The 72089-nt window shown below is 34.6% G+C and overlaps 5 protein-coding genes, 1 long non-coding RNA gene, 1 other non-coding gene and 2 pseudogenes across 8 annotated transcripts in view; 4 read left to right on the top strand and 5 right to left on the bottom strand.

The window, feature by feature from the left end:
- Positions 1–8995: 8995 nt before the first annotated feature.
- LOC120182677 (histone H2A) lies at positions 8996–9596 on the bottom strand. Its single transcript, XM_039187577.1, has 2 exons — positions 9351–9596; positions 8996–9258 (listed from the first exon to the last, which is right to left on the bottom strand). The coding sequence occupies exons 1-2, from the start codon at positions 9558–9560 to the stop codon at positions 9016–9018; spliced, it is 453 nt and encodes a 150-aa protein (XP_039043508.1). The 5' UTR covers positions 9561–9596; the 3' UTR covers positions 8996–9015.
- A 2178-nt stretch (positions 9597–11774) lies between these two features.
- Positions 11775–11855, top strand: TRNAL-AAG. Its single transcript has one exon. It is a non-coding gene; the product is annotated as a tRNA-Leu (tRNA).
- Positions 11856–19908: 8053 nt separating this feature from the next.
- Positions 19909–20577, top strand: LOC120182705 (probable histone H2B.1). Its single transcript, XM_039187598.1, has one exon. The coding sequence runs from the start codon at positions 19995–19997 to the stop codon at positions 20421–20423; it is 429 nt and encodes a 142-aa protein (XP_039043529.1). The 5' UTR covers positions 19909–19994; the 3' UTR covers positions 20424–20577.
- Positions 20578–33197: 12620 nt separating this feature from the next.
- LOC120182695 lies at positions 33198–37752 on the top strand. The gene is made up of 3 exons (XR_005521855.1): positions 33198–33209; positions 35142–35145; positions 37604–37752. It is a non-coding gene; the product is annotated as an uncharacterized LOC120182695 (long non-coding RNA).
- On the top strand, positions 35683–37478 carry LOC120182694 (annotated as a pseudogene).
- A 1754-nt stretch (positions 37753–39506) lies between the features above and the next one.
- On the bottom strand, positions 39507–43607 carry LOC120182693. Its single transcript, XM_039187589.1, has 11 exons — positions 43351–43607; positions 43011–43095; positions 42662–42858; positions 41782–41864; positions 41589–41634; positions 41429–41485; positions 41229–41283; positions 41035–41165; positions 40848–40911; positions 40631–40764; positions 39507–39739 (listed from the first exon to the last, which is right to left on the bottom strand). Exons 1-11 carry the CDS (start codon positions 43435–43437, stop codon positions 39566–39568), a joined length of 1113 nt encoding a protein of 370 aa, XP_039043520.1. The 5' UTR covers positions 43438–43607; the 3' UTR covers positions 39507–39565.
- Positions 43608–45404: 1797 nt separating this feature from the next.
- Positions 45405–45952, bottom strand: LOC120182692 (histone H4). Its single transcript, XM_039187588.1, has one exon. It carries the CDS (start codon positions 45872–45874, stop codon positions 45563–45565), a length of 312 nt encoding a protein of 103 aa, XP_039043519.1. The 5' UTR covers positions 45875–45952; the 3' UTR covers positions 45405–45562.
- An 11137-nt stretch (positions 45953–57089) lies between these two features.
- LOC120182721 lies at positions 57090–61021 on the bottom strand (annotated as a pseudogene).
- A 19-nt stretch (positions 61022–61040) lies between these two features.
- Positions 61041–72089, bottom strand: part of LOC120182689 — a 15098-nt gene continuing 4049 nt past the window's right edge. The window contains exons 2-8 of one of the 2 annotated variants that reach the window (XM_039187586.1): positions 64606–64630; positions 64123–64363; positions 63852–64012; positions 63176–63265; positions 62474–62730; positions 61668–61888; positions 61041–61512 (exon numbers count right to left, since the gene is read on the bottom strand). In XM_039187586.1, the coding sequence (XP_039043517.1) occupies positions 61141–61512; positions 61668–61888; positions 62474–62730; positions 63176–63265; positions 63852–64012; positions 64123–64363; positions 64606–64619 (1356 nt within the window). In that variant the 5' untranslated portion in view covers positions 64620–64630 and the 3' untranslated portion in view covers positions 61041–61140. Of the gene's footprint in view, positions 61513–61667; positions 61889–62473; positions 62731–63175; positions 63266–63851; positions 64013–64122; positions 64518–64605; positions 64637–72089 lie in introns of those variants that run through there. The other variant, XM_039187585.1, reaches the window with a different exon arrangement.

Genomic DNA, 72089 nt, shown 5'->3' with positions numbered 1-72089 from the left:
TGTGCATCCATGCACGAAGGCTGCAATGGCTAGTAACGGCTAGTTTATTTGAATTTAATGAAGGGGTATCGATGCACCTTGATAGTGCACCAATGCACCATGTTATGGGCAGCCTTTTTGAGTAGAAAAATCATCCCCAAACGGATCCAAAACATCCTCAATGGTTATATACGACATCAAACACATTCCAAGCTATAAATACAAGCTAAGGATACTTGAAGAAGTATGAGAAAAACTATCCAAGCAATCAAACACAAGAGAAGAGTTTTTCATTCTTATTTCAACTTTCTCCTGTAAATATTTTGTTCTTGTGAGCTCAATCTTGTAAACACCTACCTTAGAGAGGTTTTCTTGTTTACTTATTTTATTCTTTTGTAAAGGGGAAAGGTTCTAGCTTATCTCGTGTAAAAGCTAGGGAAAGGTTCGTCTCAATTATAAAATCGTGAAAGAGACAATATTTTCAAAACTTTTGATTAAACATTTTTCGAAACTCTTTATTGATATTTTCAGAACTTTGAAAATAAAAGAGAAAGAAAAACATTTTTTTTCAAATAATACAGTCTCTCTAGAGTGGATCTTGGTAAATGACATGTGACTCTTAGACACAAAACTCATGCTCAGAATCAATGTTGAAGCAAGAAATGAGGAACATTTGGGGCATCTTTGGAGATTCAACATCAAATATTGGGGCATTTTTGGATATTGGGGCATCATTTGGGGATTCAACATCCTAATGAAAATTATCAGGCCTTTTCAGGAGATAAAATATAACCAATTCATGTTACATGCATCTTATGCATACATTTTAGAGCATCATATTTATCATTTTCCACATACATAATTTTTTGCAGCTTTTAGAGTCAAGTTTCAACTTCAAGACGAATGATACTCGATTCAAAAGCACCTTTAAAGATTCATGTTGGTTGCTTAACTCAGCAGCAAGAAGCTACACTTCGACCAACTCGACAGATTGAAAGTTTGTCATTAAACAACACAATTTGCTCGAGAGTAGATTTCAACTTCACGACGAAGGATATCTAGCTCTAAGCCAAACATCCACGATTTCAAATCCACGACGGAGGATATCGTTCCACTCAAGACAACACAAATTCAACTTCACAACGAAGGGACGGCTGGCTGAAAACAACAATTTTCCAATTTCGGAGCCAATTTCAACTTCACAGTGAAGGATATTGGACTCCAGACAATGCAGGTTCAACTTCACGACGAAGGGACCGCTGGTTGTCAATAAACAATTTCCCAATTTCAGAGTCAATTTCAACTTCACAGCGAATGATATTGGACTCCAGATAACACAAGTTCAACTTCACGACGAAGGGACCGCTGGTTGTCAATAAACAACTTCCAATTTCAGAGCCAATTTCAACTTCACAGCGAAGGATATTGTACTCCAGACAACGCAAGTTCAACTTCACGACGAAGGGACCGCTGGTTGTCAACAAACAACTTCTCAATTTCAGAGCCAATTTCAACTTCACAATGAAGGATATTGGACTCCAGACAACGCAAGTTCAACTTCATGATGAAGGGACCGCTGGTTGTCAATAAACAACTTCCCAATTTCAGAGCCAATTTCAACTTCACAGCGAAGGATATTGGACTCCAGACAACGCAAGTTCAACTTCACAACGAAGAGACCGCTGGTTGTCAACAAACAACTTCTCAATTTCAGAGCCAATTTCAACTTCACAACGAAGGATATTGGACTCCAGACAACGCAAGTTCAACTTCACGACGAAGGGACCGCTGGTTGTCAACAAACAACTTCTCAATTTTAGAGCCAATTTCAACTTCACAACGAAGGATATTGGACTCCAGACAACGCAAGTTCAACTTCACGACGAAGGGACCGCTGGTTGTCAACAAACAATTTCCCAATTTCAGAGCCAATTTCAACTTCACAGCGAAAGATATTGGACTCAAGACAACGCAAGTTCAACTTCACGACGAAGGGACTGCTGGTTGTCAATAAACAACTTCCCAATTTCAGAGCCAATTTCAACTTCACAGCGAAGGATATTGGACTCCAGACAACGCAAGTTCAACTTCACGACGAAGGGACCGCTGATTGTCAACAAACAACTTCTCAATTTTAGAGCCAATTTCAACTTCACAACGAAGGATATTGGACTCCAGACAATGCAAGTTCAACTTCACGGCGAAGGGACCGCTGGTTGTCAATAAACAATTTCTCAATTTCAGAGCCAATTTCAACTTCACAGCGTAGGATATTGGACTCAAGACAACGCAAGTTCAACTTCACAACGAAGGGACCGCTGGTTGTCAATAAACAACTTCCCAATTTCAGAGCCAATTTCAACTTCTCAGCGAAGGATCTTTGACCCAAGATAACACAAGCTTAACTTCACGATGAAAGGGCGGCTGATTGTCAACGAAATTTCATTCAGAGTCAATTTCAACTTCACAGCGAAGGATATTGGACTCAAGACAACACAAGTTCAACTTCACAATGAAGGGACGGCTGGTTGTCAACAAACAATTTCCCAGTTCCAGAGCCAATTTCAACTTCACGACGGAGGATATTGGACTCGGAACAATGCTACTTACTTGGATTTCAACTTCACGACGAAGGATATCCAATTTCATGCTCAACTTCACGACGAAGGGGCCACCCGCGATTTCAACTTCACGACGAAGGGAATCATGCACACAAGCATCATCCATCTTTAGATTGGATTTCAACTTCACGACGAAGGATATCCAACTCAAAGAAGGCATATAATGCTCTATCCATATAATGCCGAAACCACAAGCCTACTGCAGCTCTATCTCTATCGGTGGGAGGTAAAAACTCTGTGCTTCCCGTCGTCAAACGCGCCAAGCAAAGGCATACGAGAGGACCACAATCCCCTCTGGCTCCCGGCGATTACTGTGGCGCGGTCTCGTCTCTGACAACTGTGACATTGAACTTCTTTAGATTCTTGTGTCCAGAATGACTCCAATACTTAATCCCATCCAAGAATTTAGCCAAATGAGAGCTCCATCCCTTGAAAATATCTCTCAAATCAGACAGTGATATGTAATTGATCATGCTGTCATACACTATTATCTTCAGGGATGGGAGCTGAAGTTGGACGAGAAGCCAGTGACGACGTTCCAAAACAGGGATAAACACCTGCGATCATAAGTAATAATTCATTATTTGCGCACTTATTATGAACACCTTTAAAAAATTTAAAAAATAAACACTAACCTTATCGACCTCCCACCATGCAGGATAAAGTTTAGCTTGTCCATTGCCCACCAAAAATGATTTATCTCGTTGATTCTTCAAGTGAACTGCGTGAAAAGCCGTCGGTATTATTGTATATAGCGAATTTTTTTTATTTTTCCTAAGCTTCCTTATTATTAGTAGACGTGACACCCACGCATCGATATGCTGTTTTACAAAAAAATACATATATTAGTGAATTACATTAATTTTTAAACAAATTAATCAAAATCATATATAAGACAAATATAAGACTTACCTCCCCATCCAAATAGCCACTGTCTTCAACCCCTATAGCACACCCCACCAAGACCGATCAAGCAACAAAACATTTCATCGTTGAGTTTGCTGATGTCAGTGTAACACCCTTGGCTCCGCTCATGTAGATAAAAATCAACTGCGGTCTTAGCCCAAAGGGTATTATCCACAATTGTTTCTGGTAGTTGTCTCCTCTCCACTTCAGATACCGGAAGGGTACTAGCCGGTAACTCATACGAGAGCGAACTCTCATCCATCATGTCCGGAACCGGTGGGGGTTTCTCAATACTTTGATATATTACCCCATGTGAATCGGGCTCTGAAATGGTGGGAGGGACCTCTTCAACGATGACAGTGGCCTCTTGAACGGTGGGGGGGAATCTTGAGGGAGAATAGGGGCCTCTTGAACGATTGGAGGGGACTCTTGAGGGATGACCGGTGAGTCGGGCTTCTTCTTGCGGAGTCTTCGCACCATTGGGGTGAACGGAGACGTAATAGCACGTCCACGCCGTCTGATGCGTGAACTCCGTCGTGCAAGGAAAACCCGACGTAAAGCATCCACCTTATCGGGCCGCTAAAAAAAATTAATACATAAATCAGTAAATAAATAAACATGATATTAACAAAGACAAATATGTTTCAACTAGCATTGTATTCACCCAAATCATTATTCTATCATAGTTCACAAATGCTCAGATAACATTCCAGAAGTAAGCACTTATATAAACATTTAAAAGGACAACATATATAAACATTCTAGAAGAAGAATAGTTTACTTTCGCAACACGAAACTTAAAATCGCAACGCGAAATGACTATCGCAACGCGGAAATGGCTATCGCAATGCGAAATGAAAATCGCAACGACAAAATCGCAATGCGAAATGAAATCACAACGACAAAATCGCAACGCGAAATGAAAATCGCAAAAACAAAACATTCGATTTGTGTTTCGCGTTGCGATTTTGTCGTTGCGATTTCATTTCGCGTTGCGATTTTGTCGTTGCGATTTTCATTTCGCATTGCGATAGCCATTTCCGCGTTGCGATAGTCATTTTCGTGTTGCGAAAGTAAACTATTCTTCTTCTGCAAATTGAAACTTGAATGGATTGCATTACTTCAACCAAAAGACAAAAACAAAACCAAAAACAAATACTAACAAAAAAAGTTTAGCAGTATTGGCAGCAACCGAATGAATTACGAGTATGAAAAATCTTAAACTTACCTCGTTGCGTAGAGTATGAACCTCATTCTGCAACGATGCTACCATATCACGTAGAGCGGCTACCTCACCGCGTAATGTAGACACCTCAACACGCCATGCACCATCGTCTTTGCGTAAAGTACCGACCTCCTCACGCAAGGCATTGACCTCATCACATAACTCCCCTAACTCATCCCGTTGAGGTGGAGGTGGAGAACAGGGAGATAAACGTCGTGGCATCTTTGCCGGTCGCCTATCTTGCGGTGATGGTGGAGAAGAGGCTCGATGATGTGACAGAATAGGTGATGGCTGTCGTTGTGGAGGTGTATAGCCGAGTCGATCAGATGATGGCTCTGGGTGAGGTGATAGCTTTGGGCGAGGTGATGGATCCCGAAGTGGAGGCTGCTCATCAACCGTTCCATCAAAAAAATGCTTACTAGCTTGCCACCAATCAGTGGCAAGCTCAGCTTCCGTGGGTGTCAGCCTCTGTAGAGGAGTGTTGGCCTCCTAACAATATAAAAGCTCAAACAAAGTTAAACGTGTACTAGTAATAACTTGTTATAAACATATGGTAGTATTTATGTTAACTTACATTATTTATTGTCGTATACCGTAGTAAATCTTCCCATTGCAATGTCCGTTTCCTCTTCCAGGAAATAGCCCTGGGAATATCATTTGAAGTTTTTATTGCATATGTCTTCATGGCGGGAAAGGCCTCAAATATCCAAATCTACAAACAATATAATAACAAACATTAGTAATTGTTAATAATTACTTATAATTTTGGAAACATCATATAAAATTCTTACCTTAAAGGCCCAAATAAAGCCTGTCAAAGTGTATTTGGAACCATCGCCATGCAAACTTTTTCGATCATCCAAGGCAGACGATAACTTATTCCATGTAGCTTTCCATAAATACGAGCCCCACGGAAACAGGTTCCACGCATTTAGGTCTTCTACCAATTTGATTAGATCATTTGGAATAGGTTGTCTGGCCTCTCTGCCTAAAAGCTGGCATGCAAAGAATTAGAAGGCATACTCGGACAACGTCGACGTCATCCATCCGAGTAAAACCATCTTTATTATTCAAAAATCTTGTCAGGTCTTCTACGTGTAGACTCAGCCTCTCCAGCTCAGGAAAACCCCGGGATAGCCATGATGGGCGGGTAATGTGTCTAGTGTACCGACCTACATCATCGTGTCCGAAGCGTAGACCGGTGATTAAGCAAAACTCCTCCCGCCCAAAACACGTATACGCCGGTGGAAATCAAACCATATCTCTTCATCACGACGTTGTATAGTCTCTGGTAGATCGCTAGTCATGGTTTGAAGAAACAGGTGTGTCAACATCGCATCTCCACCGGGATGTTATACTTTCAGCCATGGCCCGAAGCATGTATCCTCAAACATTTTTCTTTGTGCAGGTGAAAGCTTCGACGCAATTGTTTTGGCCAGGCTGACTTTATTTCTCAAGGTCAATTGAGCCGAATAAAAGTTCTACAAAAACAATAAACATACTAAATTAGATATACCAAAAACTACACTGTGAAGATATACCAAAAACAATAATAAACAAAGTAGTAGTTTATTCTTCAAACTTAAATATGCAACACTGTGAATTTCGTATTTGTCTTTGTTTTTTGGTTGAAGTAATGCAATTCATTCAAGTTTCAATTTGCAGAAGAATAATAGTTTCTGAAAATGAAAATCGCAACACGAAAATGAAAATCGCAACGCGAATTCGACTATCGCAACGAGAGAATCGCAACGCGAAACTAAAATCGCGTTGCGGTTTGCATTTCGCGTTGCGATTCTCGGTTGATTTAATAAGCAATCTAAGTGAAATGGTTAATCTATTATTGAAATTACCAGTAAACTTATCATCAATTTCATATGAAAAACCTAATAATAATGCAAAAATTTCAAAAAGAAATAATTAAAAAAACTAACCCTCGTTGGTTGATTTGGTTGATTTTCCATTTCTGATTGTGAGGGTGGCTCTGAGAGATGGAGATAGACGGATTTCGCCGGAGATGGGGACGGATTTCGTCGGAGATGGGTGAGAGAGTGAGAGATGGAGATGGGACTGAGTTGTGATTTTAGGTTTTAGGTTATGAGTTGCGATTATGGGATATACTGTGGACAGTTCAGTGTTCCAATATATTAATATTCGTGTTTGGAATTTAAAAATAAAATACTTGGCCAGGATACTAATGGCGCTTTGAAAATCGCATTGCGATTATGTATTATCGCGTTGCGAAAGTCAGAATCGCGTTGCGAAAGTCAGTATCGCGGTTCGAAAGTAAGTATCTCGTTGCGATTTTTTATTATCGCATTGCGATAGTCAGTATCGCATTGCGATTTTCCCAATTCGCGTTGCGATTTACTTATTCGCATTGCGATTTTCCCAATTCGCGTTGCAATTTACTTATTCGCATTGCGAATTGGGAAAATCGCAACGATACTGTAGACCATCGCAATGCGATTTTCAACTATCGCATTGCGAAAATGCAACGCGAATTTGTGATAATGGAGATCGCGTTGCGAATTAGCGATCGCATTGCGATTTTGTTGGTCATTTTGGCAAATCCGGAAAAAGTTGGTTAAAATCGTATATTATATGGGATTTTTGGTCACTGAGGTTATTTTCTCTTTTTAAAATATAACTGAAGACGTGTTTTCATCCTAGAGTTTCTTTTTGTTTTGATTTGTTTTATTTTGGTTATATATAGTATAGTTTTGAAAATAAATATAGTTTCAAAAAATATATATAGTATAGTTTTGAAAGTAAATATATAATTTTGAAATATATATATATATTATAGTTTTGAAAATATGTATACACGCTAAAGCAATGTCTGACTGAATAGTGACTTGGTGCATATGCGGATTTGGTTACTTAAGAATATAGAGTCACTATATACATATTTGTTTTGGACTGACATGTTCATCCGAGAGTAAGAGTGAAATCTGTTGTTACCTAAAGATTAAGGCTTCTAAGCCTATATAACATGGATTATAGTGCTCCAACATTGTAATATAAACAATGTATTCCCTTTTTAATATTAAAGTGTCCAAGATCATCATCTTCAAATTCTCATGTTTGAATTTAGTACACGGTACATGAAAATGAAAACCTAGTCAAAGGTTCTTACTTGTATTTGAAGTAAAATTGGATTATTTGACGAAATAAAACATTTTGATTTATATTTAAAATTATGTAAAATATAATTTTTAATAATAAAATTAACTTAAAAAACTTAAAAGTCAAGAAAATTCATGAAATATGTATGATTGTTTGCTAAAAACATATTCTAGAAAGTGTTTTCAGAAAAATTAATCAAACTCCGAAAAACATTTTATGCAGCATCCAAACAACAGAAAATGAAATTCATTTTCCATAAAATATTTAAAATGAAACAAACAAATCCTAAGCGAACAAACATCTTATAATACAAAAAACATAGAAAGCATAGAAAATAGCTAAATTTTTAGTGTAAAAAAACTGCTCAGTATAACAGGGTATGGTTCGAGAAATTTGGTAGTAGGGCATGATTCAAGCAACTTTATCGTGATAGCAGGAAAAACAACTTGTAGTGTCAGGTAGCAGGACATGGTTCGAGCAACTTAATTAGAGTAACAATGTATGATTCAAGCAACTTACAATGTCCATAAATAAATAAATGAAAAAATCACCATAACAAAAATAACGCATGGAATCCATGCGTTTGTCATAGAACACATCTAAAAATATACCAGTGTCGTATGGTAGTCCATGCGTCTTGCATTGTATTATAATATTTGTCTTATTTCAACGAATACTTTTCGTTCAACATTATTTAAGCAATTTCTTTTCACACTGCATTATTCAAAAAATTTAGCCCACAGAAAATATAGAACAGAAACAACTAATTTCATGGGTAAACTATATAAATATTTACTCATGTTTGAATAATTTTTTTATTAATATTCCAAAACTCGCAATTTCATCATTATCGTAATAAATTAACCGCTCAATATTTGAATAAGTTATTTTATCACAAGACAACTTTCACATTAACTAATTTTTTCTCTCTTTTAAAGATCCCTAATTTCTAAAACCTTAATTTTACCCCTAAAATTATCTCAAATTTGATAATCACAAAATAAGAAAAATGGAGTGAAGGATCACATTTCGAGCATGTTCAACCCATAATGTTCTGTAAATAACGGAAACAAGTACTTTCTTTCCAACTGGGATAAAATACATATAAATCTTGCAAATGAGATAAGTCCCGACATTAGAAGCTGCTTCATAAATTTAAGCTTTCTTGGGAGATTTGGTCGACTTTGATGGGGATTTTGGTTCTTTTGAAGCGGCCTTTTCAGACTTCTTTGGGAGAAGAACAGGGTTAATGTTCGGCAAAACGCCACCGTGAGCAATGGTAACGCCAGCGAGAAGCTTTCCCAGTTCCTCGTCGTTCCTCACGGCAAGTAGAAGGTGTCTTGGGATGATCCTGTTCTTCTTGTTGTCACGGGCTGCGTTTCCGGCCAATTCGAGAACCTGGATTCCAAAACTCAAAACGGAATTACGAATTACAAAATAATAACAAGAATATTTAACTCACGCGATGGCTCAATCTAGCTTTCAGTTACCTCAGCGGCCAAATACTCGAGAACGGCGGCAAGGTAAACGGGAGCTCCTGTTCCGACACGCTGCGAATACCTTCCTTTCTTTAAGTAACGGCCGATCCTTCCGACGGGGAATTGGAGGCCAGCTTTGACGGACCTTGAAACTGGCTTCTTCTTTGGTCCGCCGCCTTTTCTTCCACCAGCTCCTTTCTTTACTTTAGCTCCGGTATCCATTGTTTGCGAAAAAATGAACGACGATTCAACAAGTAAAAGTCTTCAGCTTTGAAACGAATCGTGATGTAGAAAATAACTCTAGGTTGGCACCTTTTGTCGTAGTAGTAGTAGTTTAGGTGGAGTGGAACGAGAGGGGAATTAGACCCGTTAGATTGAGCACTTATCCACGGTTCAAAATCTTTTAGAAGCGATCCGTGTGGTTTTGAATAGACCAACGAAAAGTGAGTTTGGGAATTAGAAGGCAATGCTCGTAAATAAGGTATATAATTATTTCGAAAAATTTTATATCGTCAATGCCGCCAAAGGTATAGCTGGACTTGGTTTTATAAAAACACGTTTAAATGGCATAAAAAAAATATTATTCTCCTGATATTTATATAAAACGATCATTTTATCATTTTTTAGAGTATTTTAGTTTTGAATTAAATACTTAAAGTGGTTACATATAATAGTTTAAGGACTTAGTTTAACTAAAAAATAATTTAGGAACTTAAAATCAAAAAATTAGCATAGTTACCTTATTTAATTACCTTGTTTTTCAATCATTGTTTTGAAAATCGGATCGGACCGGCCGGTTCAATCGGGAACCGTTGCCTAGTCCGATTCAAACTAAATCGGTTGAACTGCTATTAGTGAACCGGCCGGAACTGTTGAACAGTTTGAACCGGCCCGGCTGAAAATCGGGAAAAACCGCTAATTTTGTTTTTTTTTTTAATTAAACCAAACGACGTCGTTTGTTAAACGAGCCAAGTCGAACTCGAGTATTGCTGAGCTTGACTCAAACTTTAAAAGTAAGCTCAACTCGACTCAAACTCACGAATTAAAAATTATCAAGTTCAACTCGAACTCGAAATATAATATTGAAACTTGAACTCGAAAAGGCTTGAACTCAAAAAAAATTTAGAAGCTCGATTGAAGCCTAAAATTCGAGCTTGATTGAAGTGAAAAAATAGTTCACTCTATGCTCACCAAAAGGCTCCATGATTTTGAATGTCAAATTACCTCTATTATTTATAGAAGTTAGTTGGGATGCTCTTCTATGTTTCTTAGCCATGTGAGATTGTTTTGTTCTCATATTTTTACTCTTTAGACTTTTGGGATGTTATTCTATATTTCTTAGCCATGTGAGATTGTTTTTTTAAAAAAATTAAACCAAACAATATCATTTTGTTATGATTTTTTTAGCCCCAAATTTATTTTTTAATTATAATTATATAATTATATTTATTATTTAATACGTTTTATCTTAAATATTATGTTATAGTTAATTTGAATCATTTTGTTTCACTTGATTTTATGATTTTTAACTCATATATGTTATGATTTGCTTTGAATATGACTTGTGATATACAAAATTATTTTTTATTAAATATTTTTGGTATTTTTTATTTAAATTTTTAAATAATTATGACGTCGTTCGGTTCGCTAACCGGTCCGGTTCTGAAAACCATGTTTTCAATAACTCCTCATTTGAAAATGTCTCGAAAACCTTTTAATTTCTCTATAATTTTTCTCTTCCTTTTCATTTTATTTTCTACTTAGATTTCACTCAAAGACCATTTATTGGTTCTTCTCTTAAGATTGAGGTAATATATAACTTTTCTATCATCTAATGGGTCGTTTATATATTTTATATCAATTTTAGATCATCTCAATCATGATTTTTAATTTTGATAAAATTTTCACGAAAATTTTATCTTAAAATATCATATTCGTTCTTGATTAATAATATTGCTGGTGTTTAATGGTTTCTAAACTGGATTTAAAGGATTAAAACATGAGTATAGATCTAAGTATAATGGTTGTCCATTGTTCCCATATGTAATAAGATAAGGGGGAGGTAAGATAGTAGGCTGCCCCCAACACTAGGTCGAGAGAAACTTCCGTAGGAGACCTCTAAATTATGAAATGCCTTCTATGAGACTCGATCCCACGATCTCAAGATTAAGAATCTTGTGCTCTACCAATTGAGATGGATGGTCATTTCAGTATATAGATCTAAGTGTGTTTTTTTATTACTTTTGATTAAATTTTCAAAATAAGATTCGGATGTTGTCAGAAATATTTCATGAATATAGATAGATAATTGAGATGATAATATTGTATTTTGATGATTGAATTTGGGAGAATCTTTTTACTAGTGTATATTGCTTTAGTTGTTTTAACTGAATTCTAATAGTTATTTAAGTTATAAATGAGATGCGTCCCAGCAAGGTTGAGATGGCCGAGTTGGTCTAAGGCGCCAGATTAAGGTTCTGGTCCGAAAGGGCGTGGGTTCAAATCCCACTCTCAACATTGAGCATTTTGTTTCTCAATTTTAGTCGAATAATTGTTCAGTCCTTTTACCATACACAAATGTAAGATTTAATCTTTATGCTTTACTTTTACAATGTCCTTGGTTGTTTCAAGAAATTAACAAAACCTCTTACTACTCACAAATTTAAAATTTATTCTGTGTGCTTTAATTTGGAATAACTTGCTACAAACTTTAAAGTTTGATCGTTCTGGTTTTATTTTAGTCAAATTATTGTTTGGTATTTGAATTATCAAATGATATTTTAAAAGTAGAAGGATCAAAATGAGACAAATTAAAAAAATAGGCTAAAGTCCTAATGTAAACATAGGTACCAAAATCAAAATTTAACCTTTCAAATTTGGTAATATAGAGGGAAAGAGAACAAAGAATATCTTCACGACACATACATCTAGAAGATTTTAACTAACAATAACTTAAAATTAAGCATATTTATCGAAAAATCACCATACTTTTTTTATTTACGTGTCAGACACCGTTAGAAAAAAATTTATCGGATCTAGCACCCTTTGCAGAAAGAAGCGGATGATGATCTACGCCTTACGATGATGTGGCGCCACGTGTTGTAAAGTGTGGATGATGATTCGCTTCTTACGCCAGCTGGCGCCATATCAACGTAAGGCACGGATCATCATCCGCGCCTTTCTGCCAGACTGACACACGCGCTAGAAAGGTGTGGATCACCATTCGCGCCTTTCATTTAAGTTTCAACCATTCACACTCCTATAATTAATGATATCTATTCGCCCAAACCCCATCCCACAACCTATAAATACCCCCTCTCTACTATTTCTACTACACCAAATGCTCTCAAATCCTCTTAAACCATATCAAAAATCAAATCCTCTTAAAGCTAAAAACTGGTCAAATTTTATTTAGAATGTAATATATTATATTATATTTTACTAAATTAATATTTTAGTATTTTATTAAATTGTTTTATATTACTTTGTTTGCAGTTATAAAATGGAATGTGATCTGCTGTGTTTGGATATAAATCATATCTCGATGCATTTTGCTGATACGATAACATTTTTAAATTTTATTTTATTTTAAATTATTAGTAATAATTTATTTATTTATTTTTATTAGTTTATATATTAATTTTTGTAATATTTATTAAATTAGGAGAGAGACCGTATATTAGATCATTTTATCTACGACCTTAAGTTAGAGATACCAACCCGTGTCTGGTCGTATTTAGTCGAGGCTGGATTCGGTTATGTAGCTAGATATGAAGGCCATTGTAACGTAGAATCCAATCTGATTTTTGCATTAGTCGAGCAATGGAGACCGGAGACACACACATTTCATCTTCCGTGTGGAGAGTGCACGATTACGCTGGAGGATGTTTCCACATACTTGGGGCTTCCGGTAGATGGAGATGTTCTTTTAGGGGTGGCGCACGATAACCGGAATTCATTGTGCCAGGAATATCTAGGAGGTGTCCCGCTAAATTTTAACGGTGATCGGATTCCATTAAATTGGTTGGATGCAAATTTCAAGCATTTGAGTAGCGATGCCTCGGAGGAGCAGGTAAAAATGTATGCACGAGCATGCATACTACAGCTGATAGGAGGGCTCCTGATGCTAGACAAATCGCGCAACCATAGGAAAAATGTTATCGGCGGATGTCTCCTTCTACTGCAGTCTTGGGCATGGTATCGTATGCCCTTTTTATGTCCGGTTGTGAAGAACTCATTCGTATTCCCGTTATTATTGAGGTAATTACAATACTGATTTCGTATATTAATCATTTTATTTAGTATATAATAAAAATTATGACATTGAATAGGCGGTCTACTACAATAAAAAGATCATAGGTATTTACCTGATGAATTATAATCACTTAGGCTACTAATTGATCAGAAGGCTGGCACAAAAGTATGTATTTAAATGTTTGAAAATCTATTTTGTATTATCGTTATATAATTAGATTATTATTTTAATAAGAATTATATATATTTGTTTTAGTTTGAATGAGCTCCTTATTGTACTGATGATATGAGGATTTGCTTCCCACACGACTTAAGGGGTCCATTAGATGTTTAGATGGCGATGGTCATTTTGATCTGTTATGCGATTTTCAAGTGGCACCCCACTGATCGCGTGCTCCGGCAATTTGGTATTGTACAATCAATTCCGGAAGCACCTCAAAATCTCGACTAGTTGTATAACACCAATCTACGCGGTAAAAAGATGTGGATTGGCTGCTGAAGCATTATGAGTGGGTCATGATATGAGAGGATTGACGTTGACGTATTCCTCGTAGAGAACCCATTTATGTGGACCATTTGACGGTTGCATATGGTTATTACGAGTGGTTCAACAACAATGAGAAATTGTTTCCGCTTTCCGAGGAAGCACGAAGAGGGAGTATTCATCGACATCGATAGAGACGTCTACCGTCACAACCCCATCATCCCTCGACTCATGGATGGAGAGTAGGTGTTTCTGGTTCGTCGTCAACTGTAGCACCGGAACCTTCACAGTAGCCACTGTCTGCAACGATGTATACCCCGCAGCCATATCAGATGCCGCCACCGTTGTTCCCATACCAGATGTTGCCACCGCTACAGAGTTATATGACCCCTCTTGGAGGATATTATGGTTCTATGTTTGTAGATCCAACTTAGGGTTCATATACTGGTTATTTAACGAGTCCAGCCTCACAATCGATGTCTGTCTTTTCTTAGTTTTCCCAATTTTCTATTATCGGTGGGATAGTCAGTCATACACCTTCAGGGTCCTTATTCTATAGAGGTGTTACATTGTCATCAGTTCCTCATCAACAAAATGTATATGCTCCTGATGACGATGATAATGATGATGATGGTGGTGGTGATGATGATGGTGGTGGTGGTGGTGGTGGTGGTGGTGATGATGATGATGATGATGATGAAATTGAGGAGTCAGAACAAGTTATACGAAAAAGTCCTCCTCGAGACAGACAGCCACGGCCATACGGAACACATTCAAGATGCAGGCATCGATATATTCATATGTTTCATTATATTTGTATTTAATTTTTTTTGACAAATAATTGTAAATTTTTTTATTATTTACCATTTAATACTTAATTTATTTTATTAATTTTGTTTATTACCTAATTTAAGCGAATGGTTTTATCATTCAGTGCTTTTTAATCGCTTTTCTTGTTTATTATTTTTTTACCTTTTATGACTTAATTTATTTTGTTTATTTTTTTAATTGAAGCGAATGATTTTATTATTTACTGAAATTTAATACCTTGTCTTGTATTGTTTTCTAGTTTAATTAATAAGTGATGATCAAATGACATTAACTTAAAGTAAATGTGAATTAAATTACAAGAACTATTCTTTGATAAACAACAACTACATCAAGCACAACATCAATGATTACTTGATGTCAAAAGAGAATAACATGTTTTTCTACTGCGTCATAGGTTTCTACCGTGCTCACATCTTTTTTTTTTTTGTCTAGATGTTTCTCGAATATCCATATCATAATGAATTCGAGTGAATTTTGGACGACCATGGTCCCTCAATAAAGATGGATCTGGTACAATTGGAAGCCAATTCTGAACCTCAATAGGGTCTTTCTCATTACCTATGGGGGAAACTCAAATTCATATACCTTAAATACTTCTGATAGTAGGTATACGAGATCTACAAAATGGTTATAGTCTTGACGTGTATGCGAGCAAGCTGCTATGACATGAGAGCACGGATACTTCAGAGCTTGAAAAAAAACCCACAATTGCACCATATGTCTCGTAGATTAACTCTTAACGAGTTAGCTTCAATCCCTTGAAGAGGTCGCGATATCTCTGTGACACGAAACAATTCATGTGTTCTAAAGAAGCTTGTTACAGACATTCCATTTGATAAAGCAATTCTTTTTTATAGATCTGTAACTAATCTAGGGTGATAGACATGATCGCTTTGCATCCATGTTTGAGCTTGTCCCTCGAGCTTCGTAAAAAGCGCTCCCAAACAAAATTATGTCATTTTTACCAAAGTCGTTACATGTAAACAACATGCCCCCTTTAAGGTCAACTTGATTGCCTCAGCCAAGTTGTTCGTCATATGTCCATATCTATATCCACCATAATATGCATTTGTCTACATTTCTTTATTGATGAGGCTGATGTAGTAATCGTATTCTTCCTCGTTCTTCCCCCACAAATCTTGAAACATTGACTTAAATGTTTGAGGTAATAGTTCGTAACCTGAGCATCAAATGTAGAACTTACTAACTTTAGTTCTATAAAAAAATGAAAATTATTGAAAGAAAAAAATAATAGCATTTTCACATACATATGCGTACAAGCAATTGGCGCTCATCATTCTTCTTGAAACTTCCATGATAGTTCGCAGCAATATATCGGATACAGTACCTATGTTGGACATAAGGTGGTTACCACATTGGACCCAAAGAATCCATTGCTGTTTTGATCCCAGCTCCGCGATCTGAAATGACACAGATTTTCCCTTGTGATAACATGTGAACGTAAATTTCGTAGGAAAAAACCAAAGAATTTGTATATTCTCCTTCAACAAGGGCAAAAGCAACTGGAAGAATGTTGCGATTACCATCTTGGACAAATGCCAATAGTAAAACTTGCTTGTATTTTCTATACAAGAATGTCCCGTCAATTTGGACCACGGGCTTGCAGTATTTCACAACATTAATACACTGTTGGTAAGTCTAAAAAAGCTGGTAGAATTGACATCGATCGTGAAGAACTCGATCATTATGGTATGCATGGCAAGTATCGAAGTCCATAACTATCCCAGGATTCAACCTGCTCACCACCCTAAACCAACTTGGTAGTTTGTTATAAGATGCATCTCATTCGCCGTGAAGTTTTTTAATTGCACTCTGCTTTGCCATCCATGCTTTTCTGTATGAGACGGAATACCCATACTGCGATTGTATGGCTGAAATCAACATAACAATAGCTATATGGGAGCTTGCTTTTACCATGGGCATGGTGGCTTGGCATATCATTTCGGAGTCCAAGTTGGGATGATCTTGGTTGATCCCTCCAACATAATATGTGTGAGGATCGTTGTATATCGTTAGTTCCCATATATTATTTTTCCTCTTCCTCTTCGATACGTAAACCATCTAATTGTATCCGTTATCACGTTAGACACAGTGGAAGAAATACTTTTCGGTCATAGAGCGGTCGACTCTGGACTGAGCAGAATTACGGATATTATAATTTTTAATTAACATCATCACTTCTTCTTTTCTTGAAAACTCCATGCCTAAATATAACTCACCATTAATTATTGATTAGTTAAATCCATAGTCACCGACATTAGGCATATCCACAAATTCTAGCCCGAACATTGCACCATAGTCAACTTCATACATGTGTGTTGGAGGTTCAATATGTACCAAATTTGTAGGAACTTCATCTACATCATCATCAGAGTCTATGTTGAACTGCGGTGATTCTGGGCAAATGAATAGTCTAGTGTCAGCACCATCCGCACCTGGCTCACAAAGCGGTTCTCCTGGTGGAGATGAGGGTTTCTCTACGCTGTCCACTTTTAGGTCGAACAACCTGGTACTTGCATGCCTTCCCCTTGAACTTGAAGGCATCTGGACAATGAGATCGAATAAGCTCGCAGAAGAATGCCTCCCCTGGAGCTTGAAGCTATCGTGTCAAATGAAAACTACACAGATTGTTGCGTCGAGGGGATCTCCATATTTAGGTCAAAGAAATTGGCAGATGAATGTCTTCCCCTTGAACTGGACGCAATGTTGCCATAAAAATTGTTTGTGGACCCACCTTCGTACAAATCGTAAGGTGTTGCTGATAAATGTCTCCCCATTGAACTTGATGGGATGACACCATGATGCGATTTCCCATTATGGCGTTAAAATCATTACACATTACTGTAGTTGGGCTGTCAACTTGATCAGCTTGTTGAGCCAGCCCATAGTGGGAGCATAATGACATACCCCGAACAACACACAGTTCAACAAACTTTGCATACATCTCCGTATCGATGTCTGAATAATGATTTTGAGAATCAACCATCATTGCAATATCATTATCGTTCAATAGTTCGAACGCTGTATAAGTTAATGAAAACATTGATGTTAAAAATCTATATTGAAGCGACGACAGTCTTCTAGTACTTTCAACATGAACTTTCCTTGAAATCTTCGTTATCAGCTCCTTAAGAGTTATTGTTTCTCTTGAAGGATATTTTAACATAATGATTTGATGCGAACACAACGCCGGTTTCATCTTCCCGAATTTCTTCATCATAGTAAACAATAGTTGAAATTCACGTCATTCTGAGAGTTTGAAAGATAGACAGTCTTATATCTATAAAAATAATAGCTAAAATAAGCCTAATTAAATAAATAATATATGAATTAAAATATAACACAATAAAATATTTAAAAATAAATGTAAATAATTTAAATAATATAATTTTATATTATTACCGTATCGGCAAAAATGTTTCGACGTATGATCTAGCTTTCTAATTTTACAACCATAAAAAATAATAGAAAATAATTAGTACAATAATTTTTTCATATAATCATATATAAAAAATATTATATATTAAAAAAATTACCTTACAACGAAAGATCAAACAAACTTGTAAACCAAAGATAAGAGGAATTGATGGGTTATGTTTACGGGTTGAGAGGGTCTTATTTATAGCCGAGTGGAAAGTTTAAAAGTCGAGAAATTCATATACAATTATGAAAGATCCACGCCTTTCTGGTGCGTGTATCAGATTGCAGAAAGAAGCGGATGATGATTCGCGTCTTACGCTGATGTGGAGTCATCTGACGTAAGACGCGGATCATCATCCACACTTTACCACACATGGCGCCACATCTGCGTAAGGCGCAGATCATTATCCGCACCTTTCTACAAAGGGTGTTAGATTAGTAAAATTTTCTCTAACGGTGCCTGACACGTAAATAAAAAAAACCAAGGTGATTTTTCGATAAATACGCCTTAAAATTATATTGCATTATTTTTTTTCTTTTTCTACAATTTTATATGGAATATATTTGAAAAATGAATATAATAATATATATTAAATATAAATCGAGATTAACAATCCATTTTATATCAAAGTGATGCCTGAATTATTTTAAGTTTAACAATTAAAGATACCATGAACCAACAAACAAAATTGCCTTTTTCATAAAATCCTCTTTATTAGTTCCCGAACTATGAGACACATACTCACAATTAATTCAAGGATTTAATGCCCCATTGCCCCTCAACTACATCATTTGTTCTGAATTGTACCCTAAAATATTTTTCGAGATGTTTTGTCCTCTCAACTATAAATCTTACTCCATTTGTCTCAAATCGTTAACTCCGTTAAAATAAAAAAATTGGTGACCAATCAAAACAAACCACATCACCCCTTAATTTTAATATGTATTATCTGAATAAATAAAATTTAATTAAACAATAAAATAAACATGTCGACACTGTTTTTCTCCCAGGGTTGGAAAAAGACCGATACCGACTCAGGGGTTTTCTCTTTGAAAAGATTTATCGAAATGTGAGGAGTCGCCACCAATCATTTAAGATTATAAATGGACTTTTATATAAATATAAAATGATGTTGCTTTGGTTAATTTTTTTTAAAATGGTGTTATTTTAACACCATTAACTATTTAACGGCAGAGTGACTACAAAAATCAAATGTATTAGTTTAGTGATAGAATTAAAAAAAATTAAAGTTCAGTGAGCAAACTAAGAGAGAAAATAAAGTTTAGTGATGAAATTTATAGTTTAACCTATTCGAAATTCAAGACTCTATCCTCTGTGCTCAATAATCCGAGGCCAATAATCCTCCAATAAGAATCCACCACGTATCTACCTTTGTTTTCTAGGCTAAACTGTTATGGAAGCACATTTCCAGGCGGTCGATCCAAATTAAAAATCCAACAGCCACAAAAACTCCACGTCACCAATTCGAGTCCCTCTAAAACTTCCAATCAGACTCTTCCATTTTCTACTATATTTCCCAATCTTCCAACCCACAAGCAATCTCCAGAAAATCTTCAAAATTCTCTTATCTTCCTTTCACTCAACTTTCGTTGCATTCCCGAATTAAAAGCGAATAGAATTCCCCATGGCGCCCAAAGCTGAGAAGAAGCCGGCCGAGGAAAAAAAGACCAACGTCGCCGATAAAGCCCCAGCGGAGAAGAAGCCAAAAGCAGGGAAGAAGCTTCCCAAAGAAGGCGGCGCTGCTGGAGACAAGAAGAAGAAGAAGGCCAAGAAGAGCGTCGAGACATACAAGATCTACATCTTTAAGGTCCTTAAACAAGTCCACCCTGATATCGGGATCTCAAGCAAAGCCATGGGAATCATGAACAGTTTCATCAACGATATCTTCGAGAAGCTTGCTCAAGAAGCTTCTAGACTCGCGAGGTACAATAAGAAGCCAACGATCACTTCCAGGGAGATCCAGACCGCTGTTAGACTTGTGCTTCCCGGAGAACTTGCCAAACACGCCGTATCCGAAGGCACTAAGGCAGTAACTAAGTTCACTAGCTCTTAAAGAAAAAGAGATCTGGGTTTCTGTATTCTGGTTGAATTTGGGGATTTAGGGTTAGGGTTTTTATGAAATCTTATATTGTTGTTGCCTTTGAATGTAGTTTTGTTTGGTGCAAGTAAATATCAGTGATGGATTCGGAATAAATCTTTGTTATCAAGTGGTGTTGTCCCTTTCGTAGATGCGTTTGATAAATAACTAAACCACTTAATTAAGCAAATGATTATGCAGAACTCAGTTGCTCAGAGTGGACTGCTTTATATCCTCCCATTTTCTGGTTTTAAACCACAAGTCTGTAAAGCATATTAGTATAGTGCAGCACTGAGTTGATATTTCAATTAAACTTTCCCAAAATTATTTGGCATATTGATATGGGCGTTTGGTGTTAAATAGTCATTTAAAAGATTCTCATACGTTTGATATGAAATCGGAATTAATTAAAAATATCAATTTTATGTTATTTATGAAATTTACAAAATTTTATTGTTAGAGTTTGAGATAATAACTTAAAAAAGTTGATTTTTCATTTGATTTGTGATTTTTTTTTTTGGATAATTCCATTTCATTATCCAAGAAGTAGAAAACTGTTACAGTTTACAGAAAACTGCTACAGTTTACAGAAAATAATAAACAGGGATACATAATCAGCAACCAATAAAGACAAAATTGCAAACACAGTAAGAATAGTAGAGTAATCGAACTCCCACTAAGTGATACCCCAACTAGCACAAAGAGCTGCATTAGGTGGGTCGAAACTGCTAATATTACATCTTATCAACCGAATTCGAACGACAACTTTGATATCATGCAGTAACGCGTCCATTGGGCGAGCACAACCCCATAAAGCCTGCAATTCCTTTCCCTCCAAATGCAATAGACATGGTCTGCCCATGCAAGTCGAAGAATTCTCACAATAAGAGACTTGCCCTTAAGGCAACAAATTGCCCAAGCTAGTTCACTATCCCAACCTTTAACGCCTCTATACAGACCACATAATCTAAGAGTAGCTCCCCATAAGTCTTTAGCAAAATTACAACCAAAGAACAGGTGGTCTCTGCACTCAGCCACAACACCACACATTAGACATTTATCATTCTCGATATTTAAGCTCATACTAAGGAGCCTAACACGAGTAGGGAGACGATTAAGAATGGCCATCCACACTATAATGTTGTGCTTAGGGATACGCCCAGGAAACCAAACAAGATGATGCCAAGAGACTTTGGGGATATTGATGTGCAAGTCATCCCAAATACTTCTAACACTTCGGTTCTGGATTGGGCTAGCAAAGATATGAATAACAGTAGGTCTGATTTTCAAGATGTACTTGAATTATGAGCTTACATTTGAAGGAATTCTCATATGCCAGAAGTCTGCATCCCCGATCACATAGGCATGCATCCAGGCCATCCAAAGAGAGCCCTCACTGGCTAATAATTTTTTGATAAGGTGAACAGTGCAGGCTTTATTCCATTTGCCTACGTCTTGGACGCCTAGGCCACCTTCTGACTTCAATATACATACCTTTTTCTAGCTGACACGAGCGCCTCTTGCAGGTAAGTCGGATCCTTTCTAGAAGAATCTGGAACATAGCTACTAAATAGAGTTGATTATATCTTTAGGAAGAACGAGCTGCCTGCACCAGAAATTTGCCATACTGAAGAGAACAACACGGATCAATTAAAGCCTCCCTGCAAAGCTAAGGTGTTTGTTAGCCCATAAATTCAGCTTTTCCCTTATCTTGTCAATTAAGCTTTGGCAGTCCTTAACAGTGAGTTTCCTAGTTACCAGTGGAACACCCAGGTAACGAACATGGAGATTACTCAGTTTGAAACCTGTTAACTCCTTGATGGCAGCACATTGTTCAGCAGAAATCCCAACATAGAATATTTCACACTTACTAGCATTTAGTTTTAGTCCAGACATGGAGTAGAAAAAGTCAAGAACAGTTTGTACGCCAATTATAGAGTCTAGAGAGCCTTTGCAGAATATTAACAAATCATCAGTGAAGCAAATGTGAGTGAACCCAACCTTTTTGCACTTAAGATGATAGCTGAACACTCCCTTCTTAGCAGCTATATTAAGAAGGCTCGATAAAACGTTCATGGCTAAGACAAAAATATAAGGAGAAAGGGGATCACCCTGTCTAACACCCCGAGCCCCTTTGAAATAGCCAACAATAGTACCATTGAAAACAATGGAGTAGCTTGGATTAGTAATACAAGCCAAAATCCAAACTATGAATTTCTCAGGTAATCTGAGAGCATGCAAAACAATTCTCACAAAATCCCAGTTTAAGGAATCGAAAGCCTTCTGTAAATCAATTTTGAGAGCACATCTAGGAAAAATTTTCTTCCTAGAATAACCCTGAACAAGTTCTTGAGCAAGTAGGGTATTATCAATTATGCTTATCCCTTTCACAAAAGCAGATTGGTTCATTGAAATATAATAGGAAAGACAACAGACAGTCGGTTCAATAGAATTCTAGTAACAGTCTTATATATGATAGAACAACAAGAAATAGGCCTAAAGTCTTTGACCATACTAGGATTAGGAACCTTTGGGACAAGAACAACAGCTGTAGCATTGAAGGAAAGAAGCATGAATGAGTTAGTGAAGCAATACCTGATTGCTGCCAAGAAGTCATTTCCCATAATATGCCATGTCCGTTTAAAAAAGAATGAGTTGTATCCATCAGGACTGAGGGATTTATTGTTCCCTTGTCTCCATAAAGCATATTTGATCTCAACATCAAATATCTCTCTGATTAAAGCCTCAGAAGCACCCTCGGGAATGGAATAGCCTAGAAGCTCCTTTACAGTGGTGACATTGCAGCAATTGACCTCAGGATCGATTACCCCCAATAGCTTTTTAAAGAAGTTGATAGCCTCATTAGACATATCATCAAAGGTGCTAAGTCTAACACCTTCTTGATTAAAAAGGACTCTAATGGTGTTGTTCATCCTCTTGCTAGCCACCATGGAGTGAAAAAACCGGGTGCTCTGATCACCTTCTCTAATCCAGTCAGCCTTTGCTTTTTGTTTATAGAAGAGAAGCACCATCTGTTCAAGGCCTCTTAACTCCTCCTCAATCTTAAGTTCATCAATCATGAGGCTACCAACAATAACAACATCCAAATTGACAAGCTGAATAGCCCTCAATTCGTCCCTTTTACACAGAACTCGCCCCAAAATATCATAAAAGTGAGCTATATTTAGAAGCTTAAGACAACTCTTCAACCACTTTATCTTTAAGAACGGGATTTATGATTTTATAAATTTAGTTTATTAAAAAAAACTTTAGGTGGAATTTAAATTACAAAATCAGATTTGAATAATTTAAAAATTTTAATATTAAATGAATTGATTTTTAAGCTAGTTCGGGACTTGTAATTTTAGATGATTTACATTCGTCACATATAAATACATATGTATATTATAAATGATTAGAGAAATTTTTACATAATAAATATTTTTAAATAAAAACTTGAAAATTTCGACTTAACTGAATGCTTGTCCATGAATAGTCAAAGCTTAGAAGGAATCCACTTTAGACTTTGTTTATTGTTGTTAATGCTATAATGGATTGTTAAAGTTGCATTTATGTCATTTCTAATTAGGTTTGTGCCCAGTTTTATTACGAGTTCGAAATAATTACTTGAGAAAAGAAAGCGTTGCACAGCCGTCAATATGAATCGGTCAACGACGTCGTGTCACCTCACACAAGAAGTTTCAATAAACGTGCTCTCAAATCCCCCCATCCCGGCCTTAAAAATCTGTAACGGCAAACCAAACCAAAAATCATAATCTCAGCAGTGAGTCACCATTTTGTCCTTTATCAAAACCATGTTGAACCCTTGTCTCAACTGGATGCAAAGGCAAATCATGGGCCGAATCCCCCATATACTCCACGCTCTAACATGGACGGCTCTGTTGGCGTCAATGGTAAGCGTAGCGTCGTTTTCTTCAGAGATGGCCTTTGTATCGGCCATATCTCCATCATCCTGCAACCTCCAAGGCCTTGTAAGGATTCCTCTGGACTTTCCCAGAGACAAAATTGCTTGCCTGCTCATATGCTGAAGAGATCCAAGGTGGATTTTTTTGTGCCCACCGTCTTCGCAGGCCTCGTTGTTGCTGCTTCTGCTTGTGTGCTTCGATCTCTGGCTTTGTGGGACAATGAATGAGTTGTAGTTTTCTGATTCCCTAGTATTCAACAACACTAGAAAGTTATAACATACATATTATTGACCCAGGGTCATATTTTTGTTTCATTTGCTGCATTTTCTGTATTTGCTTCTTTTTTCAGCAGGAACAACTTTTGGTAGGTTTGGAATGACGAGTGCCCATTTCCTAGGATTAGAATCTCGGTATAAAGTTTATTAATAATTTCAGTAGGAAACTGTTGGGATCCTTCAATTTTTGTAAGTAAACAGATATGGATTTCAAGACTTAAAACTTTAGGGATGGATTTTCCCATACTAAAATCAATTAGTGGAATTCAACGGAAAAATGATACTCTCCTTTCTATTTTGTTACCTATTTACTATGCACATAATTTTAGAGAGTTAAAACTTTATAAGTCAATCCATAAAAGGGTCAAAATTATAAAATTATTGTTAAAAGGATTAAATGCATAAGTATACTATGTAGAAAAAGTAACATAATCATTAGCAAATCTTCTTCTTCGATGCCCTTTAAAGTATATCATGTAAAAAGAGTAACATGACCATCAACAATTTTTCTTCTTCGATGTCCCTTAAAGTATATTGTAGAAAAAGCAACATAGTCATTAACAATTTTTCTTCTTTGATGTGACCTAACATTCTTCATGAAAAATCTGAAAAAGAAACTTGCAATTCTTCTCCCCTTCATTTTTTTTTTACCAAAAACACACCTCTCCTCTATTTTCCCCTCCTCAAACCCAAAAAACACCTTTTGAATCATTCTTTCCTTCAAAACTCGTCTTTACTGTTGTCGAAACCGCTTTTTAGTTGGGATTCGGAATTGAGTTTCGACTTAGGAAAATGGATTAAGAGTCACCACCTATCATTTTAAAACGATATTTAAGTAGATCGGATACCATCTTATTTGATCTGTGCTTTACCAGAAATGTGTCGGGTTCGGGAGTCGGTTACGGTCAATGAAGGATTAGCACCCTTGAACTGCCCTTTCGGTACCAATTAATATATTGGTTGTCTTTAATTGCGAAAATTTAAAATTAAAATTAAAATTTAAAAATTCAATTCGAATTAATTACCTATGATCGATTAGAATTACTACTAAAAAAATCAAAGATATGTTAGATGATAGAATAGAAAACATCGAATAAAAATTAATTAAATAAAAGAGAAATAAATTAATTAATTAATTAATTAATAAATCAACGAATTCAAAAAATCCATAATAAAAGGAAAAAGGATTAAATTAATCAAATAAATTCAACAATCACTTACAGCAGTTTCAACATTTGCAGGAGATTCATCATTGGGGCTGGAAAGGATTGATATAATTTTCAATAAAATACTTTCAAATGTATGGACTGGCATCCAACATTCACGTGCAAGCTCATAGCCATTTGGAACCACTCGGAGGATGAAGAATTGAAATACAAACACGCCCTTCAGGATAAACGTTTGGGTCAAACTTGACGGCTCGTTGAATCGCCTCCAATGCTTCATCAAATCTGTCGGCGGCCATATCCACCTCCCAATAATGTTTCATCAGCATCTTCGTGTCTATGGAGCTTCAACAGGGCCTCAACTTTCATTGCAAATATATGTGGAGCAGAATCTGCACCACCATTAATGGTCGAATATGTTTCTTTTACCAGGCTGTTCCACGTCCCCTAACCCCAACAGAGATTAGAACCATTGTTTATGGAATTGTCACGGAGATCCAACTTTTGAAGTTGCTTCAGTTCTCTGAATGTGTGGGTTGAAAAGAATCCTCCTAGATGATTCCCTGGCAGTTCAAGTTCCTGCAACTCCTCAAACTGAACAAACAAGGTAGCGTTTGGGAACCACAGTTCAACCTCATCAAGGCTTTCTTCCTTTCTTAACAAGTCTCTCATAAACATAATGACAAAGCCTGGTGCTAACTTGTATGTTCCAAACAAATGGTAACAGTACAGAACTCTTTGCTAACTCAAATCCTGGGATATCAACAACCTTTGCTCGATCCCACTTTTGTTTTGGTGGTGAAGATTCTATCCATCCACTGAAACCCAGGCCAGATATAATAATAGCGGCCTCCAAAAATGACGAGATGAAATAATATTTCCACCGCATTGTAAAGCCATACATATACTAGTAACTCAGCTTCCTCCAGAATCCCTATTTGTGGTACGCGGGATCGATAAACCAAGACAATGGGTGATATGGTGCAAGGTTAAGATACATTGCCATGCAAAAAATAGCTTGGACTAGCGCACCTAGTGTCCCCCCCATTTAATGAAAAATCCCAGGAGAATTTAAAGGAGAAAAATGAGAGCCTGGAATCTGTTTAATGCCAAGAGGAAATGTCGTTGCTGGGAGTGTGGTGGTAGTTGAGGTTATGGATGTTACGGAATGGTGGAAGATAATTGTTGTTGGGTAGTGGATGGATGGGGAAAATAGAGGTTCCTTCATTTTTGGGTAATTTGTTGGAAATAGAGGTTGAACATGGACCTGTAAAAAATAAATAAAAAAATAAAAAATATTAATAATAACAATATTAATAATAATAATAAAATATAATATACATTTTTTGTATACCCGGATGAAAATGAGTGTCTACAATTTCCCCTATTTGCACATTTTTCGTGGAACAAAAAATAGGGCAAAGACAAAAGGACACAAATTTTCGTTCGGTGGAGTTAAAAATTTGACTCTGAAAGAATAACTCCCTGTCGAATTAAATTACGGATGGCTCCTCCTTCGTGAAGTCAAGCCCAACTTGAAATGATATGGAATTGAAGTCGTAGTTTGGAATTTGAATCGAAATGTGGCTTCTCGTTGTAGTTCGCTTCGGTCTTCTTCTCGGTTTAAAGACCTTTGCCAAAATTCGCCTGAAAATAGTTTCTTGATGTGACATAGAGCTGAATGAAATCAAACTTGGCAGCTTCTGTCAACAGCTAGCTTTTCTTGACTTAAACTACGCTGCTTAAAAATGGTTTCTTGTCAATAAGGCACGGCTAACTCAGGTCTTCTTCTCGACTTTGAAAACCTCGATTACAGCCAAACAGTACTGTGATTGAGGTGTCATCGAGCTGAATGGAATCGAACTCGACAATTTTATTGACAGATAGCCCTTCTTGCCTTGAGCTACTCTGTAAAATTGGTTTGCCTCTGAGCTAAGTGTAATCGAACTCGAAGGTCTTCGGTTGGCAGATAGCTCTTCTCGTCTTAAGCTATGCTGCAAATGATGTGCCTTAGAGCTGAGCGTAGTCGAACTCGAAGGTCTTTTGGTGACAGATAACCCTTATAGCCTTGAATTATGTTGTAAATGATGTGCCCTCGAAGCTGAGTGTAATCGAACTCGAAGGTCTCTGGTTGGCAGATAACCCTTCTCGACTTAAGTTATATTGTAAATGATGTGCCCTCGAAGCTGAGTGTAATCGAACTCGAGGGTCTTTGGCATATAACCCTTCTCGACTTAAGCTATACTGCAAATGATATGTCTTGGAGCTGAGCGTAGTCGAACTTGAAGGTTTTTTGGTTGGAAGATAACCCTTCTCGACTTAAGTTATGCTGCAAATTATGTGCCTTTGAGCTGAGCGTAGTTGAACTTGAAGACCTTTGGTGGGCACGATTCCCTTCGTCGTGAAGTTGAAACCGTGGATGGTCCATTCGTTGTGAAGTTGAGCCTCGAATTGGATATCCTTCGTCATGAAGTTGAAATCCAAATATTTGTGTTGTTTCGAGGCCAATATCCTTCGCCGTGAAGTTGAAATTGACTTTGAAACTGGAAAGTTGTTTGTTGACAGCCAGGCGCTCCTTCGCAGTGAAGTTGAGCTTGTGTTGTTTCGAGTCCAATATCCTTCGCTGTGAAGTTGAAATTGACTCTGAATGAAACTGAAAAAGTCGTTTGTTGACAGTCAGTCGCCCCTTCGTTGTGAAGTTGAGCTTGTGTTGTCTCGAGTCAAATATCTTTCGATTTGAAGTTAAAATTGACTATGAATGAAACTGAAAAGTTTTTGTTGATAGTCAGTCGCCCCTTTGCTGTGAAGTTGAAATTGACTCTGAATGAAACTGAAAAGCTTTTGTTGACAGTCAGTCGCCCCTTCGCTGTGAAGTTGAGCTTGTGTTGTCTCGAGTCCAATATCATTCGTTGTTAAGTTGAAATTGACTCTGAATAAAACTAAAAAGTTGTTTGTTGACAATCGTTCCTTCGCTGTGAAGTTGAGCAACCACCATCAATTTTCGAATGCGCTTTTGAATTGAGTATCTTTCATCTTAAAGTTAAAATTTAACTCTAAAAGCTGTAAAAAATTATGTGTGCTAAAAATGATATATGTGATGCTCTTTAGTATGTCTAAGATGCATGCAACATGAATGAGTTATATTTTAGCTCTTGGATTGGAGTCTCATGTTTTGTCTGCCAATCTGGTCTTTGGAATCGATCGTACCCCATTTGGTTCTCGGGCTTTGGCTTTACAAATCTTTTATATCTGAGAATGTTCTGTTTGAAAATGTTTTTCTCTTTTTTCTTGTTTTAGGAGGGAAAAAGATAAAAATTCTAGAAAATATTGTTCCTTAATTCAGACTCGCAATTGAATCAAATTGTAAACATGAGTTCAAAGTATATCAAAGGAATCAATAGCTCTTTTTAATGCTTTTAGAGTTATAGCTCTTTGACAAATGTTCAAATGGATGAGTTGATTTTAGGTTGACCTAAGGTTTCAGCCATGAAAAGGTTATTTTTCAGTTATTGCAATATGTTTTCCTTTGGCTTGGCATTTTAATTGGGTGCGGACAAAATGACACAACTAGCATGATCAATTACTAGACCTTCTATTTCGGTTCTCTGAAATCTTCTATTTGTTCAAGTTTTGTAAGCTCCTCTAACAAAGGTAGTGCAGAAATATCGTCTAAAAATGAAATTCTTGAGTGCTCGTGTGAAATTGACTATAACAGGTGTTCCTTAACTCCCTTAGTCCATTTTATCGAAACTTCATGCTTAGATAAATTTGATTTAATTTTCCGTTATATGGCTAGCTGAATCCATAAAGCTGGGACGTTTAACCAATTGCTTTAGAGGGACATCTTAACATTATAATCACTCTTATCAAGTTAACTGAAGGGTTCATCTCATCACAAAGTCTTCGGTCGGATAATAGTAGTGGAGCAAACACTGAATTGCCAAGTGTTCGAGCAATGTCATGGTTTGAATATAATCTATTCATAAGGTCAGGGCTTTCAAGTTTCATCTATAACCAATTGCCTTAGTGGAATAGCTCAGCTTTACGGATTTAATTTCTTAAGATTGTCAAGAAGAACCTGTTATAGTCTAGGTGTTGTTGAAAGTCAAGGAATTTCATCTTTAGAGTTCAATTTCCCAAACAACTGACATAAACTAGATTTGATTACTCGGCTATTCCATCTGTGAAGATCATTATCATCACTGAGCGTTTTAAATAAAAAGCATAATAATGTCATATGCAAAAGGATGCCCCATGTTGTCCGCACCTTATGAAAGGAAAATGATATATTGGTTAATTGCAAGAGCAGTGTACGGTGTTTGGTATATTCTGGGTAAGGTCAAAGTCCTTGTTTTAAATCATGTTACTTCGTCAAAGATCTATAACTTTGAACCATTTACAGAGTTTTTTAATTCAAATGATATTCAAAGAATTGCAAGTTTGCAAATGTGATTCATTGCTCAGCATCTTTAAAGTAACATAAATTTCTTTAAAAGTCTTTACAAAAACTTGAGAAGAAGAAAAAAGAAAAAGAAAGAAAAAAATTCAAACAGAATGCCTCAAATGATGAAATGATTTTCCTCACTTGGATGCCCCCAAGTTGTTGAAGTCGATCCAGTTCTGGTTACGCATCTTCTGTATGACTCTCTTGAATGCGTAACAGTTCTCAATTGTGTGCCCTGGGACACCGTCGTGATATTCACAATGAGCATACTCATCATACCACTTGGGGTATGAGGGCTTCATGGGTTCTACCAGATATGGTGACACTACATGGGTGTCATAAGTTGTTTGTAAAATTCCTTGTAAATATTGGGAATAGAATCGAAATGTTCCCATTTTTTATGAGACATGTGAATGTAATAAAAAGAGAGAAAAATTATACGAAATATGCAGGAATGCATGATGCATACAATGTTCAAGGTATTGATCCAAAAATGTGACTGTTATTATAAATAATCCTCATTGGGGATAAAAGTGTTTTATCTTTTAAGAGACAAATATCCTGACAGCTTCTGACATTTTGAATAGTCTTCTGCCTTCGTCTGTCACAGGTTGAATAACCTGTCGAACCGCTCTGGCTTCTCTGGATGGACTGTGCAAATGCTGAGTTGCTTTTTATACTGGCCCAAGAAGTCTCGAATGACTGCATCTCTGGCATTTATCTTTTGTTGAACCTGTTCCCAACGAATACGTCATTTGAGCCATCAATTGATAGAAACTATGTGAAGTTCGTTTGTCTGTTTCTTGAATTCGTCAGCAATGGTCTCCAATTTCAGCTATCGTTTTGCCATTGTTGTCTTTGAAGGGACTCCCAAGATCAATAACCTTCATCTTGCCCCTGCAACCTCTGCCAGTCAGTTCTTCAAAGATAGACTTTCATTGTGCTTGATGTAGACTCGGTTTCATTCTGAGTCCTTTATAATACAGTAGAAATTGTGGGCACCACGTCTTCTGGATTGAATATGACACATAGTTGCCTTGTAGTCTGTCTTCTACATTTTCATCTGTTGTATTACAACCCCTTTGTCCATTAATGCAGATTATTCATGTTTAACAAACACGTTTTTGGTGGATCAACACATCTTTTAAATGATGCAAGTGTTGAAAATAAAATAAAAGAAAAGAAAAAATGAAAAGAGTTAGTGAGGTGAAAATGATAAAAAATAATCTTGAAAATAAAAGTCCTACCCCACATGATATCTACCCCACATGCTTATTATTCCTACCCGAACATGATCTCTATTCCGCATGCTAATTTCAAACAAATCATAACCGCATATTTGTCTAGTTCGCATGCTTTGAACATAAAGTAAAGCAGGAAACAAAACAACCTAGGGTTTGAAATGAGGCTTTGGGGTGGACTCTAATTCCCTGTATTCTCCCGGTTTAGGTTCTAAAGAAGGTACTCGAGTTCTCCTTGCTGGCGCCCCCTTGGGCTTGCCAGACCCATAGTCCTAAGCCCATTACAAGCTTGTGTGGACTAAGTTAAGCTCGAGAGGAAACATTCCCTTATGTCCATACGAAGAATAAATTCACACGAATGCATAAGGTGTATGAATCCCGAAGGTTACTTGCTAGGCCCATACGGAGAATAAATTCCCACGAAGGCATCGTTTTCACCCCACTTAAAAAGAGTTTAGAGCTCGAGTATAAAGCCTAAGATAAAAATTTTAAAAAATATGAAATCATTGAAAAAAATGTCAGTACAACTATTTATTTGAAAATAATCAAAGGTAAATAATTGGAATCGAATGAATAAATTAAATTTTAAATTTACTATTTTCGCATAAAAAGACAACCTAAAATTAATTTTGGCCTGACTCACTTACATGTCCCCAGCGGAGTCGCCAAGCTGTCGAAACCGTCTTTCGGTTGGGTCGAAATTGGGCTTCGACTTAGATTAAACAAATTGGAGTCGCCACCTATCATTTATTTTAAAATAAATGGGTTGATTAGATACCCTATTTCTTACCTGATCTGCGCTTTACCAGAAAATGTGTCGGGTTCGGGAGTTGGTTACGGTCAAGGAAGGATTAGCACCCTTGAACCGCCCTTTCGGTATCAATTAATATATTGATTGTCTTTAATTGAGAAAATTAAAATTAAAATTTAAAAATTCAATTTGAATTAATTACCTATGATCGATTGAAATTACTACTAAAAAATTCAAAAATATGTTAGATGATATAATAGAAAGCATCGAATAAAAATTAATTAAATAAAAGAGAAATAAATTAATTAATCAATCAATCAATCAACGAATTGAAAAAATACATAATAAAATGAAAATGATTAAATTAATAAATAAATTCAACTATCACTTACAGCAATTCAACATTTACAGGAGATTCATCAGTGGGGCTTGAAAACATTGATATAATATTCAATAAAATACTTTCAAATGTATGGACTGGCATCCAACATTCACGTGCAAGCTCATAGCCATTTGGATCCACTCGGAGGATGAAGAATTGAAATACAAACACGCCCTTCAGGATAAATGTTCGGGTCAAACTTGACGGCTGGTTGAATCGCCTCCAATGCTTCATCAAATCTGTCGGCGACCATATCCACCTCCCAATAATGTTTCATCAGCATCTTCGTGTTTATGGTTTAACAGGGCCTCAGCTTTCAATGCAAGTATCTGTGGAGCTGAATCTGCACCACCATTAATGGCCGAATATGTTTCTTTTACCAGGCTGTTCCACGTCCCCTAACCCCAACAGAGATTAGAACCATTGTTTATGGAATTGTCACGGAGATCCAACTTTTGAAGTTACTTCAGTTCTCTGAATGCGTGGGTTGAAACGAATCCTCCTAGATGATTCCCTGGCAGTTCAAGTTCCTGCAACTCCTCAAATTGAACAAACAAGGTAGCGTTTGGGAACCACAGTTCAACCTCATCATGGCTTTCTTCCTTTCTTAACAAGTCTCTCATAAACATAATGACGAAGCCAGGTACTAACTTGTATGTTCCAAACAAATGGTAACAGTACTGAACTCTTTGATAACTCAAATCCTGGGATATCAACAACCTTTGCTCGATCCCACTTTGGTTTTGGGGTGAAGATTCTGTCCATCCACTGAAACCCAGGCCAGATATAATAATAAGACCAGATGAAATAATATTTCCACCGCATTGTAAAGCCAGACATATACTTGTAACTCAGCTTCCTCCAGAATCCCCATTTGTGGTACGTGGGATCGGTAAACCAAGACAATGGGTGATATGGTGCAAGGTTAAGATACATTGCCATGCAAAAAGCAGCTTGTACCAGCGCACCTGTGTCCCCCCTCCCATTTAATGACAAATCCCAGGAGAATTTAAAGGAGAAGAATGAGAGGTTGGAATTTGTTTAATGCCAAGAAGAAATGACGTTGCTGGGAGTGTGGTGGTAGTTGAGGTTATGGACGTTGTGGAATGATGGAAGATAATTGTTGTTAGGTAGTGGATGGATGGGGAAAATAGATTTTCCTTCATTTTTGGGTAATTTGTTGGAAATAGAGGTTGAACATGGACCTGCAAAAAATAATTAAAAAAATAAAAAATATTAATAATAATAATAATAATAACAATAATAATAAAATATAATATAAATTTTTTGTAGACCCGGACGAAAATGAGTGTCTACACGTGTGATGATTATGAGGTTCCATGTCATTGGAAAATAGGTTTTCACTATTTAGTAGTGATTACCACCATGAGTGATTCTGAATTTTAGGTGGAAACGCAAGAGGCTGAGATACCTAGCTGAAGATTGCTTGGTCACCACATCCGAACAGGTTTAATATTAGTTATTTTCTGCTAGAGGAAGTTGGTCCTTTACAATTATGAACTGTGAAAACATGTATTTCCTCAAAGCTCTCTCTATTTTAGGCTGTGACCAAGCAGAGCAAGCCCACTTCTCTATCCAGAGATCTTCTTGAACTGTATAGAAGGTTTATACAATTCCATTTCACGTATCTATGATCTATACTAAATTGAATAAGGCTGACCGTTGATGATACAACCCGACCATGCGTTTTCTCTCTCAGGAATAAGGTTGCTTTTGCGAACCACGAGACGGAAACTTGGACGGATGGAGGTTAACGGCTGGAAAGTGATGGTTAAAAAAAGGAAAATACTGCTACAGAAAGTCTACACAAAGGAAAATACGGAAACTTGGACGGATGCAAGTTGAGGCTCCCATCCAACAACTCTACAAGCTCTTTACCAGCTGCTGCTTGCACCAACCCAATCATGCTCTTCTTTTTTGTTTCTTGTTTTCACATCAACATCAACTAATAAGATTCCATTTATGCATAAAACAGGGTTTACATATATATCCTTGTATGAGGAAAAGAGTACATATGATAATACCAAGAAAAATAAACATGATCTAAGTATTCATAAGCAAAACGAACAATCTAATACTCATTACCAAAGCAAAACAAACCAGCACCCAAAACTTTAAAAGCTTGCGTTGTCAACCTGCAGAGGCGGCTCCACCAAACTGGAAATCGAAGTTCCCACTAAAGCATCAGTCACTTTATTACTATCACGGCGAACATTCTGAACCTTAACGATCTAAAGACGGTTCCAAAGTTTGAACAGATGTTTGCTCAAAGGATGATGACCATTGTAATTGTTTTCGAAGAAACCGAAAAGTTTCTGAGCTATCAATTTTGTGGACAATGTGCTTAAAACCCGCTTCCCTCGCCATCAAGAGACCAACATAAGCACCACAAAGGACAAGCTCAGCATGACCACCGAGCAGATACCAATAGATTTGTTAAATACAAACCTCCAAGAACTAGAACTGTCCCAAGCAACGCCATCACAAGAGGCGTAACCATCCAATCCACGATGGCACCATCTGTACATCCAATCCACTACGGCACTATCTTTATTGATTTTGATCCAGTGATCGGACGGTGGATTCCAATGAGAGCAACTACGATCAAAAGCATGCAGGCATGTTAAAAATATAATTATTGTAGTTAGAAAATTCAAATAGAGGAAAAGCAAAACAAATATTGACGGCAAAAGGACTCAAAACTGGTGACCTACAGATTGCAAGCCTTACGTGTTAACCAATTACACAAAAACACCATACTAGCAAGCTCTTTCTACTGAAAAGGAAATACATTGGCATCGCCCGGACTCGAATCGGAGACCTTAGTGTGTTAAATTGATGTGATAACCAACTATACCACGACTTAGCGAATTGATAATTGTTTTTAATACATATAAATTACAAACATAAATACATGTGAGTACCCGACTTAATTTTGCGCTGTTTTTCTTTAATATTTTTTTGATACAAATAGCTTCTTTGTTCTTCCTTTTGGCGGAACCCTATCTCTGCTCCCTCCATCTCTCTGTCTCTCTCCCCTCTGTACTTCAATCCATCTCTCTGAAGTGTTTTCTTCTTTGTTCTAACTAAAAGAAGATTAAAACATGTCAAGTGGTTTAGGTATGTCATTAGATGACCTCATCAAGCGTAACAGTAAATCGGGATCCGGTAATCCCCGCGGTCGAGGCCGTGGATCTGGAGCTGGTCCCGTCCGTCGTTTTCCTAACCGAGGAGGTAGCCGCTCGGCACCGTATGCCGCCGCTATGGTACCTAGCTAGGGTTTTAGATCTATTATGCTTCTCTGTGTTTTTGTTTGATGTTTTAGTTTTTATTCAACTTTTATCAACTAATTTCGTTTAATTTTGTTCAGGCGCCGGAGACGACGTGGCAGCACGACATGTATTCGGATAACGGAGCGGCGTTCCAAGGACAAGCTGGTCGGGCCTCCGCAATAGAAACTGGAACGAAGCTCTACATCTCTAATTTAGATTATGGAGTTTCTAACGACGACATCAAGGTATTTTTACTAATTGTTTACCGCTATGTTCTTTTTTAGTAGTAAATGCAAAGTATTTATATTCTGTTTAGGCTGGGCTTTTTTTTCTTTTTGCGAACACTTGCAACTTTTTTAAATTTGAAATTTTTACATATTTGAATAAAGTCTAGCTAGACTTTGCAATACTTCAACAACAAAAAAAATCGTTAAAATCAATATTCTGTTGTTATAGTGTTTCTAGCTGTCTTTCTAATGTATGTGTGTTCATGTACAGGAGTTATTTTCTGAGGTTGGCGACCTGAAACGATATGCAATTCATTATGATTGGACTGGTAGATCGAAGGTATTTAAATGAGGTTGGAATTAACTGGTACTTCTTATGAAATGCTTTGAAACACATTGTAATTTAGAACCAAAAAAACCTTCTCTCAGGGAACAGCAGAAGTTGTTTTCTCACGGAAAGCTGATGCTATAGCTGCAGTCAAGAGATACAACGATGTTCAGCTCGATGGGAAGCCGATGAAAATTGAGATTGTGGGAACAACATTGCTACCCCTGCTGCACCTATAGTTGCTAATGTTGCCTTCGGAATTCAAATTCAGTCCCAAGGGGGTATGATTTTTTATAAGTTACATGACCCTTGTTTTATTCAATAGTTTAGATTTTGTCAATGCTTATGCTTATTCTTTTAAGTGCCAATATTTTCAGTTATCAAGCGTTTCTGAAAGCTTCAAAATCTGCATTTTATCTTTGGATTAGTTTGAGCTGAAATTCCCATCTTAAGTATTAATTTATTTGAAATTTCTAGTTTTTTTATTTAAAATAGTGTGATAATCAAATTTTGCAATTGTCTGTCTGTTAGCTTCTACTGTATAACAAATTGGTACCAAACCTACATTTATTTTGGTGTATTTGTGTGGTGGTCATTTGTTCAATTTCATTTTTTCTGCTATAAATAGTTTTTGGTTACTTATAGGCTTAAGTAACTTATTTAATCTTTATGTTCTTATTTTACAGTGGCAGGGTGGAGGATTTCGTAGGCAACCCGGGGTTGCTGGAGGCCGTGGACGGGGAAGGGGCCGTGGAGAGAAGGTTTCTGCAGAAGATCTTGATGCTGATCTAGAGAAGTATCATACTGAAGCAATGCAGACAAATTGAATCAATGCTCATGTTCTGTTGGTTGGCTTCAAGTATTTTTCTACTATGGACATTATGTGCTTGATGCTCAATTATTTAGTGTATCTCTATTAAACTCACTCTTTAGAGGAACTAGTCATGGAGAAACTGTTAGTGTCTTGAGTTTTATGGAGTTTGGGCTTTTACTGTTGATTGTTCTCTTGATTCGGGTATAAAGGACATGGATTAGTGGAAAGCTATCATTTTGTAATCTTCAATTATGGGTTTTTTTCGATTGAAATTGACTCATAAGTCATACCACAAGAGAGGGATGAAAGAACTTTGTCTCTCGGTTTTCCATATGCAAAGGAAACTTTGGCTGCATGCTGTGGGAGGAGTAATCTTGGTGTTGCCCAAAGCTTGCATTGCCATTTGGTTGCTCCTGCATTTTGGAACAAGGGAGACAGCAACCCAGGTAGATTCCTTTTATGTTCTTATTTTTAGCTTTTCTTAATTTTGTCCTTGTTATTGGGATGGATTTGGTTTTCCTATTTAGTCTTCACTCTATTATTGCTAAGCTGTTAACTCTTTCCCCCATAATCTATGAAATCTGCTGGTGTGGCTTATTGTAGCCGATCGGTGTTGCATCTTTCTTCAGTTCAACCAGTTGATTTCTTGGTGGAGCAAGGCTGTTGACTGCTTTTGCTTATAGGAGCTTGTTTTTGAGTTGAAATGGTTATAGAAATTTGATGGTACACTAGGATACTCAAGTTTTTCATACACTTTTTATAGAAAATGAATGAAGTGTAGCTTCCTCTATGCATATGTCTAGGTTTGAGGAAGTCGAAGAGTTTGAAAAATGGGTGTTAAAAACTGGAACCCGTTTATTTTTGTAGTTGGCTTGAATATACTTCAAGAAGAGCTAAGATTTAAATGGTGGGAACTTTCATGACATTTTTTTCATTCTGTGAGTTGCAATGCTATTGCTCGGAGCAAATAGCTTTAATTCAACACGAAGAATTACTACTTACTCTGATTCAAGTTTAGAAAATCGACAGTGAAGAGTTCTGCTTAATTGATATCCCCTAAAGATTATTGGATTCTAACCATTTTAGTTTATATGAGTAGGCACTTCTATGTTACCAATTTAAAAGTGCATTTCAAGAAATGTTGTGTTAATTCATTCAATTGGTTAATTAAGGGTCTGTTCTCGTTATTTTTGAAAGGTGCAAATTTTTAAGTTGTTTGATTTAAATTTCAAGTGTTTTTAATAAATAAAATATTTATTTTAAGTAGTCTTTGATATAAATGTATAATTTTGTTTTGCAAAATAATTTAAGTTATAAAATTTGTTGTATGACTTGCTTTTCAACATAAATTAAAAAGTATTTTAACTTTAAAGTCCTTTTTTTATAATTGTTTCTGGTTCGAAGAATACAAGACGATTCTTTAACTCCTAGCAGTTTCAGCCCTGTTACCAATTTTAGTTCTATATGGTGTGATGTTGAACCGTTTCATTCTCTGCGATCTTGTGTTTATTATCTTCAGAAGAAGGCTTTTCTTTCCAATTTGGCAACAATATATTCAGTTTAATCTTTAAATAGGAATTTTTCCGGAAACAATATCCTATGGGGCATTGAATTTCAGTGGATGAACTCATGAACTGATTGTATTGAATTCAGTTTCATGTCAAATCTTGTATTGAACTGAAATTGGTCTCTCCTTAAGTGTACATACTGAACGAAGAGATTAGTAAAAATGTTGACGTATTTAAATCTCTATTAATCGTCTAATGGTCAAGAAAAACCATTCCATGAAATTTCTACTCAAGGATTCTAGGCAGCTAAGTCCAAGTTCGGTTTAGCCCTCTCTTGATACTAATAAAAAAGTCTATGATTCTTTTTTCGATAAATCTGGGATAATTCATGTAGTATCTGTTTAAAGAATCTCAACTATTTAACAATGAACATTTATATCCCTACATATGCGGTGTTCAAACTCAAAATCTTAAGGTATAACAATTAATAACAATTTCCTTAACAGCTGCGGTCGCTTGTTTGTGCAAAAATCAATGATTCTTTTTTCGATAAACCTGGGATAATTCATGTAACTAATGATGTTTATACGAATTCAGTCTTTTTGGAAACATTAAAATTAATTAGAACAGATGCTCATAAAAAAAAACACTTTCTATACAGGAGAACCAGGACTCACACTCAACACATGTAATTGTACAACCTAGAGTTGAAGGCATAACTTATTGCATCAACCTTTGAAATATTAGAAAGGAAAGGGATGGATTAAGCCGTTCTGGGCCCTCTAAGCTTCTCCCACCTAGAATAGATAAACCCCAACAAGGAATAGAAGACGGCCTTTAAAAACGACACTATAAAGTTCCAAAATGAAGATGGCCAATACCAGGGATATAAAAGTCTAAAGAACAAACTTATTAGATGTCGAGGGTAACGTCCTACCTGCAAAATAACAATAACAGTCGTGATATGCCTAAAAAGAAACATTTTCTGCTATCATTGACGCATACCATAGACTAATCTAACTGAACCTGTCAAGCTGCAACCTAACCTGATCTTACAGGGGCTCTGTACTCAAATAAACTTCTAACCTGTTAAGGGCTGTTCCCATAAATTTCTAACATTTTAAAAAGGTCAAATAAGGGCTTAATGTTTTCAAATCTGCTTAAGTACAAGCCTAATCTTTCAGTCGAATAAGAGCCTATGATTTTTTAATGTGCTCAAACGAAGAAGTACTGTTTTTCATTTATTCTTTGACAGATTTGAAAATCAAGGGTGAATGTGGTGTGGAGTTAGTTTTCAATTAAAATTTTCAAGTTCACGTCAAGTCAGTTTATTCTTGTAATAATTAATAATATAAAAATTATACATATAATATTTTTGGACGGGTCAGTTGGGAGTTGAGGATTTTTCTTTAACGGTTGAGTTCAAAAGTAGTAGGCATAAAAATCATATTAACATGACAAAAAAACCACCCCGCCCCATTGCTCTTGCCATCCCTAGATATGCCCAAGTAGGCAGATGACAAACAAAAATCATATTCCCGATCAAAGCATCTTGTAAGAGTCTAAGATTCTAGATACATGTAAACAAGAACAGCTTATAAATATGCATCAGAGCAACTTTGATGCTATTGGGTACTTAGATCATTTATGGGTTATTCCTGTCCAGCATACTATTAAGGTCAGGGTTAGCTTAGTTAATAAAGTCTGATTAACACAGTTCATTCATTCGTCCTGACAAACTCTATTTGAGAAGATGTAGAGCAATGTTTGGTTTGTTTTCTTTCAGAAAGATAAGTCGCTGTAAAGAGCAGTTCAAAAGGGTACTTACAGGGAAAAGGAAATCTAAGGCACCCCAAGCTGCATGATGGACAGCCCTTGTAGGATACATCGGACCACCAGGAGAAGTAAAGCTATACAGACAGGTTTTCAGCCTTGTACTTGTGGTCATTCTCAGTTCCAGGCCTGCAGAAATTAAAAATTAAGGTCATATTTGTGTATTCAGTTACCCCATAATCTTAGAAGAAGTCAATGGTAATAATTAATACCTTGGAGAACCTTAATCTGTGAAAAATAATGCAGTAGGACTGGCTCCACCTTTAATTTTTGAAGCTGGCAAAAGAAAATTTTCCAAAATGTGAACATGTTGATCGTTGCAATGGCTTTCAATTAAGGTGATAATGTTAAACAGGATCATTAAACATATGCCATGCAATCATGGAAATATGAAATTACCTGGTCGGTTAGTTCAATAACAACTATATCTGCTGGTCCACCAACCAGGAAAGCATTTGGAAAAGCAGGGCATTGCTTAACAATGCTTTCAATTGTCAACTGCATAGAATAACATGTCACAAGGAAAATCACTATGCAAATTATATTTCAAAATCAAGGTTCAAAATAAAGGTTCCAAAGGGGGGGAATCCAACCTGAGTTGTAAAATAATATGAACCTTGAAAGTAAAATGTATAGATCTCGCTGGGCCTGAAAAATCACAAATTCTAGAGTCAGTTTTAGAAGATAAATGTCACTAAGGAATCTTGATCAGAAAACAGCAAGTATACAAAGATCCAGAACTTGGCATTATCTTCTTTCAGATATACCAAACAAGAGAGAAAAAATAGTTGACCTGTACTGGAATTTTATTTAACCGTGCGGACTCCAATGCTACTTCGTCAAGAAGGTACTAAGTCCATAAAAGAAGAAAAGTGTCGATAGATGGATTCTCCAAAATAAAAAATGAGCAGAACCATGCACTTAAAGAGCTATATGTTTCTTTTAGGTTTTACCTGAAAGAGAGATTGAAAACGCCTTGTATTGGATTGCACATCCATCCTGCATGCAAGCACAAAAATCCTCAACGCCTTGTAAGTGATGCCACTTTTTCAACAAGCGTGATCATCATCATCCAACTTCTAAAGGTATTGGCATTTGGCAACATAACAAAAATCATACTCAAGCAATACCAATTTGTATTCATACCAGAAAACATTTGTTGCACCCTCAACAAGTGCAGAGGAATATCGTTGTTGTATGTCTGAATTATCCAGTTGAACTTCAAATAACTGTAGAAAGAAATATATTGTTCAATGTAAAGAACCTCATCAAAAGAGAACCAAAAAATCATTCACTGATTTTAAACGACATTTGCTCGGTCAAGAATGTTATGATATCTTAATTGAAGAAATAAATGGAAAACAAAACAGCAATTATAAAAATGAGTAATAACCAGTTACTAGTAGAAGCAAAAATTATTACTACCTAGCACTACTTCATGATATATAAAAATATGACATAACTACATCTTTTGTGGTAATTTTAAGCCACAGAACTCTTGATACATAGACTTCCATACTTGGAGTACATCAAAACCCCAACTATAATTGGAGACCGTAAGAACTACACTATAATGTGGATTTTTCAGGCAAAAATAAATTAGTTTGGTAACTTGTCACATCTTTATTTTGAGTTATTACTTTATCTGGTTAGGAAAACTCAATTATACCTGGCCTAGCCACCAACCATCCACAAAGTTGATAGCACCAAAACTAAGCAGCAGCAACATCTAAACAACTTATATTCTCATTAAACTACCATCATAAAAGCAGAATAGTCTCCAATAAGCCAAGAAATTTGAGTTCAATTGATTGAGTAATTAGATTGTAATTCCTGAAAGCTAGCCTGAATTCCATATCCTTCTGTATCATTACAAATTTGGGGGAAGGGAGTAGGTGACACAAGTCTCAAATCCTAGTCTATGATGCCAGTGAACAGCTTTTATCAGGAGAAAAACTAAGTTCACAGGAGAAATTCCATGATGAAACGCAAAAAAGAACTATGAACGAATCACAAGCTTGCTTGCCCATTTATGGAATAGAAGGAAGAAAATGTGAGATGCAAATGACTGGCTCCATAGTTGCACAATCAAATCAAGGATCGGCTTTCCTCTCTCAGGCACTCGAACATAAAAATCCGCGAGCACATCATAAAAGCACAATCGACCATTAACACCGTACTCTGCAGAAGATATTGCACCTTCTTGTCTACTTAGAATTATACCTGTTTTAAAAATCCATACAAAGCAAACATTATGAGATATCCTAAAATTAAATATAAAGGCAGGACAACTTGAAAATGAACTATTTGGTGGACGCAATTCTCAATATGGAAACGCCAAAAAGAATTAAACGAGTTAATGAATCTTAGCTAACCTTTGGCTCGATCATCGACTTCCAAAGCTATATCGGCGAATAATTCTTGTAATAAATTGCGTCTCTGAGATGGAGACGCTAATGCCTGCAGTGAATTTGAATATACATAGATCAAGAAACTCTTAAACGCAGTACTTATGATCAACTTAGAAAAAATAATATAAGTTTTTCAAGAGTCCAGAATGTTAACCTAATATACGCTTTCTCTCTATTTTAAGCATAAAGAAAACAAATTAAAAGAGAGAATTGGAAAGGAAAATGAAAGATCTAAACTAAATTCCGCTTTACGTTCCATTATATCCAGAACCAAAAAGATGAAGAGATAAAACAGAAAACGAACCCGCTGAAGCTTTTTCTGGATTTCTAGGGAGAGCGCGTAGAGATAAGCGGAGCTTTGAGGCCTTGAGGAAGCGTCTTGTTGTTGCATTTCTTCTTCTTCTTATGTTAAGATCTCAACAAGACAAGAAGAAAACTAAAATCTATCATTCCACAGAGAGGGATTTCAAATCGAATTTGAATTTGATCCAATAAAGAGCAAGGAAGAGCTTTTTGTTTCTGGTATTTTCTTCGATAAATATCCGTTTTGGCCTAAACCGTAAGGAAAGCAAGGAACGGAATTTCATAAAAGCTCACCCAATAATATCATATATATTTTTTTTAATAATGGAGCGAAACTACGAGCTCTGATGATAAGCAGTTTAATGTCGTGCTGTAACGTTCAAAACTTTTCCACGTGTGGTGTGGGTTTCATTTTGTGACATTTTCCTTCTCTATGTTTATACGGTCATCCGGCAATGAAAAGCAATTAATGATCAACACAATGGACTACGTGTAATCAAATAAAGCCACTGAATTTTGAAATGTACAATTTGAGAATTTCTTGCGTTTTAATTTTTAGGCATCTCATTATAGCTGCAAGTGCATTTCGATTTTTAGTACTCTAAAAAGAGTCCGTTAATAGAAAAACAAAGAGCAAATCATTTTTATTTAGTGATGTAAATAAATAATGCAGTATATTCGTCAATTTTATCATTATTTAATTTAAAATATTTTATTATTTAAATTAATTTAAATGAAATTATAATAAAATAATAAATAGGTCGAATTAACCTTTATATCAATATTATTATAGATGGACCGAGAGGACGAGAAATAACGGTTGTCCACCTAAAAATTTAAATTATCATATATTTTAAATTTTTTATATATTTTTTATTTAAAATCTATTTTAACCCCTGTAATTTTTAAATTCATCCCCTAACACAAAATCATGTATCCTTAACAATTTTCAATCAAATTTCCACTCCATACAATTAACGGATTTATTTTCAGCAATTACAACAACTATCATTTTACTGAATTAGCATATTTATTTTCAACTTTTACAATAACGATCATTGTACTTATTTTCCACTTTCCTCATTTCAGAAGCACTTAAAACCAAAATACAGTTCACACTGCAGTACAAGTAGTCGTATAATAGTTTCGCCTGGCCTCTGCATATGGATTGTATTATGTGATACAAAGCTTGGGAACGAACACAAATTTATATTAAAGATATATTAAACATAAATTACTAAATAAAAGTTCGTTTGAGAGTACAAATCAAATGGGAGGCCGGCCGAGATCATTGAAGCTCAAAGGTGATGGCGGGACTCATAAGCTACGTACAACGAAGATTGCCTGCAACCATTAGCATTCTTCTAGTTCTAGGGGTAGATGTATGTAGTTCCTAAATAGAATAATTGCATATCTATTGTTTTTTTTAAAAACATAAATGAATTTAAAAATATGAAACATGTCACATTTTAAGTGTTCAAACAATCCATTGAACATTTCAATCTTTATTATGCAAATATCTATAACCTTAAAAAAGGTATTATTCTCTCTAAAAATATCATATGTATGCACAGATTCACATGTCATAAATTAATTCCGACTGAACTTACGAAAACTGTTAGTAACAAAAACCACTTCGCTTGCTAAAAAAATCTTCATTAAAGGAAACTAAAATTTGATAATCTTCATAGTGAAAATGAAGATGTCTAGGACTCTGCCTTTGCTAACACCCCCCTCCCCCACATTAATCAGGGCTGCAGAGGAATTAATCTCAAATGAGATTTTAGTCAATTTATAATCCATCGTATAAACAAATCCTTAATGAACATAAAGGAATGGAAAACAAAACGTTTGAAATTGATTCAATTCTATTAGTCCAAATCCATCCACGAGCCACTAGCTAAATGCCACGCTAATTTTCCAACCGAAAAGAAATTAACGAGCATTTAGTAGGCAATGCGAATATTCCAATTTTTCGAACTCAGACGGATAAGCGAAATTGGTAAATCAGTTGTATAAAAATGTCATTAATACGGTTAGTAAAAGATAAACGCGAAAACATTGTTGAACTAAATCCATTGACAATATTAGAAATATCAAATATTACAACAGCATCAGCAACATAAAAGAAAAGATCTATAGCCAAGATCCATAATTCTACAGTCATAAACTTAACATTCCAAAAGCTAAATCTATTATTAAGATTGCTAAGTTTAACCTCCAAAACCATAGAGAGTCCTGCCTTGCCTTTTCAAGGCATAAACAACATCCATGGCGGTAACAGTCTTCCTTCTTGCGTGCTCAGTGTAGGTCACAGCATCACGAATCACGTTCTCCAAGAAGATCTTCAATACACCTCTGGTTTCTTCATAGATCAGGCCGCTGATTCTCTTTACTCCTCCTCTGCGAGCCAAACGACGAATAGCGGGCTTAGTAATGCCCTGAATGTTATCTCTCAAGACCTTCCTATGCCTCTTGGCTCCTCCCTTTCCGAGCCCCTTTCCCCCCTTTCCTCTTCCCGACATTGAAAATGAAGGCTTCAGAAAACTAGAGAAAAGTTTTAGATTTGAGAAGGAAGGACAAGAATGGTTTGCAAGTGTGAGAACAACTTGGACTGTGATGTTATTTATAGAGCGAATGATTGGTTCTTCTGGTTTTTGAAAAGGTTTGGCGGGGATTAATCCGAGTCGCACGGTTAAAATGTTTATGAACCGAGTAATAGTATCGATCCGCGTGAAAATAATGAGGAGCATGTACACCGTTGATTTCTTGTTAATCGACGACTAACAGGGGTCCAACGTTTTATGCGCGGACTTTGGGACCTTGAGAGTATCTATCCGTGTTATGTTTATTGAATTATATAAACCGTTGATAGAACTATCATCGACGGTCGATAGTAATCTCACGATATCTGACACGGATGTGCTTTCTGAGTGTTTTAGAATTTTTAAATTCGGCGGGTTCGAGCTTTTTGAAACAGATTTGATTTGCTTTTGGCGGATTACAGGAAAGAAGAGGGAAATTCGATGAGAAATAGCTCCACATTCCGGTTTGGAATTTGGAGTATAAGCCATTGTTTTATCAATTGAATAGATATAATAAATTTAAAATTAAATGCCTGAACTAAATAACAGTAAAATAAATATTAAAATACATTCATCTATATTATGTTGAAAGGCTTAATAGGATAAACTTCGGATATTGTTTTTTAATTGAAATAAAGGCATAAAACGATCATTTTTAAGATCATTCCTTGTAATATTATTTTCATCCAACATATTTAATTACAAAGTTTTGATAAGATTCGTTGCATTAGTGCTAATACATTTCACTCAAGCTTAAAATATGTTCATTTTATACTTTTTTGAGTCCATAGAATGGTAGGTTTATTTGAATGAAAAAATAAATAAATAAAAAATTAATAATCGACAAATTTGAGGAATATCGTAAACTCAAACTAAGTGAGAAGTAAAAATCTAGTATGCTAATATTATTATATATTATGTGTTGTTTGCTATTTTTTGTGGAGGTAAATCATATTTATTATCGTTAGTATGTAACTTCAGTTAAAAAATTGAACAAATACTTAGCATATCAATGAATGATGTATTCTTAAGTTTTCCTAGTATTTTTTAAAAGGCAAAAGGTGATATAGTAGACTCAATTTATCACTTTCGCTTTTATTGTATTTTTGCATCAATTTAGCCATTGAAATTATTCAATTACATCATTCTATATCTACTCTTAATTTTGAACCCTAAAACATAACTCCGTGACCTTTAAACCTTAAACTCTTACTTAAAGTTTATAATTTATGGGGTAAGGTATATAATGATGTAATTAGACAACATTGAGGGCTAAATTGATGCGAAAATATGATAGGAGCGAAAATGATAAATTGAGTTTACTATATGGACAAATGTGACCCCCTAAGCCTTTTTAAGGTATAGATTGCAAGGTTTTAGTACTGCAACATGCTTTCTTAGTTAACCATGACATTCTTGTGTGCAACCTATTTTATTAATAAAAATATTAACATTACAAATTGCAACCTATTTCTTAGTAAATCATGACATTATTGAGCACAAACATACTTATTATACATATTCATAACATTTTTAGCTTTTAACTTATTTTTCTTATTGTGAAAAAATCCAAGGCTTTATCAGCTTAAACTCTAATCACATTTTAGGTGCAACCCATTTTATTATTAAAAATATTAAGATTGCAAATTACAACCTCTTTTCTTAGTGAACAATGACATTATTGTGTGCAACTGTATTTCTTATATATGTTTATAATGTTTTCAGTTTTAAACTTATTTTCTTATAATGGGAAAATTTAAGGCTTCGTTAACTTAAATTCTGATGATATTTTCATGCAACCTAAAATGTGCAACCTAAAATGTTAAAAGTATTATTATAAACTATTCAAAAATATGGTTGCATGAGTAATATTACCGGTTGTGTCTTAGTATTATGTTAACTGGTTAAGTTATAGGTTGAAATCGTGTATATTATGAAAAATTATTACAAACTTAGTTTCCTGTATAACATTATAGGTTGCGCCTTGTTGTAACGTTAACTGGTTAAGTTATAGGCTGAAATCGTGTATATTATAAAAAATTAAAACAAACCTGGTTTCCAGATTGCAATGTTTGGTATTGCAATATGCTTTATCAGTGAACCATGACATTCTTACGCACAACTTATTTTATTAATAAAATATTAACATTACAAATCGCAACCTATTTCTTAGCAAACCATGATATTATTGGGCGCAAACGTACTTATTATACATATTCATAACATTTTCAGCTTTTAACTTATTTTCTTATTGTGGAAAAATCTAATGCTCCATCAGCTTAAACTCTAATAAAACATTTTAGGCGCAACCTATTTTATTATTAAAAATATTAAGATTACAAATTACAACCTCATTTCTTAGTGAACCATGACATTATTGTGTGAACCGTATTTTTTATATATGTTCATAATGTTTTCAAATTTTAATTTATTTTCTTATCATGAGAAAATTCAAGGTTTCATTAACTTAAACTCTGATAACATTTTCGTGCAACCTAAAATGTTAATAGTATTCATAACATTTGTCATTTATAACTTATTTTCTTACCTTGTATAACATTATGAATGGAGTAACATAACATGTTTTACTATAATGTTATATGTAGTAACATTTTAGGTTGCGTCTAAAATATTATCGGAGTTTAAACTGATGACACCTTAGACATTCACACGATAATAATATAACCTTAGACCTAAAATGTCATGGTTCACTAAGAATTATGTTGCGATATGAAATGTTATTATTTTTATTAATAAAATGAATAACACCTAAGAATGTCATGATTCAAACAAATTGTGATATTAAATGTTAATATTTTTATTAGTAAAATGAGTTATGCCCAAGAATGTCATGGTTTATTAAGAAATACTTTCAAATTTAAAAAAACATGAAAAATGAGAAAGCTGCAAAGTATGAATACTTTTCCACAAGTATTAATACTTCTAAATTAAAAAACATGGAAAATAATATTTTAACTTTTGAATTTAAAAGTATCTATATTTTTGGGGGAAAATATCGATACTTTGCAACCTTCTCAATTTTATATATATTTTTAATTAGAAAATATCGATAATTGTAAAAAAAAATATCCATACTTTTGAAGTTTTATAATAAAATATTAACAATCAAAATCACAATTTATTTCTTAGTGAGTCATGACATTCTTACACACAACCCATTTTATTAATAAATATATTAGCATCCCATATCGCAACCTATTTCTTAATAAATCATGACAATCTTGGAGGTAACTCATTTATTAATAAAAATATTAACATTACGTATCACAACCTATTTTTTAGTGAACCATAATTTTTTTGGCGCAACCCATTTTATTATTAAAAATATTAGCATTTCATATCGCAACTTATTTCTTAGTGAATCATGACATTTTTTGACGCAACCCATTTTATTAATAAAAATATTAACATTCCTGATTATAACTTATTTATTAGTGAACCATGAAATTCTTGGGCGCAACCCATTTTTATCAATAAAAATATTAACATCCCATATTGTAACTTATTTCTTAGTGAATCATGACATTTTTTGCACAACCCATTTTATTGGTAAAAATATTAACGTTCAAGATCGTAACTTATTTTTTAGTGAACCATGACATTCTTGAGAGCAACTCATTTTATCAATATAAATATTAACATTACAGATCGCAACATATTTCTTAGTGAACCATGACATTCTTGGACGCAACCCATTTTATTAATAAAAATATTAACATTTCATATCGCAACCTATTCCTTAATGAACCATAAAATTTTTGGGCGCAATCGTATTTCTTATATATATATTCATAACATTTTCAGATTTTACTTATTTTCTTATTGTGAGAATATCTAATGCCCCATCAGCTTAAACCTGATAACATTTTGGGTGCAACCTAAAATGTTAATAATATTCATAACTTTTAACGTTTATAACTTATTTTCTTACCATTTATAGCATTTTAGGTGCAACCTATTTTGTTATTATATTGATAACTTTTCCGATTTAATATTATAACATTTTATGTTCCGCTTTTGACCTATTACATTTTTTATCGGTCACTTTGTTTATTAACATTATTTCACAGCATATCTCCTCTTTTGAATTAAGCTTTCGAAAGTAAATAAGCTTAAATTAGAACTTATGAAACTATTTGAATGTATACTTGTATCTATTTTAATGTTTTTACTTTAATATTCAAGTTAATTCTAAATATTTTTGTATATAATATGCTTAATTATCTCTTTAACCTTTTTGAAGCTTATTTTGTTTATTGTATTTGCATGAGTTTATATCTGATATATCAATTATGGATTGCATTATTAAAGTCATAAATTAATCTTTCACATTTGTTATGTAATGATTATTTGTTTTTGCACTCCTAGAAGTGTGCCATGTCTTTGAGGGCATTGTGACCATTTTGATGAGTGTATTTATATGTGTTAACTTGAGATCATGTTTGTTATTGTTGGGATTTTCGGAAGTTCGATTCGACAACCGAAACGGTTTGCAAAGAGGGATCGGAACGGTTTTTGAGTTTAGGGAGTAAGGAGATTGAAAGATAGAAAATTGCACAGCGATTTAGAGTGGTTTGACTTTCTAAACCAAAGTCTACGTCCACTACCTTAGCTTCTCACCAAGGATTTTCCAACAAATTCACTAATTTGTTCTTTCTTTTGAGGACAAAGAGATAACCTTACAACTCCCTAGTTTTTCCGAGCTAAACTAGAACCTTTCCCTAGCTTTTACACATGATAAGCTAGAACCTTTCCCCTTTACAAAATGATAAAATAAGTAAACAAGAAAACCTCTCTAAGGTAGGTGTTTACAAGATTGAGCTCACAAGAACAAAATATTTACAAAGAGAAAGATGAAATAAGAATGAAAAACTCTTCTCTTGTGTTTGATTGCTTGGATAGTCGTTCTCTCTATTCTTCAAGTGTCCTTAGCTTGTATTTATAGCTTGGAATGTGTTTGATATTGTATATAGCCGTTGGGGATGTTTTGGAGCCGTTTGGGGATGATTTTTCTACTCAAAAAGGCTGCCCATAACATGGTGCATCGGTGCACTATCATGGTGCATCGATACCCTTCATTAAATTCAATTAAACTAGTCGTTACTAGCCGTTGCAGCCTTCGTGCATGGATGCACAATAGGATGCATCGATGCACAGCCTTGATGCATCGATGCACAGAAGGATGCATCGATGCACAGAAGGATGCATCGATGCACAGAAGGATGCATCGATGCACTAATTGCATTCGGTGTTTGAGTGCATGGATGCACTGCATGGTGCATCGATGCACTAGTGCAGGTGCATGGATGCACCACAGGGATGCATGGATGCACTGCAGGGGTGCATGGATGCACTACAGGGATGCATCGATGCACTAATGAGAACCTTCGAGTTCGATTACATTCAGCTCAAGAGCATATCAAATCTACATCATAGCTCAAGGCGAGAAGGGTTATCTGTCAACAAAAACCTTCGAGTTCGATTACATTCAGCTCAAAGGCATATCAAATTTACAGCTCAAGGTGAGAAGGGCTATCTGTCAACAAAAACCTTTGAGTTCGATTCCATTCAGCTCGATGACAGCAATGAACTACTTTCGGTTAAATTTTAAGCTACGGTCTTTAAGTAAAAAAGAAGATCTAGGGCAATCTATTAGCCTAGTATAACATAACTTAAGTCGAGAAAAGCTATATGTCAACGAAGACTTTCTAGTTCGATTCCATTTAGCTCGATAACATATCAACCACATTGTAGCAGCGAGGAGTTACTTTCTGGTTGAAGTTTAAATCGAGGTCTTTAAGTCAAGAAGAAGACCTGAGTTAGTTGTATTCTAGTGACAAGAAACTATCTCACAGCAGCATAACTTAAGTAGAGAAAAACTATATGTCAACGAAAACTTTTGAGTTTGATTTCATTCAACTCGAGGGGCTATCAACCACATGGTAGTGTCGAGGAACTAAATTCCAGTCAAATTTTCAAACTAAGGTCTTTAAATCGAGGAAAAGAATAAGGTTGACTATGATTTGGCAACAAGAAGCTAACTTTCGATTCAAATTCTGAACTACGATTTCATTTTCATGAAGGATGATATCATTTCAAGACTGACTCAACTTCGCGACGGAGGAGTCATCCACAACTCAATTTAACAGGGAGTTATTCCTAATTGCAATATCAGAGTCGATTTCAACTCCACAAAGGAGGATATTAGACTCAAGGACCCCTTAATATCGAACGAAAATTTGTGTCATTTTATCTTTGTCATATTTTTCGTTACATGAAAAAAGACAAAGAATGACAGTTGTAGACACCCATTTTTGTCCGAGGCTTATTTAGAAAAAACATATAATATATACATTTTTAAAAATCAGTTTTTGAAAATATAATATATAGTTTTTGAAAACATTTTTGAAAAATATATATATTATATAGTTTTGAAAATATTTTGAAAACATATATATAATATATAGTTTTTGAAAACATTTAAATATATATATATATATAAAATATAGTTTTTAAAAATATATTGAATATATATATATATAATATAGTTTTTGAAAACATTTTAATATATATATATATATAATATAGTTTTTAAAAATATTTTGAATATATATATATAATATATAGTTTTGAAAATATTTTTGAAAATATATATAATATATAGTTTTGAATTTTTTTGGAAAATATATATTATATAGTTTAAAAAACAATTTTGGAAAATATATATTATATGGTTTTGAAAACAATTTTTAAAAGCATATATAATATATAGTTTTAAAAATATTTTTTTAATATATATTGTATTATATATTGTATTATTTATTATTTTATTTATTATTTTATTATTGTTTTATATTTTATTTTAGTTTCAGGTCCACTCCAGTCCAGAAACAGAGCCCAACCGGGTAGCCTGACCCAGCAAACCTGAGGTCCAACAAAGGAAGCCTAATAGCCTGACATAGTAGATTAGGGTTCCACTACTTCAACCAAGGCACCAACGACCAAAACAGATCCAAAAGTCACCGATCAAGCGAGTAGCAACCGACGAAACAACCGACGAAGGAAATGGTATGTAACATCCTCAATACCGGGTTAGTGACCAAAGTGTGAAATTTTAAATTTCAGTGATCAAATTAAATAAATTGAAAAGTTCAGAAATTAATTGAAAGATATTGGTGTAGGATAGTTTAGTAAATGAAGAAAGAGTCAAAGGGCAAATGAGTCATTGAGCAAGGAAATAATTAAATAATTATAATGGGTATATTATAAACCCATGTGAATCGTAATTTGGGAAATTAAGTTTCCAGATTACTCTTCTCTCTTACATCTTCATCTTCTTCTCTTTTTCAACGTGAAGCCACAAGCCAAGGTAAGTGTCATTTATTTTGGTTAATCCTTAAAATTCAAGAGTGGGTTTTAATCCTTAGGTGATACTTAAGCTAAAGGAAAGCTTAAGTTGTATTATAATCAAAAGATGAAGAAGTTATGAAAGATGAAAGAGAATGAGTTTCAAAGTGAAATTTTGAATAAGTGTTTAAATGAATTTGGAGGTTGAAATTGACTTGTCATCTATGAGAATAGTAAGTTATAAGTGTTAGAAATAAGTTTGGATAACATGGAAAATTTGGTATGATTTTTATCCTTAAGAATTTGGATGAAATATGGGAGATTATAAAGTGTTGGAATGATAGAACTTAGTTAAAGTTGTTATATATGAGTTTAGTAGTATAATAGAGGTTGTATACATGAAAATTTGGGTGAAGTGTAGATGATTTTCGGGTGAAACCAGTTTATTCTGGACATGATCATCGATATACTATGAATGGGTACCGATGCACTAAGATCAATTTTGAAGGTGCATCGATGCATGAAAATTTCGAATTTATTTTGGGTACCGATGCACCCATAGTGCATCAATCACTCCTAAAGGAAAATAGGAATTTTAGCTCATTCAATTAGTTTAAGCTATTAATATCAAATTACAAGGTTTAGGCATTTGATAATCATCTTGAAATTATATTTATGTAGGTACAGAGCCTAAACGAATTCCGGAACAATCGAAGGATTAGGATTTATTCAAAGCAAGCAAGGTTAAGGTGAGTGCAATTTTAATTGTACTTATGTTATTGAACGAACATTGGCTTGCAATGAGCCAGTGATGGAGTTACTATGGTAAGAAGTGACTCTTAAAATGTTATTTGATTTGTGATTCTTATATGTGCATGAATACATGAAAATGAATATAGTATATTATTGTATTTTCTTAATATGAGTTCAAATGTTTTATTATTTTGTAAGAATATTGTTTCAAAAAGTCAGTGTGACATCTCATACTCATATCCGGGTCGGGTACGGGTTGGGGTGTTACATGGTATGTGCGAAACCGAAAATAAATCACGGCAGAATCGGGAACAACTATTTCCCGTATGTGAAGCAACAACCCATAAAAACCCCGAGTAAATCGGGAAACAGTGCAAACAACCCCCCGAAGAAAATGAGAACGATCCCGAAAAATCTCTCCGAACATGGCTATAAAAACCCATGCAAAGCACGAAGAAAGGACGTCAACAAAAAACACGAAACAACACAACAAAGATCCCAAAAAACCGAGCCAAAACAAAACAAAAATAAAGAAAAAAAAGTCGAAATAAAGAGCCAAAAGACAAAGCTCGAAGCTTTGTTGCATCACGAGTGTTCGGAGACACATAGGAGTATCTTCGGAGAGACAACGACACTAAAAAACGAAACTTTTTCCCAAAAGAAATGTAAAAATCAAAACGTTCTTCGTAGATCTACGCCAGTGTGGTACCCTTTTGGGCAATCGAGTTTTGGATTGGTGTTGAGGGTGTTGAGTGAGACATTTTGGGGTGTTTTTATTTTTTTCAACCATCGAAGGCGGTGGCCGGAGCGACGGCGGAAAGTGGTTGGCCACCGAAACGGTGGTTGGATTTCGACCTGCTTAGAGGGAAAGGGGGGAGTGTTTTAGGTTTTTTTTCGATTTGGTGTTAAAATGAATTATTTTGGGGTTTAGGGGTATTTATAACCGATGGACCATATTGTAATTAGAAAATAGTTAAATTATTTTCACAGTCCCTCCAACTTTGAAGTGTAATTCGTTTTGGTCACCTATTTCAATTTTGGCTCCGAATTTTCAATTTATTCAATTTAATCCTTGTTTATATATTTTATATTTTGCGAATTAGCCCCCTAATTTTGTTTTTTTCCCTCTTGCAGTTCATTTTTAGCATTAATTTCAGTCCATAAATTTCCATTTAATTTGATCCTTTGATTTTATCTATTTATGTATTTATTTATTTTTCGATTTTTTGTGTTTTTATTAACATTTTTTCCTTAACATCTTTTTTCTATTTTTTTTTTCAAAATTTAACATTTTTCTTTTTATTTCGTTTTTTTTATTTTTTACTCAATTTTATTTATCTTTATTTATTTATTTATTTTTATATATTTCACAATTTGATATTTCTTTTTGACTTTTAGGGGAATTTTAATCAATCAAAGGTAAGTGATTGGAATCGGGTATTTAAATTTCAATTTAAATTTCAATTTTTGCAATTAAGACAACTGACAAATTAAATAGTACCGAAAAGGCAGTTCAAGGGTGCTAATCATTCATTGATTGTAACCGAATCTCGAATTCGACATATTTATGGTAAAACGCGGATCATGTAAGATGGTGTCCGATCAACCTAAATTTTTTTAAATGATCGGTGGTTGCTCTAAGATTTTTTTAAGCCGAAGCCCAATTCCGGGCTCACCCGAAAAACGGCTGTGACACGGTGTAATCTCAAATAAATTTAAAAAATATATAAAAATATGTGTAATGTGTGATAAATGTATGTTTGAAAGTATTGTTATGCGGTACGGATCAAGCGATCTCGGTGGTAAAGTGATTATTGTTATTTTTTGAGATATTGAGTTTGAGTATTATAGATATCAGTGGTATGAATATTCAATATTAAATTGTTGCGCGTTGTTTTTAAATAGATATTAATGTGTATATATTGCAAGCAATTTTTCCATTGAAAAAAACAATTTAAGAGTTCATGGTTCATGGTTCATGGTTCATGGAGTCCGTTTGAAAGTACAAAAAGTTGATCCAAATGATAGGAGAGAAACGAAACAAAGCAAAATGAAATCAAATTTGGATACCGATGATCAGTATGCAGTAGAAATTTACAGGTGTCGGGATACAATCGAAAGGCAGTCGATTTGTTTTTTATCCAGGAACTAAGTGGTATGCTTTGAAAATTAGGAAGCTCTAGGAGTTAAATTTGCTTTTTCATAGATTAGATACTCTGAGATGTCTTTTCAGTGTTCTTAATTACTTCTGGCATAGACAGTTCTGAACTTATAATAATCTTAATTTTCATGGGCTCTTTCCGGTGTATTAGGATCTTTATGGATTCTATTTATAATTATCATGAACTTATAAATTATTATTACATCAAAGAGGGATTTGAAATTTACATTGGAAATGAAGTCCAAAGAGAACACATGCTAAAGAAATCAGTCTCAATGCTTGAATGAGTTGAAGCCTTAACAAAAAGGAATGATGGATCTTAATATTAAGTTTTGAGGAGGGTAATTATATATACATAATGTATTTGGTTAATTAGAATGAAACAGAGAGAGAGAGAGAGAGAGTATAAAAAACAAGTTATATATATATATATATATTTGAGAGTGGTAAAAGAGAATCATCGGACAATCTTATTTTTCTCGGTACATGAAAGCCTTAGAAGTGTGAGTTAAGAAGTTATTAAATTGAGTAAAATAAAAATAAACGCTATAAATCATTCCTCCCAACGGAAATCATACAATCTTTTAAATCAAAGTAGATAGATCTACAACTACTTGTGATTCACAAACCTCATTAGAAAGCACCAGCTGACCTGTTCTTCCACTAAAAATGTTTTGATTGTTGTAAAGAAAGTATAAAACACATTATAAAACAGTATTTTCTGAAGTGCTTGAGCAATGAAATTGCTGACAACACCCCCATCATCGATGTTCATACGTGTTGAAAATTCTAGCAATGAGGATCTCTATGGCAAAGGATACAAGAACAATGCTAAGAACTAATAAAAATAACAGGATACCATCTTTCAGGTAAACCAAGAAAATTTACCTATCCCATGCTGCCTATGGTAATCAACATTAGGGTCTCAGCCACACGCTTCCCTTCATCATAGCAACTCCGGACACCTAAAGAAAGAAGCATTCAGTGTAAGATAATGTCCTATAACAGTATGCATTCTGCCAATCAGACTTACCTATCGGATTAACATTGCCCCAATATGTTTCAGGTTGGGGGTGGATAAGAGGATCCCCATACACCTCGGATGTTGATGTGAGCAAGATCCTGTTACGCAAAATGCCAATTGAGTAGAGCCAGTGGCGAGGGCAACTTAAATATATTGATAGAGAACTACAATCCCATACCTTGCTCCCACTCTCTTTGCAAGTCCCAACATGTTCAGTGTGCCAATGACATTTGTCTTTACTGTCTATGGGAAAACAGAGTAAAATTAATGAACTGGCCAGAAATATTTTAGAAAGCACTCAGAAACACCAATACCCACCTTCACAGGATTGTACTTGTAAAAAATTGGAGATGCCGGGCATGCAAGGTGGTAAATCTGATCAATCTCAACCAACAGTGTCTCGGTAACATCTGCAAAGGAAAGAAGAGATGCATATTCAATTACTGGAAAAGAAAAAGATATCCATTTTGACCAATGCAGCAATGCAGTCCTTTTGTATTTTGAAATTAGAATAGTTTTGGAAGAAACACAATCACATATTTTCATTAAAAACGGAACTTTTGCACTCGCTTCCCATTTTCCTCTGAACCTTTTTTTTTTGCAATACTTTGCAGTGGACGTAAAGTGAATGATGATTCAGAATTTATAAATGTCAAATTTTCAAGATTTGTATCCCTAATATAGTAATATGATAATCTGAACACTGAACAGTCTTTTATCCAAAATCCATCCATTTCAATTCAGCATGGAGAATTTGGAAACGAGATACAACAACAGCCAGCATGGTTCCTATGGAGCAGCTACACACTGACCCATTATGATTCACCACAATATTAGACCTTATGACAATGAAAAACAAATGCTCCTAAAACAATACAAACTTACCATGACGAATAAGCTCAAATCTAGGATGACCGATCCACTTTCTAAGATTGTCCTTTGATCCAGTGAAGTAGTTATCAACAACAATCACCTGAGTATAAGGTAAACATAAATACTGGTACAAAACATAGTAACCATAATCCATGATGGATCCGATCCTTGTATCAATTCTTCTTATCATTTCTAAACAAGGAAAAAAGCTTAGATAAGATAAGGAAATCGACCGACCTCATTTTTCTCATTTTCCATCAATTTGTCAACCAAGTGAGAACCAATAAAACCAGCTCCTCCGGAACCAAAATCCTCATGTTGGACTGCAGTGATATTATTAGAGATATAAATGAAATCTAGATGAAGATAAAATGTAACGAAACTGACAAAACTTCATATAAGATACTAAGATGTAGTTAGATCAAGGGCATAAATATCAGGAATTTACCTGTTCAGGAAGCCGAATATTTAAGAAAGAATCTTTGTAGATCTGATTGAATTGCTTTCGAAGAATTTTTTTGTTCTTATAATACTCTAAGTAATCTCATGGCATTTATTTTTGAAAATACAGAAAATTACACGTCAAGAAATAAAGGGAAAAGAGGTCATTTTCAGAACATGGCCTGCTACAGGTTTCTCTGACAATCTTCTTTGAATGTTAAGACTTAGGAGGAGGATTATCCAACAGTGAACAGATTCATTACAAAATGAGAATTAATGAAGAGTACAACACCATCGGATCAAATTGATATACTTTAGAGTGCAAATCAAGAGGGATCCATGAGGCTAAGTGTAAGAGATTTAAATTACGGTTGCAGCCATTGCGAAAATAACTGATGCATCATAACCGCTATATAACGGCCAATATCCTTATAGTGGACCGCTATTCAGATCCCTGCTAAATGTACAGCCACCTACTGCTCATTTATGATGCATAGTTAAATAGGTGAGGGACCATACCAGCATGCATTGTCTGCCCCACTTTAGGTTGCTCACATTAAACCATTTTTCTAACACCATAATCAGAGGCTAAGCTCAATAAAACTTTTCCAACATATTATAATAATTCACACAAGAAAGCAAATACCCAGATGCAGAAAACATCACAATCACACAATTGATTAGCACAATGAAAGAGAAAACTGCATAACTTGTTAAACAAACTTAACTGACACCACCATTTTAGTATTGAGTAAATGAAAAAGAATGAAAAAAACCTGGAAAAACTTAGAAAAACGCAATGGAGATGGCAAAGGTGGTGGCTTTGAGGGTGAATGTTGTTCCCTATTGGTGAATTTGCTGCCATTGCTCAGATATCGCGTTTTAACTCAAAAACCTGTTAGAGAAGAAAGCCCGATTAAGATTTTTCCAAAAAAAAAAAAAGGCTGAAAGATAGATTTGGAAATATAGATTGAAATAAGGCCTGATTCAGAATTTGCTAGATTGATTTCTTACTTGCACAAAAAAAAAAAACCTGGGATCAGATAGCTTTATTTATAGCTTCAAAAATGGTTGTAAAAATCGAAACTTCTTCCACCAAATCAATTTCTAAGAAGAATAAAAGGAACGGAGAGCCTTCAAATTTACGAAAAGTGGGAGGTTTCAATGATGGCTCCTTGATAACAAAACATAAACTGCAGATCACACCAAACTGAATTCAAAGTTTAAACTTTAAAACCTCAAATATTAAAAAAATGAAATTTATCTATTATCCAAATTATGGATCTTAAGTGGCTCAACAAACGCGGGGTTTTTAAAGAAAGGGTGGGTCGGGGGATTAAAATGGTTAATAAGTAATTAGGGTGGCAGGAGAGTGAATTTAAGCGTGTTTGAGTTTAACCATGATAAAATTAATGTTATAATTAGGGTACTAATGGCAGATGCCTTGCGTTGCGTTTGCGTCTGCGTCGGCGGGTGGTGGAAGAAGGAATATATAATACGAATATAGGAATGCTTTTTTAACATTGGTTACTACCACCGAGTTCCGTTTTTAACACCAAGTAGCTGTAGTTTAATGGTTAGAATTCCACGTAGTAGCTGCGGGAAGATGGGTTCAAATCCCAGCAGCCGCTTTCGTTTTGGAATTTGGCTGAAGCATCTCATTCCTCAAAGCAGATTTTGGGAACCTTTCGAAGAAAGCTCTGCAATATTTTAGAACCGCAACTAAAAGACCTTTTGAAAGCTTTCTAGGTGCATCCAACAAGTGTTACTTTAATTTGCGCTTCTTCTGGATTATGTTCGGTGTCCTATGTTATCATTATTCAATATTCAAACACAATACATCATTGTCTAGTAAAGCACTCAAAAGTTGTTCATAGAATTATATATATAGTTTTTATATTGTTATTATTGATAATTTCAAAAAAAAAAAATGGAATTGAATATTGTACATGTGTTGTTAAACAAGACTAGCCAAATACTTGTTTAAAAACACTTAAAAACCACCGTATCTCTTATAACAATATACACTTCTGCTGCTAAAAGTTAATGGAATTCTGAAAACCAATGGTAATTCCTTTTTTTTTTTGTTTGTTTGTTGAAGAGGCACAGAGTAAAAGAGATTATATATACATATAAAGTATCACAATGAATAATCTGATTGTAAAGTGTACTTTGCTGCACATAAGATGGATCATTACAAAGACTCTGATCCTATTCCTGTTGAACCAGCTTTAGGGACTCTTTTATAGATCATAACCAGCCAAATTCATTAGCAACCATTTCCCATGCTATATATTATCAAAATCTTACAGCAAACCAGGCCATAAAGTTCAGTAAACACATCATGGTAGAGAGCATTGGCATTGAGAATATGACAATAACTTATTACCTTACATAAATCGTATTGGACAACAAAGAAGAGCTGCGTACCTAGCTGCAATGAACCTAGTTTTCCTAAATACAGCATCAATTTCTGGCAGAAAGGATTTAAACACAATAGGGACAGCATGCACTCTCAAATAATATCAAAATACTTGGCCTTGAACAAGATAAGAAGTGGGTTGTTTCTAATAAAAGGCGCCTCTTTCATTGAGATGGAAAGAAATGGTTTTCAGGATCATATAATCCTGCCATGATAGCTATAAGAACCCACAACATGAGCAGACCTATTATGGCAGTTCTCAATACCTGGTCACAACCCCAACTCTGGTCGATATCATCCTGGTAAATTAGATCGAGTGTGGATTGATCCTCACTGTCACTAACATCTTCATTTGTACGTATCTTGTTGAACTGAGCAGTACGAGGTCGCTTCATATCATGGAGAATATTTAAACATTTTGTGCACCTACAGTCTCCACCAAGATATGATGGGAGAGTCTGAAGATTATCCAGGAGAACTTTGCTGTACATTTCTCCTCCAATCTTTAACTTTTTCCTAGTAACTGGTTTCAGAACCTGAGAAAAGCCACAAATTGGAACCAAAATAATAGGAAGAAGAAAAAGAACTAAACCCTTATCATATTTGATGCCAAAGAATAAAAGACAAAAAGATATGACATGGGATATATGATATAACACATTCATATTTTAGTCAAAGAAGGAGAGTTAACCTGAATAAAAGTCTGAGCAATGACACGAATAACCGGAGTAAGTCCTATAACAAACAAACAGCCAAGACAGTTGGGGTAGTGGTCTTGCAAGAGGGAAGAACACGATCTTATTATTTGCATGGGAATTCTGAAAGGAGATAATCCTTCACAGTCCACTAAAACTGTAACTTCAGGATTCTCTGAATTAACTAAATGCATGACTCCATGTTCAACTTGAGAAGCTGCAGCAACAACCATTTCTCTTTATCATAACATCATACACAGATGCAACTAAAAGACAAGTACTAGAAGGAAATAATTGAGACCAAAACATTGATGAATGACTTCAAGAACTAACCCATAGTGATGAGCAAAAAGATATGGTTTTGTCTCTGTTTGTGTGTCTTATAACAAGTGAAAATGATTTTAGATTCCAGCATGTTTTTCCCACAGAAAATAAATTGAATTCCATAGATAAAATGCTGATCCAGAAAATAGATTCTTTTAAGAATGTTCTAATTTTGAGTTGATGAAAAAATCATTTGACAAACCAAAAGAAAAGAAAGCACTGCAAAGGTGCAGAAAAGTATCCATCTTGGTGGAAACAGGATGTAGTACAGGAAGATGACAATGTTTCATTGACCTCTGATTTGGATACTCCAGGTGGCTATTTCAGATGGAAAAAAGATTTCTTTGAAAGAAACTTTACCCATCAACTTATATTAAATGAAAAAAAATTAAAGATTCGAAACCAATAAAAGTCTCATTAGGTTTCAAATGGTAGCAAAATGGAAAGCTAAATAGTATTTCAGGGGATAAAAACATACTGACTGCCTGAGCAAAACGAGGTCTGTCATGAGATGGCAAGTGAGAGCAAGCTAGCCCAAGCCGTACAATTAGGCAAGGTCGGTGCATGAGATCATATCCATGCCAGAATACCATGTTCGCCCACGTCTCAAGCTCTTCTTGAGAAAGAAGTCTATATGTCTCCCTCCATCTGATTGTCTTTTTAATTGATGACAGGAAAACTACAAAGTCACCATTTGCAGCTGTATAGAACCTACGGAGATATTCATAATTGATTCTGCATAAACAATACACTGTCATGGTCTGCTGCAAGAACAGAACCAAGCAATTGAAAAATGAATATGCATATCCCAAAAAAGCGAATAAATCCCAAAAACATAGTTGGATGACACCCTGAAAATTTTACAGCTGAAACTTCTAGAGAGAAAGCCAACATTTGAGAGAGATGAAGAACACTAAAGTCCATCGTCAGTTATTTGTAATGAATAAAACAGGGAAAGAAAACAACCTGACGGTGAACTATTAACTCTAGTAATGAAATCTATTGGGTTCTTGAACTCGAATGCTTGAATAATTATAGATTGATTGGCTGTTATTTTTCAGTGAGATCATTTATGGGGGCAATTTGTAGCGTGGTGTACCCCCCCCCCCCCCCCAAACACACACTCACACAAAAAGAAAAAGAAAATGCATCCATTCATGTGCAGATGTAATCAAATTACCTCTCTGGTAAACAAATTCCTTGATTTTCCAGCTCCTTGTGGAGTTTGTCCAACCAGCTTTCACACTCTAGATTTTGGGAAGCTTCATTACTGATTCAGCAGTTTACATAGAATTAAGAGGTTAGAAAACAAAGCTCGTTATTGATTACATACTCAAGTTCCTAATAGGAGAAACAGACAAATTCATGTGAAGTTGTCACTTGATAGTCAACTTGAACAACAAATTGCTTAATACATGCAAACCCAGAATATTTAAGGGGGAAGCCTGGTCCAAACATATTCAATCTAATAGATGATTCATTTTATTTGGTACTATTTGAACATAAGCAAATCAGAAAAAGTTCCTCATGAGAAGAAAAATTCATCAGAACCGAAGTGGATAGACTTGGACCAAATCTGAACTACAGGAACAATCAACAGTATAATATTAGTTACTAGTAATTCTTTGTGTAGGAAATTTTCATAATCTGTGTGTAGACCAGATAGAATTTACCCTTAGCTCCCGAGATCAGACTATGAATAGACATCATTTTACAATAAGGGAATCCACATTACCAATTTTAGATTTTGTGGGAGCAAATATAGCTTCCTTTCAAGATTGATAGTACGTACGTCAGTAAAACAACATAGAAGTCCTCAAAAGAAAAACTTCACATACTTGAATGCACCTACTTACCTTGCATCCGAGGCCGACTGCAAAGAGGGTTCCTCAGAATGCAATTCTGGGTTCACCAGAGCATCACTATTAGTACTAACACTTGAGGCTTCACCAGCTACCTCTTCTAGATCAGAAAGTGATGTCACGATTGAAAGTACCAATAGCGGTCTCGACAATGTCTGGTACAAAGTCAATCAGTTGTTCAAATTAAGCTAAGCCCTTCATCATAAATAATTCCACCAAGCAATAACTGGAAATGCAAATATCTACAAATTTGTTAAGAACAAACCTTCATTCCTTTAACCAAACCCTTAATGGGAACCCATTTCTGAACACAATTAAAGGGCGGATAGCAAATAACTTGCAGAGCCTGAAACCCGCGCCATAAAAAGGGACACTTAGACTTTGAAACCCTTCTAACAGTTTCTAATGCAGTAACTTTGAGCAAAAATATTGCCGCATGACCTGCTGCATCCTTAACATTTACACGATTCCTTACGGCAGTTAATTGCCTGGAAACTGATCTAGGACTCGAAGAAACAACTAAATTCCCTTTATAATCTTTTTTCTCTTCCATGAAAAAAACAAAATTGAGAAACCTATGAAAATATCCACATTCTCAAGTAATCAGATCAAAGTCAAACAAGAAAGCACCAACTCTTGGAATCTAACTAAAAAATCAACCTGCAAATGAGATACGATTTGAAATCAGGTATTTATTAAACAAGTAGTTTTGAAAAATACATATAGCTATGAAAAAAAGAAAGATTACCTGAAAATCTCCATGAAAATTTTGGTTTCGGTAGAAAGTATTTTCTGGAGTTTCACAGGAATTTATTTATTTATTTAGCATTGCAATGGAAGTAGAAGTGAATGGTGGCGTTGGGTAGGGCCCTGCACGTGGTAATTAGGCCAACGACAGCTCAGCTAAGTGAGACGTGTACGGTAATTATGCAAAGAAACTCATCTTAGTCAAATTGGGTGATAATTTGCCAATTCATCAGTCTAACAGCTCATGTTGATCTACGGACGTGACTTGCTCCCTTTTATTTTTTTTTAATTTGGATGTAAAATCGAGTAATCGTTTAGGTTTTAGTCGGATCCTGTCAAGTTGTATCTTGTCAGGTTGGGTAAAATCAGATACAGATCAAGTCAGGTAAATTTGATGTTTCGACTCAGATCAGGTCAGATTCAGGTCGGGTCATTTTTAGGTTGATTTGACACCAGGTACAGTTTAAGTTCAGGTCGGGTTACTTTCAGTTCGGATCGATGCCAGTTCAGGTCCGGAGCAGATAAAAACCAAGTTAATTCAGGTTCGGATGGACTTTAGGCAGATCTCGTTCAGATCGGGTGACATCATTGGCATATAAAATTCAGGTCGGATCTTTATCAAATACGGATTGAGTTCAAATCGAGTCAATTTTTATTTTTGGATTAATTATTTTTCGTCTTTCGCAAACGTTGAATTGTAATTTGTAATTGTATACGATTTAGAGTAAATTACTAAGAATCTATTAATCATAGATCAATTTTATGAAAAAATATTAAATTAAGGAATAAATTGAACAAATATGAAATTACAAGTAAAAATATAAATAAATTAACCAACACACATTGATGAGGGACTAAATCGAAATAATTTTAAAATCTGAGGTTGAAAATAATATAAAAAGTATTAAATTATACCCATTTAAAAAGTTATGGGCCAATTAAAAAATATAAATAAATAATAAGTATGGGTTGATTTCATATGAAAATATAATTTTAAGGACTAAATTTAATAAATATGAAATTACAAATAAATATTTAAATAAATTAAACAACACAAAGGGATTAAATCGAAATAATTGTAAAATATGAAGAAAATCTGTAAAATGGACTAAATTGCATTCATTTCAAAAGTTAAGAAAAAATTGAAACAATTATAATATATATATATATATATAAACTATATAGTTTATATTTATATTATTATATACTATATATAAACTATATAATTTATTAATATAAATTATATAGTTAATATATAGATTATATTGTTTATTAATATAAACTATAAATTATATATACTATGTATAAATTATATAGTTTAAATATAAAGTATATAAAGTATGTAAGTATATAGTAAATTACATTTATTTAAAAATTCAAAAAAATTATAATATATATATAATATAAGTTTATATATAAACTATATATAAAAACTATATTTATATTATAAACTATATAATTATTATAAGCTATATATGTATATTATGTTTATATGAACTATATAGATAAACTATATATGTATAAACTATAAAAAGTATATAGTTTATAGAATATAATTTATATTAATATAGTATATATATATATATATAAATTATTTATGTATAAACTATATAAAATATATAGTTTATAAATTATAATTTATATTAATATAGTATATGTATGTATGTATAACTAACATAAGTAATCTATAGAATATATATATATATATATATATAGTTTATAGAAACACTATGCATAAACTATATGAAATAATAAAGTATATAGTTCATAAAAACTGCAAACACTAAATCTTAAACTTTAAATCGTAAACCTTAAACCTTAAACCATACACTTTAAACCCTAAACTCTAAACCCTATACATAAACAATAGTTAATATATATAACCTATAGTATATGTATACATGTAAACTATATATGTAACTTATAGTACATGTATGTATAAATTATGTAAAGTATATATAAACCATATATATAACTTATAGTATATGTTATATAAACTATATATGTAATCTATAGTTTATAAACAATAGTTTATATTAATGTACTATAGAGTTTATACTTTATAACCTATAGTATATAATTTATAAACTATAGTTTATATTAATGTACTATATAGTTTATATTAATGTTAATTATATTAACTATAATTTATATTAATATAGTATATTGTTTATAAACTATACTATACAATTTATAACATATAGTTTATATTAATATTAACTTTATAGACTATATTTTATATTAATATTAATTACAAATTATAAATTATATTATATTAATATAAGTTAATATTAATATTAATTATATTAATATTAATTATAATATATAATTATTTTAATATTAATTATAAATAATTTATTAATATAAATTTTATAGGGATAAGATTGAAAACTGGCTCCAAAAATAGCCATTTTCTCCCTCTCTTCCCGGCCAAACCCTCCCTCCTTTATTTTCCATCTCTCTTCTTCCCCGCTCAGCATCCAAAACCTCTCCCTTTTATCTCGTTTTCCCTCTTTCATTGTTGTTCCCGTTTGCCTAGTTGTCTAGTTGTTCAATTAATAAACTTTGTTACTACTGTTGTTATCTTCTATGATTTCTGCTTCTGTTTTCAAACTCTCAGAGCTCGTGTGGCTGCCAAGGGTGAAGAAAAGAAACTAGAGTTGTTGTTTCTTCAGTGTATTTTATCTCTATATTATTCAAATTTCATTTTTATTAGTATTTGTAATGTTATTCAAGTTTTTAATATTTAATAAGTCTATTTCAATTAATATATTTTGATTTTAAAATATCAAGTTAAGTTTACTTAAATTATTATTCAATTTTCACATTAAAAGTAAATTAGATTTATGAATATTTTAACTTAGTTAATATAATTTAATAAAATCAAGTTTAATAAGATAATATTTAAATTTAATTTAGTTATTTTAAATAAAGTTTAAATTTAATAAGAAATTTATGAATTGGAATTAACATAAAAATCAAATTTATAATATACAAATTATAATTAATATAAAATTAAATTTCAAAAAAGTAATTATATTAATTTGATTATCATAATAATTTATGATAAAATTTCAAAGAGTAATCATATTAATTTAATTATCATAAGTTTATTATAAATTTAAAATAACATAATTATATTAATTGTAACTTTACTTATAAGTCAGGATAATATTATATCACTTTAACAACATGTCGGATCATTTACAGGTTGAGTCAATTACAGGTCAGATTCATAACATGTCAGGTTGAAAACAGGTCGGGCAATACCAGTTATTTACCAGGTTAATCTCGGGTTCGGGTTCATATCAGTCGGATGCAGTTCGGGTTCGAGTATTATATTTTCGGTTCAATTCGGGTTCAGGTCGGATGCAGGTCGGGTTCATATCTACAATTTCCAGGTCCAACTTGGGTTCAGGTCAACACCAGTTCCCACTCGAGTCGATTTCGAATTGTCACAACGCATGTCAAAAACAGTTTTAACTCGAGTCGGTTTCAGTCAGCTTTACAGGTCAAATCAATTTTTTACACCCCTATTTTTAGCATTATACACACAATTGAATATTTGGGGAATTCACCAACGGAATTGCATTATACACACAATTGAGGATGCGGGGAATTCACCAACGGAATTGATTCAAGTAGTTGAGAGTTTGATATCGTTTAAGTAATATCTCAAATTTTAATTATTGTGTATACAGAAAATCATTGTTGAAAAATTTACCCACCAAAATTAGATATATAAACCAAATCGATCTAAATTAACTAGATAAACTTAAAACGGGAGGGGAAAAAAAAGATACGGGGGAATTCTAGATTCATAACATTAAAATCAACTAAGTGGGACCAGCTGTTAATGGGAAACGGCATGAAGTCCATTAACGTAAAATTAGCTCAAAAAACTGAAAACATAAAAAAAAAAATAACAAATGCTTTAACTCAAAAAACTGCTGGCCTTCTTGGATAATTCTCTGACTGATTATCTTTTGTTTCATGTTCAAACTCAGAAACTTATGCTTTCTTTAGATAGATCCTTCAGGTACCTTGAATCATGGACTTCTCCTTCATCTATGGTGATTTTATTCCTCTTCGATCTTGAGCCGCCTGGATTTCTATTCGCCTTGGTCCTTCTTCAACCTAGAATCACTCCTCTTCTCCATAATCTCTATCGGTGGCTAATGTCGTAACGTCTCGAAAAATCGATGGATTAATTTTAGGTTTCTCTTTGACTAAAATTGGGTTTTAAAATAAAATTGTGGTTCAATAGAGTCGCCACCAATCTTTATTTAAGGTGTGATTGAATTATCAAAAAAATATTGTCATTTAAATAAAATTTAATTTTAAAAATATTAAAATAATGTTTTTGGTCTATTTTCCAGAGAAATGAATTCGGGAGTCGATTACGTATGAGGAATGATTAACACCCCACAACGCTCGAAAATCGATACCTAGTTAATTAATTATTGTCTTTGCGATGGATTTTACGAATTCGAATCTTAATTTAACTATTAATCCCTTTTATTTAAATAAATGTAATGGCATTTAATCTTTTAAGATCTAAGAGAGAACATTAATGGTTTGTGTCTTTGGCTGGAGAACGTTAACCACCTAATATAAGGTAAAGTGACATCCCCTTCTTTTCCGACCAAAGACTATGAACCATCATTTTCCCTCAAAGAGTCTTAAAACCAAATTGTTAACACTTTATTGTTCCGAACCAAGGAAAAGTTACCACCTAATATAAGGTAGAATGATAATTTCCTATACTTAGAAAGAAACTAAAAGTATCATAGCCATCACATTTGTTTAACTAAAGTCATGCAACAAACAAAGTCTTATTAGTGAAGATTACCAAGCCTTTAAGTTAGATGAAGAATATTCGGGTATTTATAAATACTGAAACTAAACCTCCGAATAGAGTCAAGAGGCATGTTTTTGATAAGTTTAAATATGAGAACATTTCTTTTTCTAACCTTCTAATTAATTTTAAAAGGTTATCATTTTTTCATTAGTTCCACTGGAGGGTACATATTCACTTTAAATTATCAAATAGAGCTAACCAGGTGGATTAGATGACCTGCTTTGATAATTTAAATTAAAGTGTATTACCTTTTAATTTATTATGTAAGGAGTAAAGTGATGTGGATGAGGATGTCATACTTACGAAATAACAAAAAATGTCATGCAAATAAGTTTCATAAAATATTTTCTAAAAGAAAAAAATAATCATTCTATAGTTGAAGACCAAATTAATTATACATGCTTGTTAATTAATAATTAATGAATTAATCACGCTTAAATAAATTTACATAAATAAAAAATACATCAATGAATAAATTTACCTCTATTATAAAACTCCAAAGCCGAAAATGCTCTCAACTCTCTTTTCCCCTCCGGCGGGCCTAACCCAAATTCTGGTGGCTTCCACAGGAAAAGCTACTCTGACCGCGACTTCGGCCACCACCCACGGTGGCTGAAAATCTAAACCATACCCCAAAACGCTCCCTATTTTATTCTAAGCCTAAATCCGAAGTCTGAATATCCATGCAATTATTACCAAAGCCTAGATATACAAAAAAGGCCTCGATTTTTACCTCCTCTCAATGACGATTCGAAGTTCTGATGACTTTCTTCTTCTCGGATGATCACAAACACCAGTAAGCTCGCATTTCTCTCTTTTTCTCTTCTCTATTTCACTCGATTTCTTTTCCGATTTCTCTTTGTATCTTTTTGTGTTTTACAAGGGTTTAAATAGCCTTCAACTGTGGCTTTCTTTCCTTTGGTGCATGGGTTTAATCCCTCGATTTATGAGATTCGTTTCATTTTTTGTTGATTTGCTTTTGTGTTTGATTGTTTTACGTCTATTTGTGTTGCTGTCGTGGTTCTTATTTCTCTTGCCAAATTGAGAAAAGTAAAAGCCTTCATTTTTCTGATCGGTGCGTGGCTTTAACACGCGACCACTATGATTTTGTGTTGTATTGCTGACCATTAGATGGTCTTGATCATATCTGACGGTCTGAGTTCGTGCGACACCTCTTCTTGATGTAGGGTTTTAAAAACCCTAAATTAGGGTTAATCTTAATCATTGATATGTCTCTCGATCCTATGATTCTCGTTTCGTGCGACATTACTCCATATTGTGAAACCCTAGCTCATTGGGTCAGGCGAACGAGCTTCCATGGTGGGCCTTTAGGCCTGTTTCATTCTTAATCTCTTCTTGGACCCCCAATCTGTTGAGTTAGGCAGATTGGAATAGATTGGGTCATTTGCATTGGAACCGGGATTTGGATTTTGGATACCATTTGGACCTGCGAAATAAAATAAAAAATTAAACAAAAAATAAAACTGAATAAAATGAAAAATAATAAATATAAAATGAAAGTTATGGTGGATATGGTGCATATCAACCATCGATGGAGAGTCGAGCGGCGTGGGAAGGAAGTTCGTGGGATCAAGTGCCACTTTCACAATAATTTTCCTTAGAACTAAAAGAAAGAAGTCCATGGGATCATCTTGTTCAATACATACAATCTCAATCTCATGGCGATTTCGGTGTGCAATTTGAGGCGATGGCATCAATGATGGCATCAAATACTTTGAATACTCAATCGTTTTTACCCGAAGATATAAATCAAAGTGGTGGAATAATTTTTAGTACACCGGAACCAAAAAAAGACGAAAATGACGAAGGTGGACGACCACGATGAAATCGAAGAGCACCACATAATTACTATTCTATCACTCCTAGACATCAGCAAGAATTGCGCAAATATAAGTAATAAATTTGCTTATTTAAGTTTTTGTACTCAATATTTAATTGTGTTGAGTTAATCGATCTACGGAATCGGCCAAGAGGGGGGTGAATTGGCAATTAAAAATTTCGTGGAAGCTTTTGCAGAAAATTTAAAGTAATTGCACAGCGATTTACAGTGGTTCGACTTTCTCAAACAAAGTCTACGTCCACTACCTTAGCTATCCACACTAAGGATTTTCCAACAAATTCACTAATTTGTTCTTTCTTTTGAGGCCAAAGAGATAACCTTACAAAATCCCTCAAGAGTATACCCCAACTCTTGAGAACACTCTTTTTCCCAAAGAGAAGATTACAAATTTGCAAACTTACAAGAAAACCTCACAAGGTAAGATGTTTGCACAATTCTAGAACAAAGAAAAGAACACTCAAGGATAAATACAATTGAGTACAAAAGTGTTCTTGAAAGCAAATGAATATTGGATGAAAAATAGGCTTGAAATACTCAAACTTGAGGTTTGATGCTTTCTCTTTGATTCTCTCTTGATTCTAGTTGATTGATGTTTCTTGTTGTTGATCAATGGCTCCATAACTTGTTTAAATACCCCTTGAATCAATTCTGAACGTTGGTGATAATTAGTGGGGATAATAGAGCCGTTTAAGTGTGAAAACAATTAATTTTTCTAGGTGGAGCGTCTCATACATCGATGCATGATCAAGTATGCATCGGTGCA

The sequence above is a fragment of the Hibiscus syriacus genome, unplaced genomic scaffold, assembly GCF_006381635.1.
Source record: "Hibiscus syriacus cultivar Baekdansim isolate YM2019G1 unplaced genomic scaffold, ASM638163v2 tig00112737_pilon, whole genome shotgun sequence".
In the NCBI taxonomy this organism is placed as follows: Eukaryota; Viridiplantae; Streptophyta; class Magnoliopsida; order Malvales; family Malvaceae; genus Hibiscus; species Hibiscus syriacus.
The sequence above is the reverse complement of the archived record's forward strand: the minus strand, read 5'-3'. Positions and strand labels throughout refer to the sequence as shown.

Bases quoted from the DNA above. Each gene is read 5' to 3' on its own strand.
- LOC120182677 (XM_039187577.1), bottom strand. From the start codon at position 9,560: ATGGATACCGGAGCTAAAGTAAAGAAAGGAGCTGGTGGAAGAAAAGGC. The intron at 9,259-9,350 runs GTAACTGAAAGC...TTTGGAATCCAG, and splicing joins TCGAGTATTTGGCCGCTGAG to GTTCTCGAATTGGCCGGAAA.
- LOC120182705 (XM_039187598.1), top strand. From the start codon at position 19,995: ATGGCGCCCAAAGCTGAGAAGAAGCCGGCCGAGGAAAAAAAGACCAAC.
- LOC120182692 (XM_039187588.1), bottom strand. From the start codon at position 45,874: ATGTCGGGAAGAGGAAAGGGGGGAAAGGGGCTCGGAAAGGGAGGAGCC.
- LOC120182693 (XM_039187589.1), bottom strand. From the start codon at position 43,437: ATGCAACAACAAGACGCTTCCTCAAGGCCTCAAAGCTCCGCTTATCTC. The intron at 41,635-41,781 runs GTATGAATACAA...GCTTGCATGCAG, and splicing joins GGTGCAACAAATGTTTTCTG to GATGGATGTGCAATCCAATA. The intron at 41,166-41,228 runs GTTGGATTCCCC...TAATTTGCATAG, and splicing joins CATATTATTTTACAACTCAG to TGATTTTCCTTGTGACATGT.